At 48.3% G+C, this 60,948-nt stretch overlaps 2 protein-coding genes across 2 annotated transcripts; one reads left to right on the top strand and one right to left on the bottom strand.

Annotated features, from left to right (window-relative positions):
• Nucleotides 1-11,483: 11,483 nt before the first annotated feature.
• Nucleotides 11,484-12,383, bottom strand: LOC136510621 (uncharacterized). Its single transcript, XM_066505010.1, has one exon. It carries the CDS (start codon nt 12,381-12,383, stop codon nt 11,484-11,486), a length of 900 nt encoding a protein of 299 aa, XP_066361107.1.
• A 10,160-nt stretch (nt 12,384-22,543) lies between these two features.
• On the top strand, nt 22,544-23,835 carry LOC136514405 (uncharacterized). Its single transcript, XM_066508367.1, has one exon. It carries the CDS (start codon nt 22,663-22,665, stop codon nt 23,605-23,607), a length of 945 nt encoding a protein of 314 aa, XP_066364464.1. The 5' UTR covers nt 22,544-22,662; the 3' UTR covers nt 23,608-23,835.
• Nucleotides 23,836-60,948: the final 37,113 nt, after the last annotated feature.

Raw genomic sequence — 60,948 nt, 5'->3', positions numbered from 1 at the left:
GCTCTGGACTGTCTGCAGATTGTCTATCCATACAAGGCATGAATGGGATGTCTGCAGGTTGATGGATCCATCCAAGGTATGAATGTATTGTCTTCTGAGAGGCATGGGTTCATTGGAGCTCACACAACCGCCCCCTTCGTCTCCAAATAGGCGTAGTTCATCATCCACATCTGGCATCCTCTAGCACCTATTTGATCCTACTTTGGTGCTAGAAGAATGTTGGTACACTTTGATTGTAACATTGACCTACTTAGAGAAAGGTCTTTGTTACCGTATATGTAATTTTATTGTTAGGTCTTTGTTATCATATATGTACCCCAAATATTTATTCTAAGGTTCTCTAAGATCTTTATTATTGTTTTCGATGTCACATGCGTCTTATAAACAACTTTGGATGGACAGATGTCCAAAATAAGAGTTGTAGATCTCAAAAAGTTAAATAACTTTGTAGTTAATAACTTTTTCATTTGAAGTTATCTTGTCAAGGAAAACTATGTTTGAATTTTTTAAATTTGAAATTTGAATTTTTAAAATAACCTCAAATGGAGAAACAACCGATACAAAAGTTGTAGATCTCAAAATTTATGAAACTTTGTAGTTGACAACTTTTTCATTTGGAATCATCTACTATTTCGATATTCTGTTTGAAATTAAATTTTTAAAGAAGTTTGATTTCTCTTTTTAATCTTTAGCTAAAACTTGTAACTGGTCTTTCTCTGTGATACTAACTTCAAATTTGATGATTTTTTTCCCTAAAACTTGTAACTAGTCTATCAATTTATTGTGTTCTTACAGCTTTCATTTTGGTCATCTTTTCATGTCAATTTGTTTTATCAATTCAAAATTTAATTCTAAAAAATGGCAACTTCAAACAGCATTTTGAAGAAGTAAATGAATTCTGCTGTGAAATTCATAAACATAAAAGTTGTAGACCTAATCAAGATCTACAACTTTTATTTTGATCATTTCTTCGCCCGACAAAGTGGTAGTGCACATTGTTCATAGATTTACATCTCTCATAGTGAGAGATGTAAATTTGTTAACAATTGGCACTACCACTTTGCCAGATGAATAAATGACTAAAATAAAAGTTGTAGATATCGAAAAGTTACACAACTTTGTAGCTGACAAATTTTTTATTTGAAATCATTTTGTCAGGAAAAATTATGTTTGAATTTCTAAAATTTGAAATTTGAATTTTTAAAATGTCCTCAAATGGACAAATGACCAAAACGAAAGTTGTAGATCTCGAAAAATTATGCAACTTTGTAATTGACAACTTTTTTATTTGAACTCATCTTGCTAAGTAAAACTATGTTTGAATTTCTTAGATTTGAAATTTGAATTTTAAAATGTAATTGTAATTTATATAATCATTTAAACCATGAAACAAAAGCATTATAAATTATATATTAAAGCAATTTTGTATTGCAATTTTTTAGCTATATTTCTTTTACTACACAATTTCCAATTTTGAACCTATTTAGGTTAAAGGAAATGTTAAAAACTGTTGCAGTGGCGGAAAACAAAACTGCCAGGTAGACAGCAGTTTTGGCGCACGCCAAAATTTGGCTTTAGTCCCGGGTTGTGCGACCAACTGGTACTGAAAGACCTCTAGTCTCGGGTGGAACAACCTTTAGTCCCAAGTTGGGCCTCCAACTAGGAGTAGAGGCCTTTTAGTCCTAGTTGGTAGCCCAACCCAGGACTAAAAGGTCCAACACTATATACTCGTCGCTTCTCCTCTTCCTCCTTTCAATCACCTCCACCAGAGTGATCTCTCGCGTGTCCAGATCCGCCACCCCGCCGCTCACCCGTTCGACCTTGCTCTCGTCCTTGGCTCCGGCACGCGCGGCCTCGCCCCCTCCCTCGTCTCGATCCCGCTGGCCTCGCCCTCGTCCTCGTCTCCGGCAGTCGGCCTCGGCCTCGTCCGCTCTCTCCCCGGTGCGCACGGCGGTGCCCTCGTCCTCGGCTCCGGCGCCGCCAACCTCGCCCTCGTCCTCGTCTCCGGGGGCCGGCCTCGCCCTCGTCCTTGGCTCCGGCGCATGTAGCCTCGCCCTCGCCCTCGTCTCGTCTCCGGTGGCGGCCAACCTCGCCCTCATCCTCGGCTCCTGCACGCGCGGCCTCGCCCTCGCCCTCGTCTTGCTCCAACCGGCCTCGTCCTCGTCTCCACCAGAGCCTCCGGCCTCGACATCGTCTCCACCGGCGCCTTCATCTCTGGCCTCGACCCTCGATCGTTTCCTGCCTCGCCCTCGCTTGCTGCTGCCATCAGGCTCGCCTCACCTCATCCCTTCCTGTGCCGTGTGAAACCGAGCACAACCCCAACTTGAGCTAATTTGCTTGGCTAGCTATTTGTATTCGATATAATTTAACTTGTAATTGTTTTAGTGATATATTTTGATTTAATTTGATATATATATAGAGAGAGAGTATATTCAGTAGCCAGCTATAAAATAAATTATTATGTAGCCACCTCCATTTACGATAATTTTATATACTAATTCACGATAATGTCAATACATATTTACGATAGTTGTGTTACTATAACACATGGAGATATTTACCATAACGTTGGCCTCGTTCGCTGAAAAAACAAGCAAAAACAATGTTCCGACTGATTTGTTGTAAGAGAAAAACATTGTTCTAGCTAAAAAAAATAAGTCGAAAAAGACGGATTATAAGAGAAGCGAACATGGCCGTTATAGTAAACCACTTAGTAAGGAGTTACTATAATCTCGTAAATTAACATAGTAATTATCGTAACACAGAATAAGTTATTTTGTAGCTAGTTATTCGGTAGCCACTTTGAGTTACGATAATTACTATGTTAATTTACGAGATTATAGTAACCCATTACTAAGTGGTTTACTATAACGTTAGGGTAAATATCTCCATGTGTTATAGTAACCCAACTATCGTAAATATGTATTGACATTATCGTAAATTAATATATAAAATTATCGTAAATGGAGATGGCTACAGAATAACTTATTTTGTAGCTGGCTACTGAATATACTATATATATATATATATATATATATATATATATATATATATATATATATAAAAGAAATACTCAGTTGAATCGGAGGTAACTGCCACCCTGGGGGCGGTAGCTAGCCGTCCACTAAAATGTTCAGACAGCTCTGGCTCTGGTCTTCCTTCCCAGTTTTTTTCTCATTTGGGAAATGCAGGACCACGCTGTTTCGTCCTTTGCTAGCAGATACGCCGGTCCGTTTTGACTAAAACGATCATGGATTATTTACTGTTGACTAGTTTGGTGTGAGAAAAAAATACTGTTCCAGCTTATAATCCACGATCGTATATGATCGTAAAAGCCCAGCCGAACAGGCACAATTTTGCATACAGGCTCCCAGCATGCATGCACAGCCACCTAGCGGATGCCCTCCCCCTGGCACCACACTAGGTTGCGTTTTAGGATTTCTGGATTGGCTAGCAAAGTATTCATTTTTTTTTATAGGGTTAAGTACACTTTACACCCCTGAACTTGCGCCAAAGTATGATTTTCAACCTTCAACTATGAAACCGGTCAAGAAACACCCTCCAACTATCAAAACCGGACAACTTTGGTCCTCGGCCGGTTTCAAAAGCGGTTTTCTATTTTCGGGAGGCGTCGAAATTTTAAATTATTTTTTTGAGCATCTTAACGTTCTCAAATGAAAAAACTCAAAACTACAAAGTTGTAGATCTCATTGAGGTGTACAATTTACATATAAAAATTATCTTCATCCGACATCGTATAGAAGGGTTTTATATTTTTTGAAATTTGAGTCTCATCACGCGACAAAATATGGTGCTGAAATTTTATATTATTTTTTCGAGCATCTTACTTTCCTCAAATGAAAAAAATTAAAACTATAAAGTTGTAGATCTCATCGAGTTCTACAATTTACATATAAAAATTATCTTCATCCGACATCGTATTGAAGGGTTTTCTATTTTTTAAAATTTGAGTCTCATCACGCGACAAAACAATTTGTCGCGTGATGAGACTCAAATTTCAAAAAATAGAAAACCCTTCAATACGATGTCGGATGAAGATAATTTTTATATGTAAATTGTAGAACTCGATGAGATCTACAACTTTATAGTTTTAATTTTTTTCATTTGAGGACAGTAAGATGCTCGAAAAAATAATATAAAATTTCAGCACCATATTTTGTCGCGTGATGAGACTCAAATTTCAAAAAATATAAAACCCTTCTATACGATGTCGGATGAAGATAATTTTTATATGTAAATTGTACACCTCAATGAGATCTACAACTTTGTAGTTTTGAGTTTTTTCATTTGAGAACGTTAAGATGCTCAAAAAAATAATTTAAAATTTCGACGCCTCCCGAAAATAGAAAACCGCTTTTGAAACCGGCCGAGGACCAAAGTTGTCCGGTTTTGATAGTTGGAGGGTGTTTCTTGACCGGTTTCATAGTTGAAGGTTGAAAATCATACTTTGGCGCAAGTTCAGGGGTGTAAAGTGTACTTAACCCTTTTTTATAATGGACGAAACGCAGCCCAGGCCATTATGGTGTGGTCGAATCAGAACATGCAGAATGCTTGGTCGTGTCTAGCCGAAATTGAAAATTTTCGCTCGCCTTCGAATTTGTTCAGATTTTTTTTTTTGGTGGCTGTACGTTCCGATTTGTATCATGGACTCATGGCCTTTTTTATTCAGCTACGAGAACGAGTTTTTGGTGGCTGTACGTTCCGAGTTTTATCATTTTTTTCTTCATAAGAAAAATGGTCATGTGGGATCTTATTTTGTAGATAAAATCATAAGGAATATTAAGGTGAAAATGGATTACAAATCGGATATATATATATATATGGTTAAAAAATATTAGCAGTTGAAGCCTGATTATTATCTAAAATTTTGGAACTCCTAGCAGCCTTTTCAGCGGTGAATCTGAACTAGGGTCACGAGATGGAGCACTGTGAGACGCTGGTCCCCACCTGCATGGGTAAAGGGGAGCCGAGAAAAGTGCAAAGGGTGTTGTGGCGCCGTCGTAGTCCCTTTTATTCATCGAAATCTTATTTTGTAGATAAAATCATAAAAAAAATTATGGTGAAAGCAAATTACAAATCGGATATGTGTTAAGGAGATATTAGCATTTGAAGCTTAAAGAATTTTGAACTCCGTGTATCGTGCAAACAAAATGTGAGAAAAGAACATGTCTGTATGAGAATGGAACGTCTGAGCACCACACAAGGACATCTAAGAGCTGCAAAGCAACGTGGTTACCAGGGACCTTCAACACATTTATTCAGCAATCCGCCCATGGCCTCTTTGTCCTTCGAAGAAATGATTCTGAAGTCTAGAGACCCAACATGTGCCTTCAAAATAAAGAAAATCTAAGTAGACGCCAGAACTTGTGAACATGCAGCAACACCTTTTATGTTTCTTTTTTTTTCTCGATCACACAAGCCTTTCATGTTTCTTTGATCTTACTACACGTTCGAACAGGCAAATCGTAAGTCTATATTTAGCTGTCTGCATTACTCAAATCATTAGCCATGCCATAGTGTTAGGCATGCAAATGGGTCAGAGTTACCAGACACAAACACTAACCCTATCAACCCACCAAATTCTTTTTGGGTTTTGGATCAACCCAACCCACTCTGTCCTTGAGTACTTGTTCCACCAAAGAACACTACAAGTGCAGGACAAGAAACGAAGACGCGTGACGAAGAAGAACAGTGCCATAGGGGGGGGCTAAAACAATGGAGATGTTGATTTGCATGAAGATTTAATGGTGAGATCAAGCTTTTACTACAGTGATTAGGCTTGAAATCAAGAAATTAGGGGGGGCTGGAGCCCCCCCAGCCCCCCCTGTGGATCCGCCACTGCGTATAGCGCCATGGCTGCGGCCCATGCTAGCTGGTGATAGGCGTCGAGGCAACGGGCCAGCGGCAGCCATGGCAGCGACGGCGAAGGAGAGTCTGTTGGTGGCGGCAACGAGGAGCAGGCAATTAAGCTAGGACCAGAGCCAAGCGTTGCAGTCCGGCTAGAAGCAGTGGCCGCGCGCATGTATGCATGGTGGGAGGTGACCTTCACCTTCTCGCTGGTCACCAGCACTCTGATGCAGATGGAACACAGAGTTCACACCTGGTCAATGATCATCGACCTCCCTGCTGCCGTCATCCTTCCTGATGAGGCGCGGCGACGGCGACGCTGCTGCCGTGGATGATGTGGACGCGTCATTTGTTGGGCCTGGGATCTCCCGCACGGGTGAGCTGACCGCTCACCGGCGTTCTCGCACACACACTACGGCTGGAGGTAGAATAGGAAGAGAGAACAGAGCGCGCGCACACACAGCACAAGCACCAACGTTGGCCGGGGCTCTGCAGACAAGATGGCAAAACTAAACTCTCTTTCTTCACTAAGATGCGATAGGAAGCTATATATACAACTCTACCCATCTAATCCTAGTACACAGACATGACAGGCTGTCATACTGCTACAGTGGTTAGATATGATAACAGGACTGACTTTGGCACATGCCCCTGCTGTGGCTACAGTACGGCAGGGGAGCCTTTTAGCGCCTACCCCTGTCGCGGCTACAGTGCAGCAGCAGGGGAGCCCTTTCGGCACCTGCCCCTGTCGCGCGTACAGAGGGTGAGCAGCATATTACTTTACAATTCTTCCCCCTAATCCTGCTGCTAACCCTAGAACCTCCACTATGCTGATTATCTTCTTCAGCTCCGTGAACTGAAGACGGCCGAGCGGCTTGGTGAGGACATCCGCGAGTTGCCGACCAGTTTCGACGAACTCGATGATGATCTGCCCTCCATCGACACAGTCCTTGAGGAAGTGGAACTTGACGTCGATGTGCTTGCTCCGATCATGGAGAACCAGATTCTTTGCGAGGGCGACGATGGGCTGGTTATCCACCATCAGTGCTGGTGGGTGAGATTCCACACCGATCAGCTCACCCAGCAGCCGGCGCAGCCACACAGCTTGGCACGCCATTGTGGCCACTGCCACGTACTCTGCCTCGCACGTGGACAGCGCCACCACCTTCTGTTTCAGCGATAGGCATGAGATTGGAGCTGACCCGAGGAGGACGAGCACGCTAGAGGTGCTCCGCCATCCGTCGATGTCCCCTGCCATGTCAGCATCGCTGAACACAGTGAGCTGTAGCCAACTTCTGCCGGTCTTGGGAAAGACGATCACCTGATCCACTATCTCCTTGACGTAGCGCAGCAGCCGCTTTATCGCGGCCTAGTGATCCTCTCGGGGATCCTCCATGAAGCGGCTGACGTAGCCCACGGCGAACGCAATGTTCGGCCTCATGTGAACTAGGTAGCGTAGACCGCCGATGATGCTCCGGTAGAGAGTTGCATCTACCTTCGCCGTGGTACTGGCCTTCGTCAGCTTCAGCCGCTCCTTCGTCAGAGTCCCATATGGCTTCCACTCAGCCATGCTGCTTCGCTCCAATAGCTTCAAGGCGTACGCGCTCTGACCGAGCATGAGCGATTCCCCTGTCTCACCTCGATACCAAGGTAGTAGGAGAGAGCGCCAAGATCGATCATTCGAAAACAAGCCGACATCTCACGCTTGAAGCTGTCGATCTCCTCCGCACGCGCGCCGGTGACGATCAAGTCATCCACATACACGTCGACGACGAGCTCCTCCTTCCCCATCATCGTGTGTAGAGCGTGTGCTCGGTTGCGCACCGCGTGAACCCAAGCTTGCCCAGCGTGGCGTCAAGATTGGCATTCCACGCTCGCGGGGCCTGCCGTAGCCCATATAGCACCTTGCGCAGTTGGAGCACCCTGTGCTCTGCTCCCTTGATGGCAAAACCCAGAGGTTGCCTGACGAAGACCGTCTCTGCCAGCTCGGCATTAAGGAAGGCCGATTTTATGTCCATGTGATGGATGCGCCAGTCCTTCGCTGCTGCCAAAGCCAGCAACAATCAGATAGACTCCTTGAATGCTACCAATGCAAAGACTTCCTCGAAGTCGATACCCTCGCGCTGGACAAAGCCTCGGGCGACAGGCATGCCTTGTGCTTGACAATGGAGCCACGCTCGTCCCGCTTGACCATGTACACCCACTTCAGGCCGATCGGACGGCATCCTAGAGGTGGATCGATGAGCTCCCAAATCTCATTTTTCTCGATCGCATTCATCTCCTCCAGCATCGTCCGTCGCCAATTTGCATCACGCTCGGCCAGCGTGAACGTGGGTGGTTCCTCTGCACTGACGAGTAGTAGCTCTAGGTCATTGAGCAGCCGACCCACCAGGCCTGAGGACCTTGTGCCACCGACGATGTCATCCAGCCTGTGGAACTACACCTTCTCACTATCATGGAAGGCATCCACGAACTCGGTGATATCGCTTGGAGGTGAGGCGAACTCGATTTGCGTCGATGGAGTCCCCTGTTCTGTTGGTGTGGTCGACACAGCACCTAGAGTGCTCGGCACCCCGACTGCAGTGCTTGGCACTACTCTTGGACCGCTCGTCACCACTCCTGGAGTGGTTGGCATTGAAAGGATCAAGATGCCCAAGAGGGGGGGTGAATTGGGCTAATTCTAAATTTTCTTGCAATAATCAAATCCTACGAATAGCCTAATTAACCTCTTATGCCTAGAAAAGTGTTTCTATCAAATCAACGCACAAATGACTTGCACCCTATATTCCAAACTTACTCTAGCATAGCAATTCTAAGAATGTAAAACAAGTATTGAATTGCTCAAAGTAAATACTCAAAGTAAGTGCTCAAAGTAAATAGGGAGAGAAAGGAACGCGGCGATGTTTTGCCGAGGTATCGGAGAGTCGCCACTCCCCACTAGTCCTCGTTGGAGCACCCACGCAAGGGTGTAGCTCCCCCTTGATCCGCGCAAGGATCAAGTGCTCTCTACGGGTTGATTCTTCGACACTCCGTCGCGGCGAATCACCCAAAGCCGCTCACAACTTGAGTTGGGTCACCCACAAGCTCCGCCGGGTGAACACCAAACTCCCAATCACCACCAAGCCGTCTAGGTGATGGCGATCACCAAGAGTAACAAGCACGAACTCTCACTTGACCACGTGAAGCCTAATGAGAAGATGGATGCACACTTTGCTACTCTTGATTTGCTAGTGAGGCTACTCTCTTGGATTCTCAAATCACAAACACCTCACTAGGACCTTGCTCTTCTTGGCACTCACAAACGTGTTTCTCAGCTGTTGGAATGAGCAAAAGTAACTCCACTCACGAGTGGAGCTTCTATTTATAAGGTAGCCTGAAAAACGAACCGTTATGAGCTTCTACGGGGTGATCGGACGCTCCGATCGTTTTGACCGGATGCTCCGGTCAGTTCAACCCGCGCAATAGTTTACACGTGATGACCGGACGCTGTTAGGGTCCGATCAGTAACGACCGGACGTGTCTGGTCGCTCTTGGATGCTTACTGTAAACGACCGGACGCTGGATATGCAGGGTCCGGTCACCACTGACCGGACGCATCCGGTCGCACTTTCTCAAGTCTGGACCCTTACTGGAGTCGACCGGACGCTGGCCCTCAGCGTCCGGTCACACGACCTTCCAGCGTCCGGTCACACCAGACTTGTTCTACACAGTCAAATGAACTGACCGGACCCTGCGGCCAGCGTCCGGTCGCACCGGAGCCAGCGTCCGGTCAGTATTTGACCCTCCATTCACTTCCAACTCTCGATCATATGTGAATGAAGTTCGCTCCAAAGGATCTTAGGCATTCATAGGAGCTACCTAGAGCTAGTTTTAACAAGTGTGCACCACACCTAACTCACTAGACTCAACTAGGTCAAGCTACCCGTTCATACCCCCCTTCATAGTACGGCCAAAGGAAAAAAACAAAGTCCTAAACTACTCTAAGTGTCTCTCCAACTTCAATTGACACTTAGAACTAGTTATCCTTAACCTTGTCGTCCATCCTTTGAAAACCGAAACGATTTCCATCGTAGGGGCATGACAACCTCGATTGCCCAATCGATCTCCATTACCATGACCTAACTTAATTGCCTCTGCAAAACACACGTTAGTCATAGTAATCTTGTATTGACATTAATCACCGAAATCCACTTAGGGGCCTAGATGCTTTCAGGCACCACTACAGGAGTGCTCGGCACCAGTCTTGGAGTGGTCGACACCACTGCAAGACCTCTCGGCTCCGCTACGGGAGCGTTCGGCACCCTTCCTAGAGTGGTCGGTACCACTGCAGGACCGCTCAGCACCACTCTTGGAGTGCTCGGCACCCCTCCTAGAGTGCTCGGCTCTATTGCTAGAGTGGTCGGCACCTCCTCTCCAGCGTCTCCACTACCATGGATGACAAGTGCTCGACGATGAAGGTACTGGTGAACCCACTAGCTTCCCCCGTGCCCGGACTATCCTAGTCCCAGGCCGCCTTCTCGTCGAACACGATGTCGTGTGAGACAACCACCTTACCTCCACGTGGGTCATAGAGCTAGTACACCTTGGTACCTTCCTTGTAGCCTAGGAGCACCAACGGTGTGCTCCTGTCCTCCAGCTTGGTGAGGACCGGCTTCGTCTTCCTGACATGGCCGATGTAGCCGAATGTCTGGAGGAAGGACACGCTCGGCTTGCACCCATACCAATCTTCAAATGGTGTCACGCCCTTTAGGGCCTTTGTGGGCTCACGGTTGAGGATGAACACCGTCGTGGTCACCGCCTTAGCCTAGAACCTTGCCGGCATGCTTTTGGCCTTCATCATGGATCGAGCCATGCCGACCACCATCTAGTTCCACCGCTCCACCATGCCATTCTACTGTGGCAAGTATGGCGCGGTGTGGCGTCGCGCCACACCCTGATTTGCATAGTACATAGCAAACTCCACCAAAGTGAATTTGCCGCCATGATCAGTCTGCAGTATGCACAACTTCTTGCCGCTCTCCGCCTCTGCGCACGCCTTGAACTTCTTGACCGCTTCTGCCGCCTCGTCCTTACTCGTCAAGAGTTGCAGCCACATATTGCGACTGCAATCATACATGAGCAGGAGGAAGTACCGCCGACCACCGTTTGTGGTTGGCGTGATTGGCCCATAGAGATCACCGTGGACAAGCTGGAGAGTGTCTTCCATGCAATACTTGGCCGCCTTTGGGAACGACAGCCTCCTCTACTTCCTAGTCAGGCAGCTGTCACATAGCTTGCCTACGTGCTTGATGTGGGGCAGCCCTTGGACCATCTTCTCTAGCCGACCGAGCATGTCGAAGCTGAGATGGCCGAACCAGGCAAGCCACAGCCATGGCTCCTCCATGTGTCGTGCAGCCAAGAAGATGGGCTGGCTCTACCTTCAAGTTGAGCAGGTACAACCAGTTCTAGGATCTCTTCACCTTGGTAAGAAGCCGCTGCTCTCGGTCCTTGATCCTGAGGAGGTCATCCTTAATCAGTACCTCACGGCCACCCTCATCCAGCTGGCCAATATTGATGATGCTTGAACGTAGCTGCAGGATGTAATATACATCCATCAGCGCGTGGTGCTCGTCGTTCTAGCACCTGAAGATGATGGGGTCGCGCCCTCGGATCGCCACCCTTGAGCCATCATCGAACGTCACCATGCCGGTCACATTGCCATTGAGTTCAGAGAAGGCTTCCTTAGTGCCCATCATGTGGTTGCTGGCGCTGGAGTCTAGGTACCACCGCTGCTCCTGCTCACTGCCCACGCGTCCGAGGTGGACTTGGACGCGTGGTTTGTCGAGGTTAACAGTCTTCAAAGCCTTGTCGTGCCCTTCCACCACCATCACCTCTCCCTTCTCCTTGTCCTTAACATCGTGCAGTGCATAGAACATCACCATCAGGGGAGAGGCCTCATCATCCTCATTAGCATATGCTAAATGAGCCTCAGCCTTCTTCTCCTGCTTGCGATTGGGGCACTCCTTTGCCCAATGGCCCATCTTCCCGCAGCACCAATAGGCATTGGGGTCAACCTTTTTCTTCTTCTTCTCCGAAGAAGCCTTGCCGTGGTGCTTGCCATCACCACCGTAGCTGGAGGAGGCTTCTCCGAACTTCTTCTCCTTCATCCGGGCAACCCACTCGTCCTCTATCAGTAGCAGCTTGCCACTATCTGTCGTTGCTGTGGCCTGCTCCATGTGCTCGTTCACCGCCCGTAGACGGCATGTCACATCCTCAATGGTGAGGGTGGACAAGTCCAGCATCATCTCTATGGAGAGAGCAATCTGGATGTACATCACCGGCACGGAGTAGAGGTACTTGGAGACCGCCTCTTCTTCGTCGATGGTGACGTCATGGCTCCTCAGCTTGCTGATGAGCGACTGTGGGTAGAGGGAGAAGTCCTCCACCGACTCACCATCCTTAAACTTGAGGTTTGCGTACTCCTGCTTCAGCAGTAGGGCTATCGCCTTCTTTGCACGGTCAGAGCCGACGCGCATCGCTGCAATGGCCTCCCACGCCTCCTTAGCAGAGTTCTTCGCCCCCAACAGCTCCCTGTGCTTCGCTGGCACAGCAGCGAGAATAGCCTCCAATGCTGATATATCATCTTCTTCGTTATCGGTGCCCTTGTCAATGACATTCTAGAGCCATCGGGCTCTGAGCTTGACCTTCATGGTCACCGCCCACTTACCATAGTTGGTTTGAGTCAGCGTCGGCCAACTGGTGCCACTGACCTCCCACACCGTGCACACAACGACCTCCTATCGTAGCTGGGCAGCCACAACAGCGCCGCTACTATCATCCATCTCTAAACCGTCTGTCATCTCCAGTGGTTAGTCCGGCGATGTCGCTTGTACGGCTCTGATACCACTTGTTGGGCCTGAGATCTCCCACACGGCTGAGCCGACCATTCACCGATGTTCTCGCACACACACTATGGCTGAAGGTAGAAGAGAGAGGGAGAACAGAGCGCACACACACAGTACAAGCACTAGCGTTGGCTAGAGCTCTGTAGAGGAGATGGCCAAACTAAACTCTTTTTCTTCACTAAGATACAGTGGGAAGCTATATATACAACTCTACCCATCTAATCCTAGTACACAACACACACAGCACAAGCACCAGCGTTGGCCAGAGCTCTGCAGAGGAGATGGCAAAACTGAACTCTTTTTCTTCAATGAGATACAGTGGGAAGCTATATATACAACTCTATCCATCTAATCCTAGTACATAGACATGTCAGGCTGTCATGCTGCTACAGTGATTAGATGTGATAGTATGGCTGGCTTTGGCGCCTGCCTCTGCTATGGCTACAGTGCGGCAGGAGAGCCTTTCGACGCCAGCCCCTGCTGCGGCTACAGTGCAGCAGCAGGGGAGCCCTTTCAGTGCATACCCCTGCCGCGCGTATAGAGGGAGAGCAGCAGATTACTTTATAGCATTTGAATCTGGGTCAAGCGTGTAGAGCGGTGGCACCTCCAGCGGAGGTAGAGGTGTGTGATGAAGAAGACGACGGCGCATAGCAGCACCAAGTGTGCCTCGTGTGTGGTCAAGCTCATCGCTCGTGTGTGGCGGAAGTGCAATGGAGAGTCGTCGCTCGTGTGTGGTTAAGCATGGCGCCCGACACGGTTGTTGCTACAAGTCAAGCCCCTCTTCGACATCCGGGCCTTGTTTAGATGACATCCAAATTCCAAGTTTTTTCACTCTCTCTCTATCACATCAATTTTTAGCCGTTTGCATGGAGTATTAAATATAGGTAAAAAAATAACTAATTGCACAGTTTAGTTCGAAATCACGAGATGAATCTTTTGAGCCTAGTTGGTCCACGATTGGACAATATTTGTCAAATAAGACGAAAATGCTACTATTCATCGGTTTGAAATTTTTTCGCAATCTAAACGAGGCGCCGTTCTTCTTCCCTTTTTTCCGTCCTTCACAGCCGCCGGGGGACTAGGACAAAATAATGTGGTGTTGATCTAATGGGTACGTATTAACACTATTTCTTAACGTTTTGGGTACCGGGTCAGTGGGTCACCCCGTGAAACTCTGCATCGCTACATGTGTAGTGGTCCTAGTCCGACCCTATAATGCACGTCATTTTTTTTGGCTGAAAATTTGGCACACCCATGGCAATAAATGCAGCAATGGTCCCAATTGCATGCGTCTGCCCCCAAAAGCAAAGTGAGCAAACGACAGAGGGGCTGACATCCTACTGCTATGCCATTTGTATTGAACCAGCACCGTCCATCATATTGCGCTACTAAGACACGCGTCCAACATCCAGCAACGACGGCAGCTACCACCCCCGTGGGCAGTTACCATCCATTTTAGAAAATCCACTCTAATATATATATATATATATATATATATATATATATATATATATATATATATATATATATATATATATATATATTCAGTAGTCAGCTACAAAATAAGTTATTCTGTAGCCACCTCTATTTACGATAACTCTATATACTAATTTATGATAATGTCAATACATATTTACGATAGTTGGGTTACTATAACACATGGAGATATTTATCGTAACGTTATAGTAAATCACATAGCAAGGAGTTCCTATAATCTTGTAAATTAGCATAGTAATTATCGTAATCAAAGTGGATACAGAATAAGTTATATATATATATATATATATATATATATATATAGAACTACTACCCTATAGCTGGCTACAAAATAACTTAAATAATTTATTTTGTAGCCACTTTGAGTTATGATAATTACTATGTTAATTTATAAGATTATAGTAACCGCTTACTAAGTGGTTTATTATAACGTTATGGTAAATATCTCTTGTGTTATAGTAACCCAACTATTGTAAATATGTATTGGCATTATCGTAAATTAGTATATAAAATTATCGTAAATCGAGGTGGCTACACAATATAGGGAAAGTATATTCAGTAGCCAGCTACAAAATAAGTTATTCTGTCATTGCAACTAAATATGCTGTCATTGCATGTTTGAATAAGCTTGCGAATATTAGGTACACCCTGCCTACACTATCCTCCTTGACGATACAAGCAATAGATGCGGGTTGCCATCCTGATGTTGCGGGTTTCTGTGTAAGGATTGTTTGAAACAACCGATGTGGTAAAGTCAAAGTCATACTCTTAGCTTATATTCAGATGTGTTGTTATTGGAAAACTCTATTCTCATATCCATTAATTTTTTCTGCCAACACTTTCAGGTTGAGGATTATGACTTAACCTATGCAGGTTGCAGCTTTGAAGCCCTTCTAAACCAGACAATGTATGCATTGGGTTTTGATTGGAAATATGTCGATGAATGGCCAACACTCACTACGGAAGGATTTTAGGAAAAGCTGATTATGACTAAGAGAGGATCATCTGACCCACCGACTTGTCGACCACCGCTTTTTGTCCTTAGTAGACCATGTGCTCATACTTTTGAAGCAAGGGAGAGTACACTACTTAATGCATTGCTCTACGTCAATGATATTTGTGGATACAAAAACGGTGACCTACACTTCACCGAGTACATAATACGATGTAGTCAAACTCGGCGGTGATCAACTTGCGCTTGCATGAACTTGGTGTGTAATTGAACTTTGGGGTGTACTTGGACATCTAGTTTGTAATGACTTGTTTTAAATTATTATGGTTTGTATGAACTTGATGAATGGGGAAGATCATTGTAATATTTAAGCTCTTATTTAATTAGTTTCATTCTTATTTATGGATAACATACAATAGTATAGCATATAATATGTGAATGAAACTATTTGAAATGAAAATAAATTGAATGGAAAGAAACTATAAAAGAAAAGAAAAAGAAAATAAAAAAGTGATATTTAGTCCTGGATGGTTATACCAACCAGGACTGGAGGTGCTCGCCCAAGGGCTCGTCCTGGAGGGCCCTTTAGTCCCGGTTGGTATAAGTAATCGAGACTAAAAGGCCCCCAGTCAATCCCAGTTTGATGGCTCGGGACTAAAGGGCAGGCCTTTAGTCCCGGATTGGCAATCCCAGTTGAAAAATGGGGACTAGAGGGGGTTTCTCAACTGGGACTACTACCCATATGTGCACTAGTGAGAGCTACAAGTGGTATGACAGCGTGGAGTTAAGCTCCAAGTGTGTCAGTGGCAGTACGCTGAATGCCTCGGCCTTCCGCGAAGAGAACAAAAACCAGAGCACAAAGTGGAGTTTTCCATTCCTGTAGTCTACAGTATTCCATAGGAAACGAAAGGGTGTTTTCCTATGTTCCAAACAACATACTTGCTTTTCTTTCCTCTGATTCAGTTTTCTATGAATTTCCTATGAAAATCCTACAATCCAAACAGCTCCTGAGTAGCTCATGTCATTGCTGTCTCTAAAACTGGTGTTTGATATTTCTTATGACTATTGGAGGATTCTGCAAGTGCACAAAAAATATCAAAGTAGCATTTCGCTCGGTGAGTATTCTGAGATCGTATTTATATTTTCCCATAAGAAAGCATATGGCTAGGATAGTTGATGAATAGAGATATCAAAGAGTAACTCTCAAACAATTGCACGACCTTAGGGGGGGTTAACGACTATGGCGCACTGATCAATAAGATCAAGATAGGTACGACACCAAAAAGATAGGTATGGCAAGGAGTACAGTGTAGCTAGTGGGAGAGCGAGCAAAAGAGAGTCCTATGTAACTTTTACTAAACAAGCACAACTTAGAAACAAACTTAGCAACTTAGCTATACTAGAGATTAGAAAGAGTTCCTTAGCACTTTGGAGCACAACCTGCCTTAGCTAACCCAAAAGGATTAACTACATGAGATTGCAACGAGCCCTATGATTCTTAATCCAACATGGTGGAATACAAAGAATGGATAGGGCTATCACCACCTGCCACCTACCACTAACTATCCGGGGATCTAGCCGTATCCACAGGCAAGCTATAGCCTAACACCACACTTAATCTATAAGCTCACTACTTCAATCCGAGCTCTAATAAAATGAGATTTAAGCACCCTAACCAGATGGTGGAACCCGTACTAAAGATGATCAAACTAAGCAAAAGATAACTTATGCTACTAAGCTTAGAACAAGCTCCAAAGCACACTAAGGCTAGTAAGTAAGCTTGGACTAAGTAACTGAGCAAAGTAGAAGTATATTACTAAATAGAGTAAGAAGTACACAAAAGGAAAGGTACTACAAAGGAAAGATACAAGAGAGCTTATACCAGACTCAGAAGACTCTTCCAGGCTCCAAGCAAAGCTCCGCTCTAGCTCTATTTTCCCAGTAACAGCCTAGCTACTAATCTAGAGATACTCCTTGAGCTTGAGAGAGTGTGTCTTGCTTGTATTCTTGTGTCTTTCTCTCAAGCTCCATACCCATATTTATAGTGTATAGAGGGCATGGAGGTACTTGTAGGCAATGGAGGAAGGTCGGTGGAGCCATGGGGCGTCGGCTGACCCTCTGATCCATCGCCTTAGCATCCAATGGCGCTGAGATGGCTCCTGATGGCAGTTGTTTATGTTAGTTTGGGCTCCTAAGTGGCTAACAGTGGGCCCTTAGATCCATGGGAGGTTCCACCAAGTCCATTGGATGCCACCGACTTAAATCGACAGTGGAGAGGCCTCCTAGGTATGTTCCCTTTCCCCTCCACAGATTGGTGACATGGCAAGGGGGGTAGGGCCATCGGGAGACACCCCTAGGGGTCAGCCAACCCCAGCAAGTGGGCCTAGGGCTCCCTGCCACATCCACTTGCCTCTTTTGTACTAGTTTAGTGAATATTTGTTCAAATTTCCTGCATTCAACTCATTCTCCAAGTACAAGTGGAACTAGGTTATTTATAAACAAAATATAGTGCATCTGATGTGTTTTACCTTCATTTTGGGTGGAATATTGGTGATCTAACTAAGTGTTAGTGACCATCAATAGGTGAGATAATATTTACAAATGATAGAAGAAAGTTATGTTTTGGAGGAGAACATTAGAATCCTCAAACACCTTACACTATGTAAAAAAAAGCAGATTACATATGCATGTTAGTGCCCATCACAGATGCGGTTTTATGCGTCTCCCATAACACTGCTGTAATAAGTGCTTACTAAAGATGGGTAAACCAAATAATATGTTTATACTACAGAGGCGGGTTACCAAAACACATTTGTGATACTTAAACACGCATCTGTGATTTGCTTATAGGACAGATGGTGGAGTCAACATGCGTCTATAGTAACAAATTGCCAGAGATGCATTTTCTTCACATGCGTCTGTAGTAAAGTCAACACACGTCTGTAGTAAGAAGTTACTTCAAACGCATTTTATTTTCACACGTCTGTAGTAAGAACCATACTACAGATGGCAACTTTAAAAACATGTCTATAGTACTAGTGTACCAATAGATGCCGCTATTCTACACACATCTATAGTATTGCTCTTACTAAAGATGCATCTGTAGTCTACACCCGTCTGTTTTCTGGCGCTTATCAGAGACGAGGCCACAGCGCAGAATCGCCCAGGTTCACAATCAAATGACATACATAGCAGCTCTCAAAAATGGCATACACAAATTACTTCACTTAATTAGGTTCAACACATCATAGTAACAAATCATTGTTCATCACAACACAGATCACAATAGTATGTTCATCACATGGAGCTCCAAACTCACCACAAGGATCACAGTAGTACTTTGTTCATCACACATTGAACAGACAGCATGAACATACCACAAAACTAAGTAGCTAGGACAGGCACTTCACATAGTATCTTCATCATGGTTGATTTGAAGCATGCAACTAGCATTTTGTGTTGATGATCCATGACACAATGAACATGGCGATCTTCTCCCTAATTACCTCCAAGTTGAATAGAACGACCAGCACTTAAATTCATGTATGAAAGAAGTTAGCCATAAGATGATGCTGCACATATAACCATCATCCATCAACTATAGGGAAGTATACTTGCATTGTGGATTAGTGTTACTAATTTTATAGTATAAACAACTACCTCAGAAAGATACATCTAACTACCATGAAAAAGGTTATTCTAGCTAGCACACAAACTAACTTTAGACTAATATCAATGCAGAGATGATAACAACAGTACAACTGTGCACAAGGCTATTCTAGCAGCAGCAAATCACTAACTTCAAATGCAGAACAATCAAGCAGAAGTCTATACTCATAATTTGTTAGAATTAAACTTAAGAGCATTTCATTTCTTTATATACACCATGCTTTTATGAAATTTACAAAAGCCTATTAATCCCTCTTGCATCCACCAAATATTTATGTTGCAATAAGTCCTCTGAGTACAATCATACTCATGGTACTGCCGTTAAACTGTTACAGGTGCTTCAGAGCTCGGGTGATGTCGAAGCTAGGGGTTTGCAGGATGGGCGTCCCCTACAAACAGTAGTTACTCTAATTATCAGTTGTTCAAGAGTAAGAGTGAAACTAGAATGATAGGCTAGCAGGGATATTCAATATTTGATGATCTCCTACTCTGTGCCTTTGTATTTAGTATTTCTATCACTACTTGATGTAACTTGTTAATTTATTACTTGTTGTATGCTGATTGAGCAATGTGAGTCTTGATGATTGGTTCGTGGACTGTAACTCTACTTATGATCCTGTGTCTTGGTGGAGTGGAGATGTGATGGCATCTCCCGGGGATCACCGTGGTTGATTTTCTTAAAACGGGTTGGTCAAGTGGATGACACGCAGCTTAGGTAAATTAATGCAGCAGACCCACACATGAAGAGCACAAGGAGATGAAGAAGGACAAGAAGATTGAATCATGCTCAAGTTCAAGTGAAGACGAAGATGAGGATGATGATGAAGATGATAAAAAAGAAGCTTCCACCTCCTCCTCCTCCTCATCGTCCTCTAATGAATTGATGGAATTGATTAGAGGAGTGAAGAATATGATTGTCAAGATCCGGTCCAAGGGTATGCCCATTATCATGTTCACCGAAAAAAGAAAAAGCAAATAGAAGAGAGGATGGTTTGGTTTCAGTGACTTCGACTAATTTTGCTCTTTTGTTACTGTCGCTAACATATAGCCCTGCTCATGAGTCGAAGATAATAATAGAGTAAATGTGCCAAAAATCATGTAGCTATCATGTTCACCGAAAAAAGAAAAAGCAAAGAGAAGAGAGGATGGTTTGGTTTCAGTGACTTCGACTAATTTTGCTCTTTTGTTACGGTCGCTAACATATAGCCCCACATGTCAGTGCTCATGAGTCGAAGATGATAAAAGAGTAAATGTGCCAAAAATCATGTAGCTTTTTATGTAGTTGCTTTTTTTCAAGAAGTGGCAAAACGCTTAAGCTTTCAAAAAGTTGGTTTAAAAAAGTATAAGATGCGCCAAATAAGGCCAAATTAATTAGATACACCATGAAACATACTTTGATAATAATGTTATTTGATGTTATAGATGATAGTATATTTTCTACAAAATTCAGTAAAATTAGGTAAGTTTGACTAAAGACAAAACTAAATGATATGGTTTGAAAGGAGGCAAGAGTTAGCCCTTAGATGACGCATACACGGTTTTTGGTCTCGTTTGGCACATCCCCGAATGACTCTTGCTCTTTCTACGGTGTACCAAGGAGCCAGAGCCGGTGAATAAAAAAATATCAAATCTGCTTCTAATTTATTTTCATAGGAGAGATAAAAATGGCTCCTTGCTATTAAATGAAAAAAATTGAAGCAGAAACTAATTGGAGCTCCCCCAACAGGGTCTGTTTGGTGTGTCTCCAACTTTGACTCTAGCAACAACTACAACAGAGAAGTCCGAGGAGCCGTACCAAAAACACAAAGAGGAGACACTATTTTTTGGTATAGATAAGAGGAGCCAAAGTCGTTTTTAATGCACAGAGAAGCTACTTTTTAAGGTCCTCTTTGGTGCAGCTCCAGGCGGCTCCGGCTCCCTCTGCTGCGACATTGTTCACGTCATGTGCGGGCACTGTTCATCAGAGCTCGTTTTCTCTCTCTTTGTTTCCTCTCTCACAGAGCTGTTCTGAGGAGGAGAAGCTCGTTTTTTGCTCCTCCAGCTCCGGCTACAGTGTCGCTACAGTGTCTTAGCTAGAGCACGTGGGAGCCTAGCCAAACGTGGCCTAAGTCTGCTGCTCTAGCTCTGACTTCCGAAGAGGAGATATGTGAGAGCACTGACTCCAGCGGAGGACATACCCGAGAAAAAGCCATGCCAAATAGGGATGGAAAATGAAAATGGGCATCCGAATTATTTGACATTTGTACTCGCTAAAACCTATAATGTGGATATCCGTATTCATACCCATTTCTACCATGGATACTAAATGGATGTATCAATTTTGTTTTTTAGTATTTTTCTCTATTCGATCTAAGATCCGCATTCAACAAAAATATAGAATATTCGCATTTATCAGTATCCATGAAGAAGAATGTATAATGAACCTATTTAAAAGTTTTCTCTCCATATCTATACTGACTAATCTTTAATTTTAATATTACTAATGATGCATTGAAACTATTTAATACTATATGTATAAAGAACTTTTAATTAATTTGATATTATTAATGATACATAAAGATTAAATTAATTTGATTTTTTCTAATTTAGTTTAAACCTAATATATTTGTTGTTGTTGAAAATAATTTAAATACTTTAATTTTATTTATTTACTTATGTAAACTATATTTTATAATTTATAATTTCATGATAAATATTATATAAATAATGATTGATTAATTGATACATTTAATTATTAAATATATTGATAACTATATTATTTTTTATGATCTATCCTTGTCTATGTTATATACCCACATGCTTTAGGCCCTGTTTGGCATGGCTCCAACTCTGGGTGGAGTTGCTCCACTCCAGAACTCCAGGTGGAGCCAGTTCTAGGTGGAGTCGGAACTCTAGGTGGAGCCAGCTCTGGGTGGAGTCGGAGCTGCAAAAGAGGTGCTCCAAAACTCCACCTCCATTTGCACTACAGCTCCATGGAGTTGGCAGCTCCATGGAGTTTTGGAGTTGGGGTGTTTGGCTGGAAAATTAGCTGGAGTTGCTGGAGTTCAGCTCCAGAGCCATGCCAAACACCCCCTTAATCTCTACATGTGTAATAATTTTGTAATTACAAAACATTGATAAGGCAAAATGGCTACTTATTGTCTACCATTATTATTTGAATTTAACCTGTCATTTTATTAAATATTATCGATTATGATTTATTTCACTTTGATATTGGAGATTATTAGATGTGTACTTTTCATTTTATCTCGTTTAGGTTATTGGTGAACTTATTAGTAGTAGAATTCTATTTATGTATCTTGAATTTCATTTAACAATATGCACTTTGAGTTGAATTCAGTAAATATTCGAAAAGATATCCGAATCCAAGACATCAATTTCGTATTTATATTTGAAAATATTCATATCTATATTCAAATTTGAATTAAAATATGGTAAAAAATGATAGCCAAATTCGATTTCATGTGAACCCGATCCGTTTTCATCCTTGAGGCACGTTCTCCACTCCACCTTGAAGCCGAGCTGGCGCCACCTTGTTACAATTTACAAGACGACACGAGATTCTGGCCCAGTCCAAAGTCGACCGTTGGGTGCGCCCCGAAATCAAATAAAATCGCCCACGAATTCCATATTTTCATTCCACTTGCGCTTTCGACCGTTGCATAATCTCCCTCCACAAAAACTCAAACGCTCCTCCCGCAGTCCCGCTCACGCCGCCGCTCTCCTCCCCAGCGCCCAGGTAACGCTAACGCACCAGCGAGTGCCGTGCCACCCCGTCGAGGTCACCGCGAGATGGTGTCCAGGACGCCCACGAAACCACCGCCGTCGCCAAAGCTCGGTGCCGGCAGCGTCACCCCGTCGAAGCCGTCGCCGACGCTGGTGGCGCGCCGCGGCCGTGCTCTCCGCCGCCGTCTTTCCCCCGCCACCACCAAGCGCCGCGGGAGCCCGCTCAAGTCGCTCGCGTCTGCGCCCGCCGCCGTCGCCGCCTCCTTTGACCGCTCCATCCGCTCCTGCCGCCGCCGCCTCCTTAAGCTCTTCGCCCGCCTCGCCGTCCTTGGCAGCCCGCGCAAGCGCCGCGCTGCCTCCGCGGGGTTCCAGCGCCTCCGCTCCTCCTCAACTCCTCCTCCGCCGCCGCCGCCTTCGCAGAACCCCGCGGTCCGCGCGCAGTCCGCGGCGCTCCCGCCGCCGCCGTCACCGGGGAGGCGGACGCTGTTCCTCGACCTCGACGAGACGCTCATCCACTCCCAGACGGACCCACCGCCCTCGCGGTTCGACTTCACCGTGCGCCCCGTCATCGGTGGCCAAGCGGTCACCTTCTACGTCGTCAAGCGCCCGGGCGTGGAGGCGTTCCTCCGCGCGGCGGCGGAGATCTTCGAGGTCGTCGTCTTCACCGCCGGGCTCCAGGAGTACGCCTCCCTCGTGCTCGACCGCCTGGACCCTGACGGGAAGGTGTTCGCGCACCGCCTCTACCGCGGCGCGTGCCGCGACGCCGGTGACGGGAGGCTCGTCAAGGATCTCGCCGCCACCGGCCGCGCGCTGGACCGCGCTGTCATCGTCGACGACAATCCCAATGCGTACGCTCTGCAGCCGGAGAACGCCGTCCCGGTGGCCCCGTTCGTGGATGATGACAACGATCAGGAGCTGCAGAGGGTGATGGCCTTCTTGGACGTTGCCGCGGGGTACGAAGACACCCGGGATGCCATCAGATACTACAAGGATCTCGTCACGGCAAACTGAGCCGCTGTCCTGCCACAGCGGAGAAGGTGCCCCTTGTGCCTATCCCTTCTTGAAGCAGTTTCAGATTTAAAGTTAGCACATTTTCACAGATTTATCTACTGGTTAGTCGGAAAGAGAGAGATTGCAGCAGAACAGGAGATGTTTAAAGCTTTGATTTTTCAGGATCTTCCTGAATTTCAATGCGAGTATTATGATGTAGCTGAAACCAAATTGAATTGTTACTGTGGAATGTTGAAATCACCGATTACAAGACTTATTTTCGTTTCGGATATATAATCAATGACTTGTACTGCATTCTGAAGCAGTTTTAGGGAGTCAGACTAAAGGTGAATATCAGATGGTGATGAGCATCCAAGTTTCAGAATCTTCCTGAGTTTATCTATGCTGCTGAAATCAAATTGAAACTGTAGTATGTGCAGATGCTTTGATATTATGGCATTATTAAGAATTGTCGCTGAAATCGAAATACGTAACTGCAGTCTATGGAATGCTTTGAAGCTTATGGAATTACAGCCACAGGGATATGTCTCCATATCTCTCGGGCACAATTTCTTTTCTTTTCTTTTATAAAAAGCTCTCGTGCACAGTTTCTGACTAATTTACTATCTTTTTATTTCTTTCCCTCATGATATTAGCAAATCGATAGCTGCTTTCTAGGTATTAAAGAAAGGATGGAGAAACAACTGTAGATGTAAACGAGCCTTCTGGTCGAATAGACAAACAATTGTCAAACGGATACCAAAACTATTTGAAACTATTTAATCATCTGTTTTTTTCTAATTGTGCAGACAAGTCAGACATTGTAATCTAGTGCTAATTTTGCACCACCCATGAGCTGAGCAGAATCGTTTTAATCCATTTTTCTGTACCCCTAAGTACACCCTGGTAGAATATCAAACATTTTATTTTATTGCCCATATGACGAACTGTTGCAAAAATTTGTTCTCAAACTAAAGTGATCTCCCTGAACTGATTAGTCCTAGAGACCCAGAGACTAACTAGGATCATTTCGATCACATAGAAGTGCAAGCCCCCTTCCCACCAAAATCAAAAAGAGCTTCTCGAATCACCATCATATAGGGATGTCTCCTTTTTATCCCTCCATATTATTTTGATGATGATCTAATATTACCAAACAATAGGGGTGCCTCTAATATTCCCAAAAAAGAAAGTTTTGACAATGAGCATGAAAGTTTCATTCTCAAAGTTTTGACAATGAGCATGAAAGTTTCATTCTCACAAGCTCCATACTCGAGAAGTCTCCATAGTCCATACGAGTAATTCACTATGCTAATGGCACATATGAGATGTTTCAAAAGTTTTATTTCAAAAAAGTTTAAAGAACAGCATACCATGTGCTTCCTTTTGTTTTGAATAAACAAAATTGTTCCATGAGTTAGAGGATCTTTTAAGCTAAAATGCTCCTTTGGTTGGTGTAATGCTTACACCGATAGAGTTGTTTGTCTAGCAATCGCTGTGAATTACTACTGCAAAGAACATAGATAAAAGAACTTTGTGACAGGAGGCTGGAGCCAAGTCGGCTGAACCAATTTAAGTTGGCTAATCCAACCTATCCACTAATACAGACACAATGAATGACACTCTAAGTGGATGGAGATTGGGGATTGATTGACCTTACATATCGTCGACTAGCTCAACCCCTCGCATGCTGAGACAATACGACAGCTCTTCCTGTACCCACAAGGAGAGCGACCGAGGTGCCGCGCACGCCAGCGCGTCTGATCGCCGATGATGGCTACGTAGTATGATTAGCGAGTAATAGCCCATGATCTTCTTATGCTAGGGAGGGCAAACCTGATTCTATAACACTAACACCCCCACCCTTAGTGTGCCATGTTCGTGGCGCGTTGTTAAAACTTTTACTATTTCTCGATCTTAATACAAAGATGCGTAAACCTTTTACGTATTCGAGAAAAAAAACCTTACATAGGCTGGCCGACCCCACCCCTACTGCTCTAAGTATTCACCCACATGTGGTGTCCTATGTTTGAAATCTCTCCACTCCCTTATAAATTAATAATAAAATGTTCATATTAATTTGGTTTCATGATTGTTCATAAAACTCGATCAAATCAATCTTGAGAGATTATTTGAGCACAACTTTGGTTCTGACACATTATCTTGCATAGGTTTTATTCTTTGACTACTACTCAATTCTTGTGAGACCATTCTCAATTAGGAAGATATAGCCTATAGAAGATGAACACAACAAGATGGTAGATCAACCAATCTTACTCATTGAGTTTATAAGTTCTGACTCTATCGACCCATTTTTTATTTTAAGATCAGCCCATGTGACATATTGATCATGCTTCCATGGGTTGGATCAACTATCTATAGGGTGTTCGGTTTGAGGAGTCATGGGTCTATTCCTTAAATTTGGTGGAATGACTTCATTCTCATACTAATACTAGTTATTAGCTTATGAGAGATAAGGTGACGATGCATCAACATATTTCATTCTGCAAACCAAACAAAAAAGAAAGGAATGAGTAGATGATGAACCACCTGATTTCTTAAACCAAACACACCCCTGATTGGTTGAGGCAGTCAACTCCCATCCCAACCCATCGAGGCCAAGGCACGAGGCATGTGACGCGGGCTTTAGTAGGAGTCTACATCGTGCCCAGTGGTGGTAGCACACGCGGATGTGAGCCTGATGCAACCCCTATAAATTGATGACTATATGATGCAATTTTTCTACGTTGTCAAGCTGAGCAGACCATATGGACTTTCTAGTGGCACATCCCGACTTTGATAGAAAGAAACAAATATCCCAATAAACCAGGGCAGAGCATTTTTTTCTCCTTTTCTCTATTGGATTTACACACATACTATAAATCCAAAATTATTTTATAATGATGAAAGTCTGAGTCAAAATCTATATTATAAATGAGCGAAGAATTAAAAATCTATTATCACCAGAAAATATTTATACCTATTTTAGATTAACAGGTGGACCCACGAGAGAAGGATGACAGGAATATAATGTGGTGTTTGGTTGCCCCTCCTAAATTTCAGTCGTTGTCCCATCGAATGTTTGAACACATGTATGGAGTATTAAATATAGACTAACTACGAAACTAATTGTATAATTTGCGACTAATTTGCGAGACGAATCTTTTAAGCCTAATTAGTCTATGATTTGACAACGTGGTGCTACAGTAAACATATGCTAATGATGGATTAATTAGGCTTAAAAATTCGTCTCGTGGAGTACTGATGGATTATGTAATTTATTTTTTTTATTAATATCCAAACACCACATGCAACATCTTCCAACACAGCTCCTAAATTTTAGTTATCGGATCCAAACCCCACCTGAAACAAGCGTGTTTCACGTTGGGGAGGATGACTCCTTCGCGTTTTTTTCACCCACGCCGCCCGCCTGTACCCACAGAAACCTTCATCTCCTCTCCGCTTCGGATCTGCGATCCCGTCTCCCCGATCTTGAACCGCCGCCGCCTCCACCTCCTCTCTCTCCGCTGGGCGGTTTCCACGCTCCTCCCCCCTGCTCTGATTTCCTCTCCCTACGACCCATCTAGCGTTGCCTCTCCCAACCGGACGAGGACGACGGACGCCGCCGGACGCGCCTGTCGGCACCGACGAGGACGCTGGATGCCCTGTGGCTATGCCTGGAACCGCAAGACGGTGCGTGACGCTCGGACCGGATAACTCAGGACCGCGCGCCAACCGGCCGGACGAGGACGACGGACGCCGCCGGACGAGAACGCTGGATGCCCTGTGGCTGTGCCTGGAACCGCAAAACGGTGCGTGGTGCGTGTGCCGCTCAGCCCTGAAACTCAGGCCCGCGCGCCGCCCGGCCGGACGAGGACGACGGACGGTCGGACGCCCCTGCCGGCACGGACGAGGACGCTGGATGCCTAGAACCGCAAGACGGTCCGTGTTGCGTGTGAAGCTCGGACCTGGCGGACAGCGCGCTGCAGAAGATGCTGGGCTACGCGTGCGGTGGCGCCGCCGACTGCAAGCCCATCCTGCAAGAACGGCGCCTGCTTCGCGCCAGACACCATCAAGGTCCACTGCTCTTACGCCGTCAACAGCTTCTACCAGCGCAACAACCGCAAGAACCAGAACCCGCAGGCCTGCGTCTTCTCAGGCACCGCCACGCTTTCCAACTACGACCCGAGTCAGTCAACTGCAGCCCCAACAGCTCCGTCTGAACTCTGCACTGCCGTCTCTACAATTCTGAATAGTTTACGCTTAGCAGTGGCAAATTTACGCAGTAGCATCTGTGTTACTGTGTCACTAGAGGTTATGTTCTGTGAAAAATATTCCTACTTTTATTTGCATTTAAGTGTTACCTCCTGCTTCTAATTGCATTGTGTTACCGGAGGTTACATTCCGTGATATATATTTCTGTGTAGTTAAACATCTAAAGCTTCCTGAACTCAAAATCTAAACTCGACTCTCTTTTGCAATCTTATTGATCACTGATGGTTACCCACCAAAAGTCAAAAACAGGGCAGGCGGTAAATTCCGCTGCACATGTTTGCATTTTGCATAATAAAGAATCCTTCACAACTACCTTGAAGCAACAATAAATCATATGTTGCAGGGTTCATACCAATTCTTATTGAATCTTGATCATACATTCCTGCCGATAACATTGCCATCATCGAGTCATCTTGGTTTGCACTGATGTTCAGAGATGTGTATTTGTCTCTTGTGTTTGTGCAGTGCAGCAGGAAGGTAGCAAGCCCTCGCCAACAACAGTGCCAGGTTCCAGAACTCTTACTGGATTCCTTCTTCACCTGCAGTAGGATCCCTGGATAAGGCCAGCCCAAAGCCTCGCTGTATGTGCCATGAACGATCCAACATTCGCCTCACCGACGCATCATCTAACACCTCGTGGCAGCAGGAAGGTGAACTTCAATGCCCCCTGTACTGCAGCTGTTAACTATTTGAATTTGGTTGATTTAGCACAATTAGATTTATCAGTTTCCTCTATATTTATTAATTGTTTACACAAGAATCTATGACCACAATGCAAGAGATTTCCAATTCTCGGCACACTACCTGACGAGCTGGGGAAATTGACAAAACTTCAACAGAGGTGAGTTGTTTATTTGGTCGCTTACATGTGTTCTACATAACCATGTTCTACATAACCATCCATGCTTTCTTTACTCTTTAAACTGATAGCTATATGCATAACATAACTGAAAAATGCTATCCATGTTTGAGTTGCATATACACAAGAGTTATTGTCTTCTATATGAGACTTGTACAGACTGATGCTTGGGATCTTCGTTTCATTTTTGTTAGTTTAGCAGGCTGTATAGACTTTAGGTGACTCCCGAAATTGTGGTGATCCGGTGCTTAGCCATGATGGGTTATTCCTTATTGCTTGGCCGAGGAGCACAAATAATGTGCTAATATTAATGGTTGATGTTGTGGTGACTTTTTTTAACAGAATTGCCACAATAAGTTAGAACACAAAGATATTTTCTCTGTAAACAATTTCTGCTCCATTTTAAATGGTTCATCGACACCAATTTTAATTTTAATTGAAATGGCTTTGTTTTAGTTTTTTCATTTATTACAAAGATATTTTCTCTGTAAACAATTCTTTGTATCCTGTGCTTTAGAACTGGTTATTTCTGCTCCATTTTAAATGGTTCATTGACACCAATTTTAATTTTAATTGAAATGACTTTGTTTTAGTTTTTTCATTTATTATTGCATGTACTGAATAATTTAACTGGTTTCAACACAAATGCACTTGAACATGGGTACATTTAAGGATATACTCGAAGAATGGATCTTGTTCCACTAGTAAAAAAAATATCTGAAATGTTCTAGACAAAAGATTATTGAAAGGTTTAATCTGAAAGTGACCCTTTCATCATCTGATCTGAAATGTTCCAGAAAAGAAAGAAAGAAAGAATCATCATCATCTGAGAGTAACTAATGGGAACACAGGGCTAGACTATATTTGGCACTTCGGTACCATTCCGTGCACTCCAAACCGGCCCTTTCTTCATTCATTATTGTCGTTGAGATCAAGTAATGGTCCGATGGTACACAAAGAACAAGATATACCTAACACTCTCTTCGTTCTAAATTATAAGTTTAGATACATAGCAAATTCAATGTAAAAAAAAAAGTCAAACGATTTATAATTTGGAACGAAGAACAATAACAGAGATGTGACTCAGCACAAGCTGAGCCCACTCTGAAAAATTATCAAAGACTTCCATCAGATAATACTACCACGTCAACACAAAACCAAAAGGACAAAACGATGGGCCTTTTTCACTTCCCCGTGAAGCTACGAGCACCGGCCTGATTGCCGTGACAATTCTGGTAAAGCGTACACGGAACATCGTCAATTCGTCCGAACTACTCTACTTTCAGAGGTCAATTTGTTGGGAGATGACCTTATCGAAACAGTCATCGACAGGGAGGATCATGCAACTCATGTTAACGTCGGTCTAGTCTTCAAAAATGCTCATAAAGTCACAGAAATAGGATTCGCGTGCGTACATTGTAAGTGTTTATGTTGTACTGTATAATCATTAAAAAAAATCGGCAAAAGAAAAATCGTATTTAAGGTATTTTCACGGTCGAATAGTGGCATTAAGTGCTCGATTCTTTAAAAAACAACAAAGGTTTACTATATATGACGTGGTTATTTTCACGCATTCCTATTCATAAATTAGCCAATGAGAATGATGTGTTTCACTGAAATTTCATCAAACGGACAACTCAAAATAAAATCACACTGGTAGCACTAATCCATATTGATATTCCTAATGTCAACAAAATCCGGTGGAAAATAAAAGCAACAAACTTTAATTTTTTTTTAGTAAAATACGTCCTGGGTTCTTAAACTTTTAGAGCATTTCTATCGGTAGGTCCCTCATCTTCTGTCGCCGTGCACCAAAGGTCCAAAACCAGCCACGCAAGCACCAACATCCGACGTGGCACGCCACGGTGGCAGCTGAACACTTTGGCCCGTGCCACATTCTCAAAAGAGTCTGTCTACTCAACAACCATGTGTTTTATGTGGTTTCAACACATGAATTTTTTTTGCACCATAGAATTAAGATTCAACAGCCTCCATCTTCCTTTTACCTCCAGCCTTCTTCTACCTCTCGCCTTCTTCTACCTCCAGACAATCACAAATCACAAGATCACAGATTCACAGATCACAAGAAACAATTTTTTTCTATGCAAGGACAAGGACAAATCAGGTCCAGCCACACGTGTATACGTAGAGGACCGGGCACACGCGTATACGTAGAGGACCGGGCACACGGGCTGTACGTGCAGCGCATTGTATGTCTAGTCCGAAGCGCGTTGAAGCTGAGAGCGGGCCTGACTGTCTCTACCGACGTGGCCCGACAACGGACGCGCTAAACGGGAAGAAGGTCCCTGTCGGAGGCCGGCAGCCGGGGCTCACCGAGACAGGTGGCGCCGCCCAGGACTCGGCCAGATCAATGCGTCTGTGTGGCTGTGGTCGAGGCCCTAGGGTGCAGGACAGTTGAAAAGAGAGAGGGAGAGAGGATAAAAAAATTCATGTATTTTTTATGCTAAAACATATGTTATATAGCATTTTTATCTCAAAAAAAACTCCCTCTCCCTTTCTCACTCTCAAGTCCATCCTCTCTCTACCCAATCTCCTGCACGGCACCCCGGGCTCCGACGTCGCTGCCTAGATTGCTGCCGCGCTCGTCGAGTCGGCGCTGCCGGTGCCCTCCGCGGCCATGGCCGCCTCCACGGTGGCGGTGCTGCTCGACTCCGCCGCCGGCGGTGGCGGGGACATCCGCAAGCGGGCCGTGGCCACGCTGGCCGCCCTCGCGTCCTCCAATGCTGCGCGGCCGAACCTGGAGCAGGAGGCCGGCGCCGTGGTGCCTCAACTATGCCGCGTGCTTGATTCCGGCCAGCGTCGAGCACGCGAGCACGGCGCTGCTCCCGCGTCGAGCTTATTGCAAGCCGCGCCACCTCGTCGTCGCGGGCACACGTCTCCCTGACGACGACCGCGGCGGCGCACAGCCGGGCGCGTTCCGCCGCAAGAGCGTGTGCTAGTCGGACGAGAGCTTCTCGTCGTCTGCCGCCGCCGCCGCGGCTCCTTCTGTCCCGTCCGGCAAAACATCCAAGTCAAGGCTGCCATGGCCGCACATGAAGCTCATGCTCCGGCGCCATCTACTCGATAGTCAACACGCACGCCATCTACCCATCACCGCGACGCCGGAGTACGTTGAGCTACATGCATGCAGGTGCTTGTGTACTTGCACATACGAGCTCACGTGCAAGCTAACAAGCCAGCAGACGGCGATGGGCCAGGAGGCAGCCGCATCTCTGCACACGGCGCCAACAAGGAGGAGATCGATGGCTCAAGGGCACGAAGGAAGCGGCGGCAAGAGGCTCCAACCAAGGCCTCGAAAGTGGTGGCCATGCGCACGTGGGCGCGCACGAGGCCGCGCAGGCCCTCCACGCCGTGGAAGCGGAGCGCGAGTTCGCGCCCGGGGACGGGAGCTCCTACAGGTTCCCTTCCAAGACCGGCGCCGCCATGCAGGAGCCCATCACGCGGTCCTTCGATCACCATGGCCGCGCAGGAGCCCATCAAGGCCTTGGCCAGAAGCCGTAGACCAAGGAGGCTGCTGCCGCTGGCAGCTCGGGGATGGCGCTGACAAAGGAGGCGGTGACGGCAGTAGTAACGTCGCTGACCGCGGTGCTGGCGAGACGAGCGGCCGGTTCCGACGGCTTCTGTCGTCGTTCGGGCTCGGCCAGAGCTCGCGGAGCACGGTGCTGGGATCCACCTTGATCCGTGACGGCCGGAGCTCGCGGAGCACGGTGCTGCTAATCTCACAGCCAGGACGCCGCCGGCGAATCCCTTCCCGGCGAGGTCAGGGCCGGTGCTCTGCTTTCCCGCCGCGTTGGGCGCCGTAGTTTCCCTTCCTCTCTCTGAAACGGCGTCCTCCAAAAGTGTGAGGGTTTTTTTTAGAATGTGGCACGGGCCCCAGTGTTCAGCTGCCACCACGTCGGATGTTGGTACTTGCGTGGCTGGTTTTAGACATCTGGTGCGCGGCGGCAACAGATGAAGGATATAGATAGTCATTTTTTTTAGTTTGAGGACCTATGTCCAAGTTTAAAGAATCTGGATGCATTTTATTCTTTTTTTATATTTATGAAAATAGGTTATATTAACAAAAGACAATCTAACTAAACAAACTTGGCAGGTAAGCAAAATATATTGTTTTAACATAAATGAAAGCAACCTCGAGTCCAAATTTAGGAAAAGACCCAAGAGGGGGAGTGGGTAAATTGGGTCTCTAAAAATTTAAGGCTAGTATTTAACTTGAACTTCACTAGATAAGGAATATGTGCCACCTATTTTTCATGCACCCCACTATGTGGGCCCCACACCTACGCTTGGTTTCTCTGCGCCCACTCGGCGACTCCCCAGCAGCGGACCCGCGCCGCCCGAACATCACCCAGCAGCGGCAGTAGGTGGCTGCGACAAAGGTGGGTCCCACTGCAACATATGCAACACCAGATCTGCTTTTGCAACATACGTCTGGAACACTTGCAAGAAAACTAAAAAACACTTGAAAGTCATTGGAAACATATGCAACATCCAAATGAAACACTTGCAACAGACGTATGAAACACCTAAAACACTTGAAAGATACGCTTGCAACATGCATATATATGCAACATCCGGATCTACTTTTACAACATTCAGATAAAAACACTTGCAACATACGTCTGATAGAGATGAAACATTTGGAACATACACTTGAAACATACGTATATAGCCATTGCACTATGTGCAACATCCCGATCTACTTTTGCAATATAATTATCGGTGTTTCGTACAAGCACCGACAAGTAAATTTATAGTAATGCGCATTAGGCTCGGATGGTGCGCTAAAGGACACAAGATTTATACTGGTTCGGGCTGAATGTCCCCACGTCTAGTTTGTTGCTGCTCGTGTTATTAGCACCGAAAACGGTTCGTAGTAGGGGGTACAAACGATCGAGAGAGGGACTGGTCCCAAGTCTCTAATGGAAGGGTTGAAAGGAGGCCAAGAGCTTGGTAGCAGCTTGACTGTGTGTGTGAGTGTCTTGTGTTGTTCGGTCAAAGATCGGTCCCTTTGATGGAGGAAGCGCATCCCCTTTTATAGATGAAGGGGCTGGCTTTACAAGGGTGAGGGCTTTAGGATGCGTACTCTACCTAGTCTTGTGGCTCACGTCTACTCGGCCTGGTTCTTCATTCTGATGAGTGCGAAGGAAAATAAGCACCTACAATACTGTTGATGCCTCTGTAGAATGTCAGGTTGGTTATAGAATGCCGCCCTGCGTAGGGTATGGGCTGCAGTATAGTGGTTTTGACTTATGAGCCTCCTCCAACCTTGCTCCGCACGCCTTTTGGTTCCTATGAGTCTTCATTGGAGGGACGCGGGGTCGGGGTCCAGATTAGCGCCGTGGCCAAGGTCTTCTGACTTGGTGGACCTAAGGGGCCGGGAAGCGGGCGCCGCTCCCTTGGGTCCATAGCGTGGTGGCAGAATATCCGTCGTTCGTGGAGATAGCAAATCCTTTTCTGGAGCGTAGCGGTTGTCGTATATCTTCATCGGGTTCCGTGTCCTAGAGCTGAAGGCGGCGCCTACAACTCTATAGGGCGAGGAGCACGCACCTATAATACCTTTCGGGCTCTGCGGCGCCCAAAAGGGTCTAAAGCACCTGTCCCGTCGTTCCTTGACAGTACTTTTCCTGCCAGGGCGTAGGGTATGGTCCTTGGAGCCATGGTTGACCCGAACGTCTCATCTTGCCCTATACCCATCATCATGAGGGAACGGGGAGAAGTTGTCAGGTAAGATGAAACCAGTCTTTAGATATCGAGCAGGGCGAGGCTCGTTCCTGGCCGTCGGGTGAAGTAGAGACCAGTCCTTATCTCTTGGGCGAGACCGAGCCAGCCGCTCCAGGGTCGGGCGAGGCGAAGTCTATCCCTCAGCCCTCGGGCGAGACCGAGCCCGCCCCAAAGGCGTCGGGCGAGACAGAGACTAGCCCTGAGCCCTCGGGCATGGCAGAGCTATCTCAAAGGCATCGGGCGAGGCGGAACCCAACTCTTGTCATTCGAGCAAGGGATGTTACGGCGCCCTTATCCATCTAGAAATTTTTAACGTCCGGTGGTTATTGGTTCTACCTTCTAGGGTACCCCGGTATTAGGTCCCTGATAGTAGCCCCTGAGCCTCTAGGTGATTCGGATAGAACCGCCTGGAGGGTGTTTTTTGATTTTGTCGGAGTTACTTTGCCAGAGGGTGCGCGCGAGCGCACCCGATGGGTGTAGCCCCCGAGCCTTCGGGTGATTCGAGCAGGGTCACCCAAGGGGTTGTATCGGACCCTTCGCGGGTAAGGCCGAAGGACTTAGTTTTTCGTCAACTGGATATTTTTTCGAGGGGGTCGTGGTATCCCGTTCGCGGGGATCTCATTCTGGGCTGACCTAACTAGGGCTTGACCGTGGACCGAGATCCCAGTAATACTTGCACTCTTGATTTTAGATCGTTCGTGGACCCATCCTTAGTTGGGCCGATCGCCGAGCTTCTGGGCCCTAGGTGGGCCAAAGAGAAAAAAGTCTTCGTGACCTACGTTTCCCAGATGGGTAGAGAGTCCGGATTCGCCTGGGGAAGGCGAACCGTCCGCCGTGATTTTTGGTGGGAGAGGATAGGAACTGCGAGCGCGTGTCCCACGACGTGACGCGGAGGTGCGCGTGGCAGGCCCGGAGATCGAGGCGGACGGTTGCCCTTCTCGCGTTCGTCGCCCCTATAAAACCACGGGGTTCGCCCCTAGGGTTCCGTATTTTGCTCCCTTGCCTTTGTGTCTGAAACATCCGCCGCCAATCACCCTAGCCTCCTGCGCCTGCACCGCCACCGTCGACCAGCTTGCATCCATGTTGCATTCGCCGTCAAGCTTGCGCCTGCTCTATATCCGCCGTCGAGCTTGCGCCCACCTTTCTCCCCAATTGCTCTAATGGAGTTGTGGGGCAGATCTAGCATCACCTCATGGCGTTTGGAGGGCCTCGTCCACCATGGCCTTCTCCACCCGTTGTCTGCCATCCAGGAGTGGCTGTTACCTGGTGACGAGGGTGAGCTGGCGCCACCTGAAGGGTATGTCGTTTCTTTCGCCATCTTCCATGAGCGGGGATTTGTGGTACCCGCGCATAGATTCCTTCAGGGGCTACTGGATTATTATGAGGTGGAGCTATAGCATCTAACTCCCAATGGGGTTCAACATATGGTGGCGTTTGTTGCCCTGTGCGAGGGTTTCCTGGGGATCAATCCCCATTTCGATCTATGGCGGTATTTCTTTGCCATTAGTTTGTCGAAGAGGAAGGTTGGGGGGAAGGATGTGAGCGTGCCGATGGGATGTGCCAGCGTTCATCTACGCCATACCCGGTTGAGGGGTTACCTGTTCATGCGTCTGGCGACCTCCAACAAGGGATGGCATTCGCAGTGGTTTTACGTCAGGGATGATGTGAGTGCCACCCTACCGAGGTACACCGGGTGCCTTATTGAAAAGGCTCCAGAGTTGTGGGCTTGGGGCGTCCAGTCTAAAGACAAGAAACACCTCTTCGACCTTCTTTCCGCCCCCAAGCCCTAAAGGAATGGGGCGTAAAGGGGGCGGGGATTATCGGCGCCTATCATGCGAGGAGGGTGGCGCCGCTGATGGCGCGCGTGCTTCCCCTGCATCGGATGATGCCCAGGATGTCGTTCGAGGGGATGGTGCTTGTTGACGAGGTGCTCCCTTTTTTAGAAGTGGCGCAGCGCATTAAGGAGGCGACGGAGCCGACGAAGGATTCCACAGGCAGCGTCCTCGACATTGTGTATCCGGTGCCTGGACATCCCCCAATGTGGCCAGAACCTGGGTTCTTCGAATTCGTAAGCCTTCTTCTCCCATGCTCTTTCTTTTTCCTAAATCTCCATTTTTTAGATACTTGCTTTTGCGACGTTGGGACCAGCCGGGGGGGCTAGTCTTCAAAGACAGTCCGGTTCCACTGCCGAAGGACAAGGCCATGGCGGCGGCAAATCGACTCATGGCCGAGCGGGACAAGAAAGCAAGGGAGCAGATGAAGAAGGCGAAACGACTGAAGTAGGGGCATGGGATTGGGGAGAGGACGTGAGCCATGATGATGACGACGACGACGACGATGATGATGACGACGAGGTAGTTGTCGACGTGGATTGGGGCATCCTAGAGGATGAGGACATGCTGACAAGTGCCCACCCGTCCATGCAGGGACCCTTCCCATTCCATGCGGAGGGAAGTGAGTCGGTGAGGTCAGTGGAGGCCGGAGAGTCCGCCGCTTCGCACGGCGTGCCGGTCGAGGATCGGTGGATGGGGGAAGGCAGGCCTACCGTTGCCAACCCCGAGGTGATGGTGGAGGGGAGTGGCTCTGATGCCACACCCCATGAGACAATGGAGGGGAGCGGCTCTGGTGCCACGCCCCATGAGGTGAGGGAGATGAGCCCCCCTGCCTCGGAGCAGGGGGCAGGCTCGAAACGGTCCCGCCTAGATGAGTCGGGGTAGGGATCTAGGGATCCATCCCCAAAACGCTTCCACCGGCCGAGGGCGTCAGCGTAAGCTGCTGATTACCCTGTTTTCATCCTTTTTCCATTTCTATTTTGACCTAATGGCTATTACCTTTGTGTAGGTTCTTGCAGATGGGTCACCCCCTGGGGCTGGTGCCCAAGAAGAGCCTCGCCATTCAAGTGGGACGGATGGCGCCACCTGGCGTCACCCCTGTTTTGGGCAGGAGTGGTGCCGACGCTGGAGCCATGTTGGCCGACCCGACGGTGCCTGTGGTGGCGCCCGCACCCTCAGTGGTTGCCGAGCAGGCGGCTTCCTCCATGGTGGACGTGGTACAGCCGGCTGAGGGCCGCATACCACCGGTGGAGGTGGTCGTGACCACGCCAAGCCAGGATCAGTCGGGCGCAGCCGTGGTGGTGCTCGAGGGCATAGTGCTATCCGTGCCACCGGGGGCCCAGGTGGATCCACCCATGGTGCTCAAAGTGGCCTAGGAGGAGGATCCAGTCGGAGGGCCCTTGGGCGTCGTGGTGGTGGTGCGGCATAGGATCAGGAGGGAGCCTAATATGCATTACTATAAATTTACTCGCCGGTGCTTATACGAAACACCAATAGTTGGTGTGCCAGGTAGGTGACTTGCGCGTTCTAAATCAGGCCTCGGATGGCCACCCACGCAATCAGCTGGACCCTGGGCACACACGTGCATTTCGGCAACCTAGATTTCATTGTCACACTAGGAGGAGAGCTGGCACTGACTCACATGGCCGCCCAGTCTCTCCCTTCCATCAACCTCAGTCGTCTGAGGCTTGAGGGCCCACCGGGCAACTCCCTTGGACCCCAGTCATCAAGGGAGGCCTCCCGCAACGTCGCCCTATTTCCGAAAGGCCCCGTACGGAGCGCCCCGACAGCGTTTCTGTTCAGTCTCCGCAACGCTGCAGTGACCGCTGGCCACCTTCTGGCACTACGTGTGGTTCAGTCACCCACGGACATCGAGTTCATGGGGGCGATTGAGCATGATACGGAGACTCTCTATGGGCTCCTCAATGAGGAGCCAGGATCGCTCTCTAGCTCAGACTCTAGTAGGAGGAGCCACCACCCTTCCTAGGAGTGCTTCATGGCGCAGTCCCCCGAGGGGCACGTCGAAAGTGTCTCCGGGGAAGAGGTTACCCCGACAAACAACCCTAACAGTAGATCCGGGGAAGAGACGATAGCCCCATCTCACCTAAGGATGGAGCAGCTGAGGGCCCGTCAGCAAGAAATCGATGAGGTCGGGCAAGGGCTTGTCCGGGAGTACGCGGACATCAATCGCGAGATTGAACGCCACAAAGACGGGGGGTGCACGCACGCCACGGCCCGCACCGTACACCAAAGGATCCTCACCGATGATGGGACCCTTCCTCACTTTGCCCGAGCAAGCCAGAACATTGCCACAGCAACCGCCTTGCTGCATGGCCTTTCAGAGGCTGCGACGTCCGAGGATCGCCGCGCCCACCGAGAAATTCGCACGTTGCTCGAGCGTGCGGCGGCGCAGCAGGCAAAAAGTTTGTTGTATCAACGACGCGAACCTGACACCAGCCAGCGCACGCCCTCAGTGCGTCCCGCCAAGGACACGTCCGTTCACCAAACACCGCCAGGCGGCAGGCAGCCCTCCACCGTCCCAATGCATCAACGCCTCGGCCATGGCCGCGACGTACGCAGCATCATCGACGCTCGGAAATGAGCCCACGGTGACAATGGAGAAGCAGCACGCCGCGGCTACCATCCCCGACGTGGCGGATGCTACGACAGTAACGAGGACCGAAGCCCGAGCCTCGACCTACCAGGTCCTCAGGCCTTCGGTCGACACATCCTCAACGCTGTGTTCCCCCTAAGGTATCGACCGCCTACCAACATCCCTAAATATTCTGGCGAAACAAATCCCAGGCTTTGGCTCAAAGACTATCGGCTTGCATGTCAGGCCGGTGGTGCGAGTGATGATGATTTCATTATTCGCAATCTCCCGCTGTTCTTGGCTGATTCGGCGCGAGCATGGCTGGAGCACCTACCGTCCAATGCCATTCAGAGTTGGGCAGATCTGACGGAGATCTTTGTGGGCAACTTCCAGGGCACGTACAAATGCCCTGGAAACCCATGGGACCCCAATAACTACCGCCAAAAGGCCGATGAAACCCTCTGCGGGTACATCCGGTGCTTCTCTCGGCAGTGCAACGAGCTCCCTAATGTCACCGACGCTGACGTGATAGGAGCCTTCCTATCCGGGACAACCTATGAATCCCTGGTCCACAAGCTAGGACGCAGGGGCCCGCGGACTACCAAGGAACTCCTTGACATCACCACCAGTCACGCCTCTAGAGAGGAGGCGGTCGGAGCCATCTTTGATCGCTCTGATGGAAAGATGATGCGGGACGAGGACACCGACGAAGGCACCTCCAACCGTCCCGCCAAAAGGAAAAATAAGAAGCAACAGCGCGACAACTCGCTCGTGGCCACTGCCGACCACAAAGGTGGCCAGAAGCCCACGGAGGGCACTCTGAACCACTTTGAGAAAATGCTCGAGGGGCCATGCCCAAACCACGCCTTCCCGGCCAAGCATCTATACAAGGATTGTGGCCTCATGTGCAAATACTTGTCCGGGGGCCTTACCAAAGGGGAGCAGGGGAAGGAGCCTGTTCCCGCCATAGACGATGTAGAGGAGAAGGACGACGCCTTCCCAATGCCAACCGGCGCCCTCATGATCTTCGAAGGATCAACGGCCTATGACTCCAAGCGCCGCCAGAAGGTCGCGCGCCACGAGGTCTACACAGCCAGACCGGCCACGCCTGCCTTCCTCTGGTGGTCGGAATCCGCCATAACCTTCAACCGGACCGACCATCTGGATGTTGTCCCACACCCGGGAAGGTACCCGCTTGTTGTCGATCCGATCATCGGTCCAAAGCGGCTCAAGAAAGTACTGATGGACGGAGGCAGCGGCCTCAACATCATGTACGCCAAGACGCTCGACGAGATGGGCATCGACCGAACGAACCTCCGTCCCATCCGAGCACCTTTCCATGGCATCGTGCCTGGTAGGTAAGCCATGCCACTAGGGCAGATTGATCTGCCCGTCACTTTCGGGGATCGATCCAATTACCGGACTGAGACCCTCACCTTCGATGTAGTGGGGTTCTCGGGGACTTTCCATGCCATCCTGGGATGACCATGCTACGCGAAGTTCATGGCCGTCCCCAATTATACGTACCTTAAGCTGAAGATGCCGGGCCCCTGCGGGGTCATCACCAACGGCACCTCCTTCTAGCGCGCTTACGAGTGCGAAGTCGAATGCTGTGGACACGCATCCACGGTCATCGCCTCCAAAGAGCTCGCCACCCTCAGGGAGGAGGTTGTTGAAGAGGCACCCGACGCAAAGAGGTCATCCGGGTCATTCGAATCGGCGGAAGGACCCAAGGAGGTCCTCTTGGATCCCAGCAACTCTGAGGGCAAAAAAGTCCGTATCGAGACAGTGGTCTCCTCCAAATAGGAAAGCGTGCTCGCCAACTTCCTCCACGATAACAAAGACATCTTTGCGTGGAAACCCTCGGATATGCCGGGCATCCCGAGGGAGGTCGATAAGCATACTCTCTAGATCCTCCCGGGCTCCAAGCCAGTGAAGCAATGCCTACGCCGTTTCGACAAGGAAAAATGCCGAGCCATCGGCGAAGAAATAGCAAAATTGTTAGCTGTTGGGTTCATTAAGGAAGTATACCACCCAGAGTGGTTAGCAAATCATGTTCTTGTGTGAAAAAAGAGCGGGAAATGGAGAATGTGTGTCGATTACATAGGCCTCAACAAGGTATGTCCAAAGGATCTGTTTCCTTTGCCACGAATAGACCAATTAGTCGATTCCACCTCAGGGTGCGAAACCCTCTGCTTCCTTGACGCATACTCCGGCTACCACCAAATCGCGATGAAAGAGTCCGACCAGCTCGCGACATCTTTTATCACCCTCTTCGGATCGTTTTGCTACATTTCAATGTCATTCGGTCTGAAGAATGCTGGGGTAACTTACCAGCGCTGTATGCTCAATTGCTTCGGAGACCTCATCGGGCGAACCGTTGAGGCCTGTGTCGATGACATCGTAGTCAAGTCCAAGCGAGCTGACCACCTTATCGTCGACCTTGAACAAACCTTTGCGAAACTCCGGGCATTCAATTACAGTCTCTGCTTCCCCACAAAAAATTCAGAGACTGTAATTGAATAATTTTGTGGGGAAGCCCCTGAGTAAACAGTCCTCTGAATTTACAAGTATATTAGTCCTTTTTGTAATGAAATCACTTTGTAAGTGGCGAATTTGTGCAAAAAAATGAACAAATTTTCATCTTTTGCCCGGAGTTTCGCAAAGGTTTGTTCAAGGTCGGCGACAAGGTGGTCAGCTCGCTTGGACTTGACTATGATGTCATCGACATAGGCCTCAACGGTTTGCCCGATGAGGTCTCCGAAGCAATTGAGCATACAGAGCTGGTAAGTTGCCCTAGTATTCTTCAGACTGAACGGCATTGAAATGTAGCAAAATGATCCGAAGGGGGTGATAAAAGATGTCATGAGCTGGTCGGACTCTTTCATCGTGATTTGGTGGTAGCCGAAGTATGCGTCAAGGAAGCAGAGGGTTTCGCACCCTGAGGTGGAATCAACTATTTGGTCTATTCGTGGCAAAGGAAACGGATCCTTTAGGCATGCCTTGTTGAGGCCTATGTAATCGACACACATTCTCCATTTCCCACTCTTTTTTCGCATAAGAACAGGATTTGCTAACCACTCTGGGTGGTATACTTCCTTAATGAACCTAGCAGCTAACAATTTTGCTATTTCTTCGTCGATGGCTCGGCGTTTTTCCTCGTTGAAATGGCGTAGGCGTTGCTTCACTGGCTTGGAGCCCGAGAGGATCTAGAGAGTATGCTTGGTGACCTCCCTTAGGATGCCCAGCATATCCAAGGGTTTCCACGCAAAGATGTCTTTGTTATCGCGAAGGAAGTCGACGAGCGCGCTTTCCTATTTGGAGGAGAGCGTGGTCCCGATACAGACTTTTTTGCCCTCGGAGTTGCTAGGATCCAAGAGGACCTCCTTGGGTCCTTCCGCCGATTCGAACGACTCAGATGACCTCTTTGCATCGAGTGCCTCTTCAATGACCTCCTCCCTGAGGGTGGTGAGCTCTTTGGAGGCGATGACCGTGGATGCGTGTCCGCAGCATTCGACTTCGCACTCGTAAGCACACTAGAAGGAGGTGCCGGTGGTGATGACCCCGTGGGGGCCCGACATCTTCAGCTTAAGGTACGTATAATTGGGGATGGTCATGAACTTCGCATAGCATGGTCGTCCCAGGATGGTGTGGAAAGTCCTCGGGAACCCCACTAAATCGAAGGTGAGGGTCTTAGTTCGGTAATTGGACCGATCCCCGAAAGTGACGGGCAGATCGATCTGCCCTAGTGGCATGGCTTGCCTACCTGGCACGACGCCATGGAAAGGCACTCAGATGGGACAAAGGTTCGTTCGGTCGATGCCCATCTCATCGAGTGTCTTGGCGTACATGATGTTGAGGCTGCTGCCTCCGTCCATCAGTACATTCGTGAGCCGCTTTGGACCGACGATTGGATTCACGACAAGCGGGTACCTTCCCGGGTGTGGGACAGCATCTGGATGGTCAGTCTGGTCGAAGGTTATGGCGGATTCCAACCACCGGAGGAAGGCAGGCGTGGCCGGTCCGACTGTGTAGACCTCGCAGTGCGCGACCTTCTGGCGGCGCTTGGAGTCGTAGGCCATTGATCCTCCAAAGATCATGAGGGCACCGATCGGCGTTGGGAAGGTGTCGTCCTTCTCCTCTGCGTCATCTGTGGCGAGAACATGCTCCTTCCCCTGCTCCCCTTTGTTAAGGCCCCCGGACAAGTATTTGTGCATGAGGCCGCAATCCTTGTATAGATGCTTGGCTGGGAAGGCGTGGTTTGGGCATGGCCCCTCGAGCATTTTCTCGAAGTGGTTCAGAGTGCCCTCCATGGGCTTCTAGCCACCTTTGCGGTCGGTAGTGGCCACGAGCGAGTTGTCGCGCCGTTGCTTCTTATTTTTCCTTTTGGCGGGACAGTTGGAGGTGCCTTCACCGGCGTCCTCGTCCCACCTCATCTTTCTGTTGGAGCGATCAAAGATGGCTCTGACCGCCTCCACTCCAGAGGCATGACTGGTGGCGATGTCCAGGAGTTCCTTGGTAGTCCGCGGGCCCCTGCATCCTAGCTTGTGGACCAGGGATTCGTAGGTTGTCCCAGATAGGAAGGCTCCTATGACATCGGCGACGTTAGGGAGCTCGTTGCACTGCTGAGAGAAGCGCTAGATGTACCCGCGGAGGGTTTCATCGGCCTTCTGGCGGCAGTTCTTGAGGTCCCATGGGTTTCTAGGGCGTTTGTACGTGCCCTGGAAGTTGCCCACGAAGATCTCCGTTAGATCCGCCCAACTCTGAATGGCATTGGACGGTACGTGCTCCAGCCATGCTCGCGCCAAATCGGCCAAGAACAGCAGGAGATTGCGAATAATGAAATCATCATCACTCGCACCACTGGCCTAACATGCAAGCCGATAGTCTTTGAGCCAAAGCCCGGGATTTGTTTCGCCAGAATATTTAGGGATGTTGGTAGGTGGTCGATACCTTAGGGGGAACGCAGCGTTGAGGATGTGTCGACCGGAGGCCTAAGGACCTGGCAGGCTAGAGCTCGGGCTTCAGTCCTCATTGCTGTCGTAGCGTCCGCCATGTTGGGGATGGTAGCCGTGGCATGCTACTTCTCCATCGTCACCGTGGGCGCGTTTCCGAGCGTCGATGATGCTACGTACGTCGTGGCCATGGCCGAGGCGTTGATGCACTGGGACAGTGGAGGGTTGCCTGCCGCCTAGCGGTGTTTGGTGAACAGACGCGTGCTTGGTGGGACGCACTGAGGGTGTGCGCTGGTTGGTGTTGGGTTCGCGTTGTCGAGACAATGAACTTTCCGCCTGCTGCGCCGCCGCACGCTCAAGCAACGTGCGAATTTCTCGGCGTGCGCGGCGATCCTCGGACGTCGTGGCCTCCGGAAGGCCATGTAGCAAGGCGGTTGCTGCGGTGATGTTCTGGCTTGCTCGGGCAAAGTGAGGAAGGGTCCCATCATCGGTGAGGATCCTTTGGTGTATGGTGTGGGCCGTGGCACGCGTGCGCCCCCTGTCTTTGCGGCGTTCAATCTTGCGATTGATGTCCGCGTACTCCCGGACGAGTCCTTGCCCGACCTCATCGATTTCTTGCTGACAGGCCCTAAGCTGCTCCATCCTTAGGTGAGATGGGGCTGTCGTCTCTTCCTCGGATCTGCTGTCAGGATTGTTTGTCGGGGTAACCTCTTCCTCAAAGACACTTTCGACATGCCCCTCGGGGGTCTATGCCATGAAGCACTCCCTGGAAGGGTGGTGGCTCCCCCTACTAGAGTTCAAGCTGGAGAGCGATCCTAGCTCCTCATTGGGCAGCCCGTAGAGAGTCTCTGTATCATGCTCAATCGCCCCCACGAACTCGATGTCTGTGGGTGACTGAACCACACGTAGTGCGAGAAGGTGGCCAGCGGTCGCCACAGCATTGCGGAGACCGAACGGAAACACTGTCAGGGCGCTCCGTACGGGGCCTTCCGGAAATAGGGCAACGTTGCGGGAGGCCTCCCTTGACGACTAGGGTCCAAGGGAGTTGCCTGGTGGGCCCTCAAGCCTCAGACGGCTGAGGTTGATGGAAGGGAGAGACTGGGCGGCCATGTGAGTCAGCGCCAGCTCTCCTCCTAGTGTGACAATGAAATTTAGGTCGCCAAAACACACGTGTGCGCCCGGGGTCTAGCTGATTGCGTGGGTGGCCATCCGAGGCCTGATTTGGAACGTGCAAGTCCCCTACCTGGCGCGCCAACTGTCGATGTTTCATACAAGCACCGGCAAGTAAATTTATAGTAATACGCGTTAGGCTTGGATGGTGCGCTAAAGGACACAAGATTTATACTGGTTCGGGCCAAATGTCCCTACGTCCAATTTGTTGTTGCTCGTATTATTAGCACCGAAAATGGTTCATAGTAGGGGGTACAAACGATCGAGAGAGGGACTGGTCCCAAGTCTCTGATGGAAGGGTTGAAAGGAGGCCAAGAGCTTGGTAGTAGCTTGACTGTGTGTGTGAGTGTCTTGTGTTGTTCGGTCAAAGATCGGTCCCTTTGATGGAGGAAGCGCATCCTCTTTTATAGATGAAGGGGTTGGCTTTACAAGGGTGAGGCTTTAGGATGCGTACTCTACCTAGTCTTGTGGCTCACGTCTACCCGGCCTGGTTCTTCATTCTGATGAGTGCGAAGGAAAATAAGCACCTACAATAATGTCGATGCCTCTGTAGAATGTCAGGTTGGTTACAGAATGCCGCCTTGCATAGGGTATGGGTTGCAGTATAGTGGTTTTGACTTATGACCCTCCCCCAGCCTTGCTCCGCATGCCTTCTGGTTCCTATGAGTCTTTGTTGGAGGGATGTAGGTTCAGGGTCCGGAGTAGCGCCGTGGCCAAGGTCTTCTGACTTGGTGGACCTAAGGGGTCGAGAAGTGGGCGCCGCTCCCTTGGGTCCATAGCGTGGTGGTGGAATATCCGTCGTTCGTGGAGATAGCAAATCCTTTTCTGGAGCGTAGCGGTTGTCGTATATCTTCATCGAGTTCTGTGTCCCAGAGCTAAAGGCGGTGCCTACAACTCTACAGGGCGAGGAGCACGCACCTGTAATACCTTTCGGGCTCTGCGGCGCCCGGAAGGGTCTAAAGCACCTATCCCGTCGTTCCCTGGTAGTACTTTTCTTGCCAGGGCACAGGGTATGGTCCTTGGAGCCATGGTTTTCCCGAACGTCTCATCTTGCCCTATACCCATCATCATGAGGGAACGGGGAGAAGTTGTCAGGTAAGATGAAACCAGTCTTTAGATATCGAGCAGGGCGAGGCTCGTTCCTGGCCATCGGGTGAAGCAGAGACCAGTCCTTATCTCTTGGGCAAGACCGACCCGCCCCTCTAGGGTCGGGTGAGGCAGAGTCTATCCCTCAGCCCTCGGGCGAGACTGAGCCTGCCCCAAAGGTGTTGGGCGAGACGGAGACTAGCCCTGAGCCATCGGGCGAGGCGGAGCTATCTCAAAGGCATCGGACGAGGCGGAACCCAACTCCTGTCATTCGAGCAAGGGATGTTACGGCGCCCTTATCCATCCAAAAGTTTTTAATGTCCAGTGGTTATTGGTTCCACCTTCTGGGGTACCCCGGTATTAGATCCCCGACAATAATATAAAACACTTGCAACATACCACTGAAACACCTAAAACATACGTTTGCAACATGCTCTTTTAGCACAAACATCTCCTTGCTGCTTCGACGAATGGAGGCTCGTCAGCACGTGGAGGTCACCGGTGTGCTTGCCGGTGGTGCGGAGCTCACCAACAACATGGAGCTGGGTGGCGGCGCACAGACGGCCTGGTGGGGGCAGCACGGGCGACGGTGGCGCAGAGAGTGGGTGGAGCGTCTGGACGTCAAACGCGCGCTCGAGTTAGAGCGTTTCCATAAATGAAAGCAACCTTGAGTCCACATTTGGGAAAAAAACCTGTAACAATCCATAATTCTGTGTAATAGAAAAATCCCAACTTTTTAAACTTTTTGCTTGAATGTGTGTTGCATGTAAATGTTAGGTCAAACTTAAGTCAAATGCCTTGCTTTCTCGCCCCAAATTCAAAATCTGAGCTTCAAAACTTTTTACAACGGACTGCTTGTCATGAAGATTGATCACCTACGTGACAAGAGGTGTTTTCAAATAAAACATTTTCTAGAAAAATTTAAACTTTCGTTGAATTCGAGCCGCACTCGAATTCAACATGCCACCCGCACTCATGATTTATTATTCCCTAAAATGAAAACCTAACTCTCTCCCATCTTCAAATTGAGTTTACAAATAATTGATGCACCATTTAGTTAAGCTTGCATGAGTGTTTGGTTCTTGTGTTGGTTGTGCTTGGAGGTAGCCCCTTTTCCTAATCCCTAGAGAAAATAGAAAAGCTTTCTCCTTTGTCTCATGACCAACAGGCCCCATCTCGCCCTCCTAGCCTTTTGCTGAAGTGACCCAGCCTGACTCCCTCCTCCTCTGGCCTAGACCGCTGCAGCCCCGGCCCAACTCAAGGACAGCCACAACTCAGCTCCTCTACGCCACCTTCACGAGTGTGGCACATAAGCTAGAGAACCATCGCCGCTCCTCTCTTGCCTGTGGAATGGTGCCATAGTGGGGCCCTTTCACCAGCGACGGGAAGCCAATTAGGACCGCGCCTCCGTTCCCCTCTCCGTCTCAGCGCCGTCTCCTTCCTCTTGCCATACCGCTCCCCTATTTTCCTCGTGCGCCTCTGCTTTTCGATGGAGACTGCTGCTTTCGTTCGCCACCGTGTGGAGCACCCCCATGCCATTGCGGGCCTGCCCCAGGCCATGCCCCATGCCACGATTGTCGGGTGCGCCTGGACCAACGGGACCAAGCCCCGATGCTCCTCTTCGCAAACCTTCCGAGCCGCTACCTGCTCCAGCCTCTGGATGACCGCCACATGCACCAGCTGTCCCATCAAGCGGCACGGACGCCGTCACCGTCACCGTAGAACCCTAGCGCCAGGCTATCAAGCCCCCTTAGCCAGCCACGCCCTCTCTCTCCAGTCCATCGCCACACCTCCTCTGCCCCTTCTCCGTTGCTCTACTTCCTTCCACCGTAAGAGCACAAGCAACCAAGGGCGCAGCCATGGCGTGCCACCAAGCTGAGGCCCCTCGATGAACCTAGGAGCACGCCGGCTTCCCTGTCTACCCTGCTACCTTGCCGCGATGCCGACGTGTGGTGTGGACACATCGTCGACACCCTACCGGTGAACTCATGACCAAAAGCTCATCTTTTTCCCCGTCCAAAGCTTCGGCCTTGCCCCTTGAGCAGACGCCATACCTGACCGGCCTTCACGTCACTGTAGTTGGAGCCAACGGCGACCACGACGCATCTATGACGCCGACCACAGAGCCAACCAGCCTTGGAACCTGACCGCACCATGGGAGTCGCCGCGGCCATGACCTGAAGCCATCTCGGAGCTAGCCGCAATGTCGAGCCGATCCACGACCATGCCACCGCAACGGACAACCCCATCCTTGATCCGCTCTGCCTCCGACGTTCGAGCACCGCAGTTAAGCCACTGGTGAGCTCTAGAACCCCCCAAGGCTCGCCTTTTTTCTGCTACCTCGTTGCCTCACCTGTCCTGGCCCTCGACGCCGACGAGTCACTCCTGCAGCCGTCCTCAGCGCTGAGCCTGGAATGCCTTCGCTAGAGCACGATCGCGGCACCTAAAGCCCTAGCAAAGGCATAGCATGTGTATATATATTTAGAGTAAATAGTGAGTCCTAGAACATGTAGGACAGCATTAACAGATAGAGTGAGAGAAAGATAGAGGTTTAGGAGATACAAACCATCAACCGTCTTTGTGGAAGATGAGCTAACCATGGGGTTGCTTGATGGTGGGACGGTAAAGACCGACACTGAAGGTGCTATCGCGGTGGCGGCGGTGTCTTAGGGTTTTGGGAATGTCGGTGGGGCGTCTAGTGGCTTAGGTGAACCTCGTGCCTTGTGCCCTAGTCCCCACCTTCCTTTTTACAGTGCTGTGCGACGGAGGCCCATCAACCATGGAACAGTTGGGTGCCCCCGATCAGGGCACGGATCCAAAGGCCCAATGGGCTGTTGGCACTACTACAAAAAAGGTTTGTAGCAACGGCTTAATTTTTTTTGTAAAGATGGCTGGGGATAGAGCCACCCCTACAGTGGGCGTGCTCGGGACCCATGAGATCAGCCGCCCCTACAAACGGCATAGTCGGGGCGGCTGGTGATATGAGCCGCCCCTACAAATGGATCGATTTGTAGGGGCGGCTCACTCACCAGCCGCCTCCATGTTGAGATTTATAGGGGCGGCTCAATAACCATCCGCCCCTACAAATGTTGCACGTAAGCAATCAAATAACCCAATAAATAAATACTCAGCTTCAGCTTGTTGTTCTAGAGGCTTCTTCTCACCCCTCTGTTCTCTTCTTCGCTTTCTCCCTCCCTCGCTCTCCCGACTCCAATAGGGCGATGGCTGCTGGCGCACATGGCGCGGTAGCTGTGGCCGTCCCCTCCTCTTCCTCCTCCCCCATCGCATTGTCCCGGCCGGCCCACCACCGTTGGCTTCTCGTGCGAGGCGCTAGTGGTGCGACGGCGTCCCCTGGCCGCTGCGCTCGAGAGCGTCGACCACCGTCGTCGCCCCCCCGGCGAGGTCACCTCCTCCGAATGTCACGGCCTTCTCTCCGGCCCCTGAGCTAGCACGTCAACCTAGGCGGATGGCCCCTAGTGCGGCCACGCCGTCCTAGGGTTTGGCCGCCCATCGGCGCGTACGCCACGCCATCGCCATGACGCCCAGTTCTTCGTCGTGCCCTTCACCGGCAACAAGCACCCAGGTATGCTGGACCCTTTGTTTCCCTTCCTGCTGCGCAAAACCGAGCACCCAAACCCTGACTAAGTTGGCTATCTGCTTCGTTTCCCTTCCTACTGCGCGAAACCGAGCACCTAGGATCTGGTTCATCTTCCCTAGATCAGGTTTGATTGAATTGGGTTTTCTTCTGGCATTTCGTAGCGATCTTTGCACCTGCATTTCTATAGGCAAGATTCATAGCATCCTGGAGTACCAATTTGTTTGCGGAAATCAGGGCCATCTTCTACATTGCATATAATGATATGATGTAGCTACGCATATGTGTGTAGACCGCAACACGTTTCAATAGGTCGGTGAAAACCCAGGTCTTTTCACCTGCATTTCTATAGGCAAGATAAAACCCAGGTATATGTACTACATTCTAATACTGAATCAGACAATACCGAATGTAGTATGTTCTGGATAAAATTTTCATTTTGCACTGAGGCTGCCCAAATACCTTCTGATTCTATTTTGCTTTCAATAATTGTATCTCAGTATGCTTGTTATAAGTACCAATAGAAAAAATGGTATAGGTCAATGGCTGATTTGCTTCTGATGCATGTAATCAATTGGTATAAATGATTATATATTGTTTTGATGTCCATCAACACACTGCATATATATATATATATATATATGTGTGTGTGTGTGTGTGTGTGTGTGTGTGTGTGTGTGTGTGTGTGTGTGTGTGTGTGTGTGTGTTATGGACGAATTTGAATTATAAATTTAAATATTTTTTATAGAAAAATATACTGTAGGGGAGGTTCTAGACTGAACTGCCCCTACAAACAGATATTATAGGGGCGGCTGGTACTACAGCCGCACCTACAAATCTATTTTGTAGGGGCGGCTGGTATTACCAACCGCCCTTACAAATTGATTTGTAGGCGCGGCTGATGACATCAGCCACCCCTACAAATCGATTTGTAAGGGTCGTCTAAGAACCGCTCCTATAAATACATGATTTGTAGAGACGGTACGATAGGGACGGCTGGCCAAACCACCCTACAAATCACCTAGAGCCGCCCCTACAAAAGGTTTATGTAGTAGTGTGGGCCAATTGGTGGAGATCATCTAACATTCTCCCCCTTGATCTCACCTTATTACTTAAACTCGACTTAATTCATCTTGTTCTCATTCCATTATAGATCAGTGCATAGAGCGTGCCTCATCGTCACGGTCAATTGCGATTAGATTAAACAGCTACAATGCACCTCTCTATTTTAAAATAGATTCTCAACTAGGCCCTTATTGTCCAGGAATCATAGGCTTTCCCTTAAACCCATGCCGGCTAAGTGTTCTCTGGACACGCTGGGTGGTAAGCCTTTTGTAAGCGGATTCGCGAGCATCAATTTTATTCTTATATGCTCAAGACTAATTATATGATCCCAGACTTTATCTTTCACAACATAATACTTTATGTCAATGTGTTTGGTAGCACCACTTGACTTATTGTTGTGAGCAAAACATATTGCTGGATTATTATCGCAGTATAACTTGAGTGTTTTATGTATGTCGTCTACCACTTTCAACCCGGGCATAAATTTCTTCAGCCAATTCACATGCCATGTGGCCTCATAACATGCTACAAACTCGGCATACATTATAGACGATGTAGTGATGGTTTGCTTTAAGCTTTTCCACGATATAGCTCCTCCTGCGAGAGTGAATATGTATCATGACGTGGACTTTCTGTCATCTCCTGCATAATCAGAATCTATATACCCATCTATGTGCAGGGAATCAGATCTTCTATATGTTAGCATGAGACCCTTCGTACCTTGCAGGTAACGTAAAACTTTCTTTACTAATTTTTAGTGTTCTATTCTTGGATTACTCTGATATCTGCCAAGTAACCTGATAACAAATGCTAAGTCCGGGCGAATACACACTTGAGCATACTATAAACTTCTGACAGCTGAACTATATGGAACCACTTTTATTTGATCGATCTCATATTAGTTCCTAGGACATTGAAACTCTCCATATCTGATGCCATTGACTATGGGAGCAGGTGAAGACATATAATTTTGCATACTGTATTTCTTTAGAACTTTTTCTAAGTATGCCTTTTGTGATAATTCTAAAACCCCATTTTTCTATCTCGATGAATCTCTATTCCTAGGACGAACGAAACTTCACCGAGATCTTTCATATCAAACTTCGAGGACAAGAACTTCTTTGTGTCTAGTAGTAGATTAACATCACTGCTAGCGAGCAAGATGTTATCCACATACAAGACTAGGAAAATGTATTTCCCATTCTTGAACTTTGCATAAACGCAATTGTCCTCTATATTTTCTTGAAACCCAAACTTTGTTATTGTACTATCAAACTTTAAATACCACTATCTTGAAGCTTGTTTTAATCCGTAAATAGATTTCTTCAGGCGGCATCCCATGCGTTCTTTTCCTTCCACAATAAAACCTTTCAGTTGTGCCATGTAAACAATTTCTTCTAGATCCCCACTTAGAAATGTCGTCTTTACATCCATCTGATGTAATTCTAAATCGTAATGTGCTATAAGTGCCATTATGATTCTAAAAGAATCCTTACATGAGACTGGAAAAAATATCTCATTATAATATATGCCTTCTCTTTGCATGAAACCTTTCGCCATAAGTCACGCTTTAAACCTTTCTATATTTCCTTTGGAGTCATGTTTAGTTTTATAGACCTATTTACAGCCTACTATCTTGGCTCCTTTAGGAATTATTTTTAAGTTCCAAACACCATTAGTTTTCATTGATTTCATTTCATCTTCCATGGCTTCAAGCCACTTGGATGAGTGAGCGCTTCTCATGGCTTCTTCAAATGAGGTGGGATCACCCTCCATTTGAAATTCCTCATATTCATAAACTTTGTAGTCATCAGGAATGGTTGATCTCATGATTCTTTGAGACCTTCTAGGGGCCTCGTTAGATGACGCTTGTTCTATATGAGGCTGTTGTTGCTCTCCCTCAAGTGTGACAATGGGTTCTAAGGGATCCTAAAGGATAGGTTCCTCATGTTTATTCATTGTTGCCACAGGAGAACTAACAACATGTGATGTTACTATAGTGGCTTGCACTATTGGTACAACAATAACAGGTAGCGTGAAGAATGGCTCTTGAACCATAGGAGTGGGCATGTATACCTGCTTCTTTTCTAAACTAATTTTACGCTCTACCATGCTCTTCCTGATCATATCTTCCTCCAAGAAGACAGCATGTCTTGTTTCTACAAACTTCGTTTATTTGTCAGGACAATAGAAGCGATAACCTTTTGACTTTTCTAGATAGCCAATGAAATGACAACTGACTGTCTTGGAGTCTAGCTTCCCTATGTTTGGGTTAAAAACTTTTGCCTCAGCTGAACAACCCCACACATGTAAATAGTTAAGTGAGGTTTCCTTTCCCATCCAATATTCATACGGTGTTTTGGGCACCGACTTGCTTAGCACTCGATTAAGAATATGAATAACGGTTTTTAACGCATCCATCCATAAACTTATCGGTAGGGTAGAGTAACTTATCATGCTTCTCACCATATCTATTAAGATACAGTTGTGTCTTTTAGCTACTCCATTCTGCTGAGTCTCACCCGGTGTGGAATACTAGGCTACTATGCCATTTTCTTGTAAGAACCTTGCAAAGGGTCCAGGAACTTGGCCATATGGGGTGTGTTGACCGTAGTACTCTCCCCACTGTCGGACCTTACTACATTAATCTTTAAGTTGTGCTGATTTTCTACTTCAGCCTTAAATATCTTAAATTTATCGAATGCGTCCGATACATATAGCCAAAACATGAATAATCATCTATGAATGTTATAAATGAATCATAACCATCCACACTCTTCATAGGAAAATGACCACAAATGTCTATGTGAACTATTTCTAAAATTCCTGTGCTTTGTTTGACATCTTTCTTTATTTTCTTAACGTACTTTTCTTTTATGCAATCTATGCATTGTTCTAAATCTAAAAATTCTAAAGGCGGAAGAATTAATTTCTTAATCAATCGCTTTATTCTCCCTCTCAAAATATGGCCTAAACGATAGTGCCATAATTTTAAAGATATATCATGCACTCTTTTTCTCTTATTTGTTGCATTCATAGACGAGGAAACATTCTCATTCTCAGTGCTCACAGCATTCACATTCTCAGAAAGTGATAATAAATAAAGCTTGTCTTGTCAGAAGGCAAGACCAACACACTTATTATTATACACAATCCGACATTTGCCATTACCAAAATGCAAATCATAACCATCATCATCAAGTCGTGAGACACTTATCAAGTTTCTACGCAAAGAGGGTACATAAAAATATCTGAAAGCTAAAGTCTAAATCCATCATCTAATTCTAGATAGCGATCTCCAATGGCTTCAACTTCAGCTTCAACTCTATTTTCTACTTTAATCCTTCTTTCTCCTCTTTGTAGGGTTCTCCTCGTACGAAATCCTTGTAATGAATTTGCAACATAAATAGTTGCACCTGAATCAATCCACCAAGTAGATTTTGCATAACTTAAATACATGGATTCATCTATGAATGTAATGAAATCCTCATCTCTCTTTAGAAAACTCTTCGGGAAGTTTGGATAGTCCCTCTGATAACGTCTATGCTTCTTGCACCATTTACATTGATCCTTCTTAACTTGAGCATTGTTGTTCTTCTGTTGGTGGTCATTCTGAGGGGCTTTCCCTTAAGGTTTGGCATTTTTATTGAAGTTCTTCTTGTTGTCCTTCACAAGGTTAGCAGAGTCGCCCTGTAAGGATTTTAGCCTCTCCTCTTCTTAAACACACATTGCGATGAGCTTCTCTATATCTCACTTATCGGGCTGCATGTTGTAATTAACAACAAAAGTTTCATATTCCTTTGGCAAGGAAGCAAAAACCAAATGAATCAGGAACTCATCCTTGAGCCCCAAATCCATTGGCTTTAGCTTCGAAGCCGTGTTGCTCATCTTCAATATGTGCTCTCTGATACCGCCACCAGTATACCTCTCATTGAACAATTTCTTGATCAAAGTACTGGCATAAGCCTTTGAAGAGCCAGTGAACTAACTCTCCACCTTCTTAAGATATTCTATGGCGGTATCACAATCTGGGATAGACCCTCTTATTGCATCTGAAATTGTGGACTTAGCCACCATCAAGCACTTGCGGTTTGAAATGTCCCATTCCTTGCATTCGAGGTCACACTTCATCCGCACTTCTACATGATCTCGCTGCCGAGCAGTGAAATCAGCATCAGTCTCATTATCTTCCCTCACCAGGTTCACTGGCTTAGTCGGACATGGTGAGGTAAGCGCTAGGTCATTTTTAGACAGCGCAAGTGCTAGTTCATACTTCTCTCGCCATACCCTGTAGTTGCCCCCTTCAAGACGCGGTATGTGCGAGATAAAAGCCTTTGGATTGAGTCCTGAAAAATAGTGTCAGAGAAAGTGAGAAAACATGACATAAAAATTGCATGCCTTAATTTAACTTGGTCAAAATTAAACATACAACCTTCTTATACACTAATTCTACATCATCGTTGGGCATAAATAGAATTAATGCATGAAAAAACTTATGAATAATCATTATAATATTGCTATTATCAACGTTGGTTAGAAAATAACAATATTATAATTTACTGAATAAAATTCAACTGCTCTTCAAATTAAATTCTCCCGTTGGTTCGAATTTAATTAGAAGCTAATTCACTTTAACATTGCAGCGGAAACATAAAAAATTATTTGTCCACTTTTTAGAAGCATTTTCAGTGTGCTAATCTACTCTCTGAAAAAATTATCCCGTTGGTTTAAATTTTGACAGAGATTGAAACTGGACAAAAAAATCATCAAAATTTGCTTCTAAAAATGAATAAAATAATAACTCAGTGTTTACTGTTCATATAGCCCAGCCCGTTGAAACAGCGAAATCCAGTCCGGCCTACACTGTTCTCGCGCGCGCTGCGCCTTCCCAGGCCACAACCTGGGCCTAGGCCGAATCTAGCCCGATGGCTCTCAACCGTTCATCGCGATCAGATGGTCGGGCGACGTTTGCGTGAGAACAAAACACCCACCGCGGCGTGGGCGCCCTAACCCTAACTCATTCTCGCCTCCATCCGTCTCCTCTCCTCAACGCAGCCGAAAGAGAAAGAGAGAGAGCAACGTAGCGGCGCCATCTCTGGTCCCCTCACCAGCGCGTGCGCTCGCCATAGGCTGAGCGCGCTGTCGTCGAGCGGTCTGGGCGACGGTGCCCTCATCCCCATACGTGCTGCGGTGGGCTGGCCATTAACCCTAGATTTTCTAGCGCCACCGTAGGTCCCCTCACCGGAGCGCACGCTCTTAGTGGGTGAGCGCGGTGACATCGAGCAGTTCTATGACGGTGCCCTCGGCCGGGGCTCGTGCGGGCCCGGCGAGCATGGCTCGGCTTCTCCCCGCACGTCGACAAGGCGGCGGTGGAGTTCCTTCCCGTGCGACGGTGGGATTCTGCCCGCGTGATGGTGGTGGTGACGCACGGCGAAGAGTCCAGGTAGGTTCTTCCGTCCTTCGTCCTTACTCTAGGGTTTCGGGTACTGTTCTTCTTCCCTGAGTTGTCTACGCGGGTTAGGGTTATGGTTTGAGTTCCTTTTCAAAACTGAGACCCTTTTTTCCTCCTTTTCTTCACTTGATTTGGGCTTAGGGTTCGATGAACCCTCTGCTCAGATCCGAATCAGATCTCTCACCTCCTTCTAATTGCTACTATTTGTTTTTCTATCTTGATAAGCTAGATCTACTCCTAGTTAGGTGACTGATACCATTGATAGAAACGTTACAGGATCACTAGCCATAGATCTAGCATGTGTACATACATTTAGAGTACATAGCGAGTCCTAGAACATGTATTAGTACGGGATTAACAGATAGATTGAGAGAAAGATAGGGGTTGAGGAGATCTAAACCATCAGCCGCCTTCGTGGAAGACAAGTTGGCCATGTGTTGCTTGACGGTGGGACGGTGAAGATCGATGGTGAAGGCGCTGTCGTGGTGGCGGTGGTGCAGAGGCGGCGGTGTCCGGTGGCGGTCTTTCCGTCGCTAGCAGCACCTCCTCTTAGATCAGTTAGGGTTTTGGAAATGTCGATGTGGCGTCTCGCGGCACAGGTGAATCTCGTGCCTTGTGCCCCGGCCCCCTACCTCCCTTTTTATAGCACTGTGCGATGGGGCCCACCAACCATGGAACAGTTGAGCGTCTCTGATCAGGGCATGGATCCAAGGGCTGAGCCAATTGGTGGAGATCATCTAACATTCTGCACCTTGATCTCACCTTATTACTTAAACTCAACTTACTTCATCTTGTTCCCATTCCATCACAGATCAGTGCATAGAGCGTGCCTCATCGTCACGGTCAATTGCCATTAGATTAAATAGCTACAATGCACCTCTCTATTTTGAAACAGATTCTCAACTAGGCCCTTATTGTCTAGGAATCATAGGCTTTCCCTTAAACTCACATCGGTTAAGTGTTCTCTGAACACGCTGGATAGTAAGCCTTTCGTAAGCGGATCCGTGAGCATCTTTTCTATTCTTATATGTTCAAGACTAATTATATGATCCCGAACTTTGTCTTTCACATCATAATACTTTATGTCAATATGTTTGGCAGCATCACTTGACTTATTGTTGTGAGCATAACATACTGCTGGATTATTATCGTATTATAACTTGAGTGGTTTATGTATATCGTCTACCATTTTCAATCCGGGCATGAATTTCTTCAGCCAATTCATCTGCCATGTGGCCTCATAACATGCTACAAACTCGGCATACATTGTGGACGATGTAGTGATGATTTGCTTTGAGCTTTTTCATAATATATCTCCTCCTGCTAGAGTGAATATATATCCTGACGTAAACTTTCTGTCATCTCCCGCATAATCAGAATCTGTATACCCCCTTTTGTACAAAAAATCAGATCTTCTATACGTTAGCATGAGACCCTTCGTACCTTGCAGGTAACGCCAAGCCGGTCCACGACCATGCCGCCACAACGGACAAACCCATCCTCGATCCGCTCTGCCTCCAACGTCCGAGCGCCGCAGTGAAGCCACTGGTGAGCTCCAGAACCCCCAGGGCTCGCCTTTTTTCTGCTACCTTGTTGCCTCACCTGTCCCGGCCCTCGATGCCGGCGAGTCACTCCTGCAGCCGTCCTCAGCGCTGAACCTGGAATGCCTTCGCTGTAGCACGATCGCGGCACCTAAAGCCCCAGCACCGTGGGACCACCCCGACGCGCACGGCGCCCTCGCCACGGGCGTGACATCAACCTTGCCTGCACCGAGCCCTGCCGGCACCACGCGTTCTGCCGGCGTCAAGCCCATCGTTGAGCCCCTGAGCGCCCAAGCTCCCTCCGTTCGCCGAGTTCATCGTCCTATGCCTGTTCCGGCCTTCGACGTCAGCTCTGTTTGCCTCACACGCACAGCACGGCGACGCCATACCAGTGGCCATCCACGGCCACTACGCGACCAATCGCCACTAGCGCGCTCGCACTCCACACCATGCCCATGCCTGCCACCCACACCGCGCGTTCATGCCGCGGACTCGGTTCCGTTTTGCCACCGCCGCGGTTTGACGCTCGCGGGAGCCTGTCGCACACGCACCGGCAAGACTCCGCCTTGCCTGGCCACCGCACCACCGAGACCTCGTGCCTAACCTGCCACCCTCGCCGTCTTGGTTCCTGCACGTGAATGCCAAGACCTTGCCTCCATGCCACACCATCGAGGCCAAGGCTGGGCCTTCTTGGCTGTCGTCGCCGTCAGGGCGCGGCAATGCCGCTCGCAGCCATCTACCCTTCTCCACCCTGCCGCCGAGCGGACGCATGCAACCTCTGCAAGCCGGACCAGGTCGCCGGCGCGGCAAGTGCCGCCGGACCTTTTCACGAGCACCGTCACGCATCCACTTAGGGTCACGGACACCTGCACGCGGTGATGCGCAGTCATGCCTCCGCACGTCGCCGCGCGTGCCCCGGCGCCTCACCGCCGTCTTTGGCCGCTCACGGTCGCGACCACGCGCACGGACGCCACGCCCACACGCGCAAACACGCGGAAGCCCCGATCTTTTCCGTTGACCGGAGTCCGCCGCCTGATGGTGCCCATCCCCGCCGTAGTTGTGGAGCACCAGGACTAGAACGCCGCCAACCTTCTTCGCCGCCGTCGGAACCCGGTAGTGGAGCCGCGCCCTTTGCTCCATTTTAGCCAGCCAAGGCCTCGCCTTTCCTCGCCTCTGGCCAAGACCACGGGACCATCGCGGCCATAACGGCAGCGACCGCACCTCGCACCCATGGCGCACAGGCACGCCATGGCGTCTGCCTTGCCGTCGCCTTTGCCCGGCCTAGAACCTACACCCGGAGGCCTCAGCCGCACGATGCGGCTCGCACCAGCCTCCGCCTTGCTGGGGCGCTGCCGGAGCCCGCCGTGGGATCACGACGATCTCGCCGCTGCGCACCTCGCCCTGCTCTCACTGGTTTCCGGCGCCACCACGGCCGTCCCGGCCTCGCCATCACGCGGTTGAGAGCTCACAAGCGCCGGTCAAGGCGCCATCTCGCATAAGCCCGAACCCTGTCTCGCGGCCATGACCAACGCCGGGACTTTCGTCGAGCACCTGGCCGGTGAAGTGCCCTGCGCTCTTCTTTGCTCTCTGTGTTCGATAGGCCCAGCCTATCCGGCCTGCAAAGCCAAGCCCAGCTGAAGCCTTTCCCCCTCAACTGCTGCCTGGGTTGGGCCCAAGTGGTCGTCCGGCCCATCAGTGGCGCCAGGCCCAAACTGTGGCCTAGTGGGCAGCAAATGGCAGCCCGTGTTTCCCCCTAGCCTTTTTCTTTTATCTGATTTCATATCACCTCCCCACTATCTAAAGTTCATAGAATATTCATCCTAGCTCTAAAAACCTACCCTACCTCCTAGTGCAGTCCTTGAGTCTAGTTGAGTTAGGTTTTTGTTCTGGTTTTATTGGATCTTATTGGTAGTCGTTCTCGACATTTTCTTTGCGTAGCGACGTCGAGCTCGAAGGGATTCGACGATGCACCCGGAGGTGATGGATCATGTGGGGGTATTAACCCCTATACCCTTACGGCTAGACTTGGGCCGGGCCGGACCAGGGGGTCCGGTCCACCAGAAGACGACGCGCGGCCCAGTCGATCTGCTCAGAGTCCCGCGCAAGGAATCAAGGCAGACTTGGAGATCAAGCAAGATCCTGGTCGGTTAGAATAGGAATCCTTATCCGGCCACCTATGGCAATTGTAACTGATTAGGATTAGTTTTTAGATCTGTAACCATGTCCCCCCAGATTATATAAGGCGGGCAGGGAACCCCTCTCAAAAATTAGATCATTGACATACAGCAATACAATCAGACGCAGGACGTAGGTATTACGCCTTCACGGCGGCCGAACCTGGATAAAACCTCGTGTCTATCTTGCGTCACTATCTCGTTCGTGGCTTGCGCACCTGTCTGCCGATAATCTACTACCTTGGGTATACCCCTAGGTAGACTATCGACCATATTTCGTCGACAGTGACGCGCCAGGTAGGGGGTGTGCGTACTGCTCTCCAGACGAACAAGATGGTCATCATCCCCGGTTCCATAGCTACGCCGAACGACCTCACGTTCACCATCGGCCAGATCACCTGGACCACTGGCTCTGACAACTTCATCGCCATGACCATGGGGTAGGCGCGGATCCAATCTGTGTTGACCACTGCTTCACCAGCATCGGCTACGGCTCCAACCACGTTGGATCTGGCTCCGGCTACACCAGCATCGTCTTTAGCCACGCCGACCACCCGTCGTTCACTTCCTCGCTACAAAGGGAGGCAGATCGACAACACCGACCTGCTCGACTCCATCGATCGGGTCGGCACCAAGCTTGCCGAAACCCTAGCTCTAGTAGATTCGATTCAAAATCAGCCTACCGAGCAGGTAACCACTACCCACAACAGATCTACCCGACCAGCTCGGGCCAGTTGTCTCGCACGACTCGGTATGGATCTCATGGTCATGTCTACTCCTGAAGGGCGCTCCGTTCGTCGTTGACCAGCCCCCACAACGGGTCTCTGACTCTCCTAGTGCGAAGCCTTGATGGAGAATTACCAGGCTCAGCCCTACGGCCTATGAAACCCTGCTTCCAACTACGCGTACAATATACAACGCTGCTCGGATCTGCATTTTATACATCGGCCTTGGCCAAAGCCATGCAACTTTGTCAACATGGTTTGGATTGAGGAGTATTAAGAAGGGTTGGTCCACACA

Source organism: Miscanthus floridulus, chromosome 16 (assembly GCF_019320115.1).
Source record: "Miscanthus floridulus cultivar M001 chromosome 16, ASM1932011v1, whole genome shotgun sequence".
NCBI classification, from domain to species: Eukaryota; Viridiplantae; Streptophyta; class Magnoliopsida; order Poales; family Poaceae; genus Miscanthus; species Miscanthus floridulus.
Note: the sequence above shows the minus strand (reverse complement) of the source record. Positions and strands in the feature narration are given on the sequence as shown.

Bases quoted from the DNA above. Each gene is read 5' to 3' on its own strand.
- LOC136514405 (XM_066508367.1), top strand. From the start codon at position 22,663: ATGGTGTCCAGGACGCCCACGAAACCACCGCCGTCGCCAAAGCTCGGT.
- LOC136510621 (XM_066505010.1), bottom strand. From the start codon at position 12,383: ATGCGCGTCGGCTCTGACCGTGCAAAGAAGGCGATAGCCCTACTGCTG.